The sequence below is a fragment of the Xenopus tropicalis genome, chromosome 4, assembly GCF_000004195.4.
Source record: "Xenopus tropicalis strain Nigerian chromosome 4, UCB_Xtro_10.0, whole genome shotgun sequence".
NCBI classification, from domain to species: domain Eukaryota; kingdom Metazoa; phylum Chordata; class Amphibia; order Anura; family Pipidae; genus Xenopus; species Xenopus tropicalis.
This window is the reverse complement of record NC_030680.2, coordinates 33,362,474-33,434,562: the sequence shown is the minus strand read 5'-3', so window position 1 is coordinate 33,434,562 and position 72,089 is coordinate 33,362,474. Positions and strand designations below refer to the sequence as shown.

General features: G+C 42.3%; 1 long non-coding RNA gene across 2 annotated transcripts; it reads right to left on the bottom strand.

Moving 5' to 3' along the window:
- Positions 1 to 35,876: 35,876 nt before the first annotated feature.
- LOC101732269 lies at positions 35,877 to 47,988 on the bottom strand. 2 transcript variants are annotated; one of them, XR_004222310.1, is made up of 3 exons: positions 47,846 to 47,988; positions 42,932 to 43,030; positions 35,877 to 36,078 (listed from the first exon to the last, which is right to left on the bottom strand). It is a non-coding gene; the product is annotated as an uncharacterized LOC101732269 (long non-coding RNA). The 2 variants fall into 2 exon arrangements; XR_004222309.1 differs by having other exon boundaries at positions 47,856 to 47,988.
- Between the last annotated feature and the right edge of the window lie 24,101 nt (positions 47,989 to 72,089).

The following is a 72,089-nucleotide window of genomic DNA, read 5'->3' as shown; positions in this document are numbered from 1 at the left end:
TACAATTGCACACTTACACTTACACACTTGCACACTTACAAATTTACAATTGCGCACTTACACTTGCACACTTACACACGCACACTTACACTTGCACCCTTACACTTGCACACTTTCACTTACACTTGCACACTTACACTAACACACTTACAATTGCACACTTACACTTGCACACTTACACACTTGTACACCCTCACACTTACACTTGCACACTTACACTTGCACATTTACACTCTTACACACGCACACTTACACACTTACAATTGCACACTTACAATTGCACACTTACACTTGCACACTTTCACTTACACTTGCACACTTACACTTGCACACTTACACTTACACACTTACAATTGCACACTTACACTTGCACACTTACACTTGCACTTTTACACACGCACACTTACACTTGCACATTTACACACTTACACACGCACACTTACACACGCACACTTGCACTTTCACTTACACTTGCACACTTACACTCACACACTTACAATTGCACACTTACACTTACACACTTGTACACTTGCACACTTACACTTGCACACTTACACTTACACACTTACAATTGCACACTTACACACTTGTACACTTGCACACTTACACTTGCACACTTACACTTGCACACTTACAATTGCACACTTACAATTGCACACTTGCACATTTACACACTTACACTTGCACAGTTACACTTGCACACTTACACTGGCACACTTACACTTACAATTTTACAATTGCACACTTACACTTACACACTTACACACGCACACTTACACACGCACACTTACACTTACACACTTACAATTGCACACTTACACACTTACACTTGCACACTTATACACTTACACTTGCACACTTCCACACTAACACTTACAAATTTACAATTGCACACTTTCACTTACACTTGCACACTTACACTTACACACTTACAATTTCACACTTACACTTATACACTTGCACACTTACACACTTACAAATTTACACTTGCACACTTACACACGCACACTTACACTTGCACATTTGCACACTTACATACTTACACACGCATACTTACACATGCACATTTACACACTTACACTGGCACACTTACACTGGAACACTTACACTTACAATTGCACACTTACACTTGCACACTTACACACGCACACTTACACTTGCACATTTACACACTTACACACGCACACTTGCACTTTCACTTACACTTGCACACTTACACTCACACACTTACAATTGCACACTTACACTTACACACTTGTACACTTGCACACTTACACTTGCACACTTACACTTACACACTTACAATTGCACACTTGTACACTTGCACACTTACACTTGCACACTTACAATTGCTGCACATTTACACACTTGCACACTTACACTGGCACACTTACACTTACAATTTTACACTTACACACTTACACACGCACACTTACACACGCACACTTACACACTTACCTTACAATTGCACACTTACACACTTACACTTGCACACTTATACACTTACACTTGCACAGTTCCACACTAACACTTACAAATTTACAATTGCACACTTTCACTTACACTTGCACACTTACACACTTACAATTGCACACTTACACTTACACACTTGTACACTTGCACACTTACACTTATACACTTGCACACTTACACACTTACAAATTTACAATTGCACACTTGCACACTTACACTTGCACATTTGCACACTTACACACGCATACTTACACTTGCACATTTACACACTTACACTGGCACACTTACAATTTTACAATTGCACACTTACGCTTGCACACTTACACACGCACACTTACACATGCACACTCACACACTTACACTTGCACACTTACACACGCACACTTACACACTTACACTTGCACACTTACACACTTGCACACTTACAAATTTAAAATTGCGCACTTACACTTGCACACTTACACACGCACACTTACACTTGCACACTTACACTTGCACACTTACACTTGCACACTTTCACTTACACTTGCACACTTACACTTACACACTTACAATTGCACACTTACACTTGCACACTTACACACTTGTACACCCTCACACTTACACTTGCACCAGAGGTCACCCCTTTAGATTAGAGGAAAGGAGCTTCCATTTGAAGCAGCGTAGGGGGTTTTTCACGGTGAGGGCAGTGAGGTTATGGAATGCCCTTCCTAGTGATGTGGTAATGGCAGATTCTGTTAATGCCTTTAAGAGGGGCCTGGATGAGTTCTTGATCAATCAGAATATCCAAGGCTATTGTGATACTAATATCTACAGTTAGTACTAGTGGTTGTATTTATAGTTTATGTATGTGAGTGTATAGATTGGTAGGTGTGGGTTAGGTGTGCTGGGTTTACTTGGATGGGTTGACACTTGATGGACACTGGTCTTTTTTCAACCCTATGTAACTATGTACACTTGCACACTTACACTTGCACATTTACACATTTACACACGCACACTTACAATTGCACACTTACACACTTACACTTGCACACTTACACACTTACATTGCACACTTACACTTGCACACTTTCACTTACACTTGCACACTTACACTTACACACTTACAATTGCACACTTACACTTGCACTTTTACACACGCACACTTACACTTGCACATTTACACATTTACACACGCACACTTACAATTGCACACTTACACACTTACACTTGCACACTTACACACTTACAATTGCACACTTACACTTGCACACTTTCACTTACACTTGCACACTTACACTTACACACTTACAATTGCACACTTACACTTGCACTTTTACACACGCACACTTACACTTGCACATTTACACACTTACACATGCACACTTACACACGCACACTTGCACACTTTCACTTACACTTGCACACTTACACTCACACACTTACAATTGCACACTTACACACTTGTACACTTGCACACTTACACTTGCACACTTACACTTGCACACTTACAATTGCACACTTACAATTGCACACTTGCACATTTACACACTTACACTTGCACAGTTACACTTACACACTTGCACACTTGCACACTTACACACTTACATTGCACACTTACACTTACACACTTACACTTGCACACTTACACTTATACACTTACAGTTGCACACTTACACACTTACACTTACATATTTACAATTGCACACTTGCACACTTACACACGCACACTTACACTTGCACATTTACACACTTACACTTGCACACTTACACTTACACACTTACACACGCATACTTACACTTGCACATTTACACACTTACACTGGCACACTTACACTGGCACACTTACACTTACAATTTTACAATTGCACACTTACACTTGCACACTTACACACGCACACTCACACACTTACACTTGCACACTTACACACGCACACTTACACACTTACAATTGCACACTTACACTTGCACACTTACACACTTACACTTGCACACTTACACACTTACACTTGCACACTTCCACACTAACACAAATTTACAATTGCACACTTACACTTGCACACTTACTTACACTTGCACACTTACAAATTTACAATTGCACACTTACACACACGCACACTTACACTTGCACACTTACAGTTACACTTACACACTTACAATTGCACACTTACACTTGAACACTTACACACTTGTACACTTGCACACTTACACTTGCACACTTACACTTACATACTTACAATTGCACACTTACACACTTACACTTGCACACTTACACTTATACACTTACACTTGCACACTTCCACACTAACACTTATAAATTTACAATTGCACACTTTCACTTACACTTGCACACTTACACAGTTACAATTGCACACTTACACACTTACACTTACACTTGCACACTTACACTTGCACACTTACACTTATACACTTACACTTACAAATTTACAATTGCACACTTGCACACTTACACAGGCACACTTACACTTGCACATTTACACACTTACACTTGCACACTTACACACGCATACTTACACTTGCACATTTACACACTTACACTGGCACACTTACACTTACAATTTTACAATTGCACACTTACACTTGCACACTTACACACGCACACTCAAACACTTACACTTGCACACTTACACACGCACACTTGCACACTTACACTTACAATTTTACAATTGCACACTTACACATACACGCACACTTACACACACACACACTTACACTTATACACTTACAATTGCACACTTACACACTTACAATTGCACACTTATACACTTACACTTGCACACTTCCACACTAACACTTACAAATTTACAATTGCACACTTTCACTTACACTTGCACACTTACACTTACACACTTACAATTGCACACTTACACTTACACACTTGCACACTTACACTTGCACACTTACACACTTACACTTGCACACTTACACACTTACACTTGCACACTTACACTTATACACTTCAGGTTGAGAAAAGTTGATCCATTTTCCTACGCTGTCTGTGTGCCTGACTGAAAACTACAGAAATCCGCTTAAGTGCAGCCACACACGGAGGGGCGGAGGTACACGAGTAAAACACAAAAGCAGGCAATTTTAGGTGTATGTACGCTCCACCCCACTGCGTGTGGTTGCACGAATTCTGTAGTTTTCAGTCAGGCACACAGACAATGTAGGAAAACTTTGGTCAACCTGAAGGAAAAAGGCAGGGCTGAGAGAAACAGATCTACGCTTCATGTGACCTCGCCCTTAGATGAAGGTGCAATGAGGCTGTGACCACAAAATTCATGCAGACAGCAACAAGAGATCCTCTGCACTCACCCATTATCAATATATATAGGACATTAAGACATTCTATGCATTAAGCTACCAAGGTATGCCCCCCCCCCACCTTAAAGCAAAACAGGATTGTTTGTCCTAATGGTTAAAAATGTAATGGAGAGAATTACATTCCCTTGTTTATTATAGTTTATACAGGAGCAGTGGCCAGCTCCATGTTGTATCTCCCACCCTTCCCAGCTACAGTCAAGTGATCCCAGTGAGTGTACGACTGGCCAGACTGGGAATGACAGCATAAAATATATTGCAATATATGGACAAACAATCCCTGTTTTTTTTTTTAATGGAAGGGCATATCTTGGTAGGTTAATGCATATCTTGGTAGGTTAATGCATAATGGATAATGGGTGAGTGCAGAGGACCTCTTTTACAGACACTAATTGTATCTGGTGATCCTGCCCAGTTGCAAAATATTTCTGAACTGAGGCTTAGTCCAGTGACGGACTGGGCCACCAGGATACCGGGAAAAAACCCAGTGGGCCCCAGCGGCCCAGACTCCATCCCTGTTGCTGCTCCCCCGGCCACCGGTGACTCCCCTGACTCATTTCACTTGTAGTTGTATCTACGTTACATGTATTCAGCATCTCTGACCCCTGCAGCATTGCCTTGTCATGTTTCCCACTCTGCTACTGAGAATACGTGATCCTTATTTATTATCATTGTATTTATTTGTCCTATAGTGATCACAGGGAAAAGCCCCTTGCTGCAGTACCCAATGTTATGCTTTCGTTTTTAGGATAATTTAAAAAATGCAATTAGAATTTTAACTGTACTGAAATCGGATGTTTAATGCCTTTTTACGACAATAAAGTCAAATATAATATCAGTGTTGTTGGCTGTTTCTCTTTCACATATCAGTTTTTCTGTTTCTTACTTTAACTGTTTGACTGCAGTTGTTTATCATGTACAGCATCAGCTGTAAAGGACCTGAGTGCCCTTACCTAATATCTTACATTTCTGGCTTTCTCCTCTGACTGTACTGACAATGGGACAGGGAAGGGAAGAATGGAATAACTGTTTTTGCTTTGATTTAGGGGTATACAAGAGGACAGTTGCACTGTATGGAGCAGACATAGGTAATAATCATCTCAAAACATGCCACCAAAAATGCCCCATGTTCCATGAGGGGTGGGTTGCAAACAGGTGGAGAGAAGTGGGACTGGGCCTGTTGAAACCTTGACCCAAAGAGAGGGTTACCTCCACATAGCAAAAGTTACTTCACTAAAACTTACGCAATTCATATGCCTAGAAACTTACATAACTTACATGTATCTATCAAACAATGTCAGTGGAGAGAAACTCCACTGACTCCCTATGAATTAAATAACTTAAGGTAAATCCCACTGCCCCCAAAAATCTGGCTGACTTATTAGCATGTTATTGCAGGTTATAGGCAAGTGGTTGAGGTTAAAAGTAACAGTTGTAGACAGGAGTGCTTGTGCAGAGTGGATTTCCCACTATTTCCTACTGTTGTTTCTAGGAAATCACACATTGATCTTTGGGACCGTATGCAACTCATGTGACACAGTGTCGGACCGGCCCGCCAGGATACCAGGAACACTACCGGAGGGCTCAGGTGTCAGTGGGCCCTCTTGCTTCTAACCATTTGGCCTAATTCATGGTCATTACTTATTTCTGTATGGGAACAAGGAAGCTTTATAGATAGATAGATAGATAGATAGATAGAGTATGCAGAGAAAAGATACTAGGATAATAACAAGGTTGAGGGAGGAGAGGAGGAATAATGGCTTAGAAAGTGGGCCCATTGTCCAGGATTTTCTGGTGGACCCTGGCATCTCAGTCCGACACTGATGTGGCGCTAGTGATTCCTCTGTTACTGACAGTGCTATGCAATTATCTAGTATTTACTTGCTTTAGAGATTTCCACAAACAATGGTACAAAATGTAAATGTAAAACTGCAGTCACCCAGGGCAATTTCCTTTCATGTTTCCAACTGCTCTAAACCTATTAGAAGTTACAGTGAATTTAAGAGGAAAACTCCCATCTGCACTGGTGTTCACAGCAACAAAGCTGTGCGTTTTCAGCCAAATCAACCATTTCATGTCACCACAGAGACTGGGAGTGTTAGTCGCACCTAGTGTCGATAAGGTACCTTGTATAGAGGCACCGTCTAACTGCATGCAGAAAAAATGGGTGGAGGGGGGGGAAGAGCTCTGACTGTATACAAGACTTCCCAATTGCACCCCAATGTGCTTATTACCCACCCATTTCCTGTCATGTTAAAGGCAAGCAGTAAAGACAAAAAAAGGGTTTAAAGGAGAAAGAAAGGCTAAGTTACTTGGGGGTGCCAAAATGTTAGGCACCCCCAAGTGACTTTAAGCGCTTACCTTGTACCCCGGGCTGGTGCCCCTGTTAGGAGAGAACAGCACCAGCCCGGGGTACCTGTAGCGCTTCCTCCTTCCGCCTTCGCTGTGCCGCAAATTCCGAGGACAATCGCATGTGCAGTAGAGTGAAAAGCCGACTTTATAGTTAAAGTTCCACTATTCACTCTACTGCGCATGCGCGCGCACGCGAAGAAGGAAGCAGGAAGCGCTGCAGGTACCCCTGCTGTTCTCTCCTAACAGGGGCACCAGCCCGGGGTAAAAGGTAGGCGATTTATGTCACTTGGGGGTGCCTAACATTTTGGCACCCCCAATTGACTTAACCTTTCCTTCTCCTTTAAGTGCCCTGGAAGCCAAAACAGTTAAACAGCAAATAAGAGGGAAAAAAAATCATATTCTGAAGGGGGTATTGATTACATAGTGTTCGCACTTCAGGGTCAATGCCAATCCATAGCTCAAATTTTCAGGGACAAGCTTTTCTCCCAGAGACATGGCTTTCTCTATCATTTATTCCTAGGAGTTTAGGGTAGGCCTCACCAGAGACTTTATTGCTATAATCTGTTTTGCATTCATATACAGTATAGATAAAAAAGTTTGATGTGCCCTTTATCTGAAAGCAGTTCTGATGTGTAGCGCTGGCTCCTTCTGAAAGCTCAGACTCAGGCACAATGCACTGAGATGGCGCCTACACACCAATATTACAGCTAAAAATACATTTGTTGGTTCAAGAATAAAATATTAAATGGTAGAGTTTACCATAAAAATCATGACAGAATCCCTTTCAGTTCAGTGAATTTAGATCAGTATGGATCCAAACCCCCAAATACTTGAAGGTGTCTACCCATTGTAAACCCTGTAAATGGGTTGGGAAACTTGATGGGGGAGTGTCAGTCGGGAAGATCGCAGATTTAGACCAGTTTATTTTCAGGCCCAAGTAATTAGTATGTGTGTTGATTATGTTTAGTGCTAATGGTAAGGCTTGATCTGGGCTAGCAAGGTACAGTGTGTCATCTGCATACATTGAGATTATCTCAGGCATAGGGCCTTATTTGTCAGGGCATGTTTAATGTGACTGGCTATAGGTTCCATAATAGGGGGGAAAGGGGGCATCCCTGTCTCATTCCCCTACTAATTGGGAAGGGGCCAGAAATCTTGTTATTGGTCCTTACCTTAGCCACTGGTGGGGGGGGGGGGGTACATTGCTCTCACCTTAGTTTAACATGCTGTTTCAGCCTCAGGCAGGCTAATATTGGAGACTAATTGTTGGGAAGTCTCCCAGTCTAAGCTGGGGAGGTCAGTGTCCTCAAGATAGTTGTTTATTTTATTTGGGGAGGTTTGTAGCTTAGAGGTGTACAACTCAGTCGTATTCTACCTTTTGTCAATATCTTTTGGCGAGGAGACAGTTTCCCCGCTAGATAGTTTTATAGCTGGGATGGCCATATGGGAGAAGTTTCTTTAGACAGGAGCGCCAACAGTTTCCCATTTTTATCACTGTGCTCAAAAATTCCTGCTTTTTGATACAGTATATGGTTTTTTTTTATGAAGTGTATAGTTATATATTAGTCAGCCATGCCAAAAATAGTATTTTGCCTAATAAAAGAAAACATAATTCTAAGCCACTTTCCAATATGAATTTATTAAACATTTTTTGTGCTTTAAAAGTTATCTGCTATTGAAAGCAGCATTTGCTGAACTCCTGGTTGTTAGGTTTTAAACAATGTTGCAAAGGTCAGTCTCATCCAGAGATAAATCTAAATCTAAACCGACTCCTTATAAGTTTAACCTTTATACTAAATATAATACAGCTGCTTATAACATCAAAAATATCATACGGAGAGATTGGAATGTTTTATCAGCTGACCCAGAGTTGGGAGAACTTATTGAGATTAAACCGCAGGTTCATTTAAAGAAGTCTAAAACATTAAATAATATGCTAGCACCCTCTAAGGCAGGGGTAGGGAACCTATGGCTTGCGAATCAGATGTGGCTCTTTTGGTGGCTGCATCTGGCTCGCTGCCAAATCTTTCATAAAAAAAATAACCGGGGCGTGGCCTGCACTCGGCGGATAGAAGACGTGTTCTAAGCCTTAGAACACGTCTTCTATCCGCCAAGCGCAGGCCACGCCCTCCTCTGCATCGCATCCGGCGTCCTTGGGACCCACCCTACCTTGCCCCGCAGCATCTGTGGCCAAACATATTGTATGGCTCTCACGGAATTGTGAGCAAGTGTAAGTGTGCAAGTGTAAGCGTGCAAATGTAAGTGCGCAAGTGTGTAAGTGTAAATGTGTAAGCATGGAAGTGTAAGCGTGTAAGAGTAAGCGTGCAAGTGTAGGTGTACAAGTGTAAGTGTGTAAACATTCAAGAGTAAGTGTGCAAGTGTGTAAGCATGTTAGTGTAAGCGGGCAAGTGTAAGCGTGCAACTGTAGGTGTACAAGTGTTTAAGTGTAAGCGGGCAAGTGTAGGTGTGCAAGTGTGTATGTGTAAGCGTGCAAGTGTAAGTGTAAATGTGTAAGCGTGGAAGTGTAAGTGGGCAAGTGTAAGTTTAAGCGAGCAAGTGTATGTGTCTAAGTGTAGAAGTGTAAGTGTGCAAGTGTAATTGTGTTAGTGTGCAAGTTTAAGTAAGTGTAAGCGTGCAAGTGTAAATATGTAAGTGCAAGTGTGTAAGTATAAGTGTGCAAGTGTACAACTGTAAGCGTGCAAGTGTAAGTGCAAGTGTAAGCGTGCAAGTGTAAGGTATAAGTGTGTAAGCGTGCACATGTAAGTGTAGAAGTGTAAGCGTGCAAGTGTAAATGTGTAAGTGTGCAAGTGTATAACTGTAAGTGTACAAGTGTGCAAATGTAAGTAAGTGTGCAAGTGTAATTGTGCAAGTTTAAGTGTGTATGTGTAAGCGTACAAGTGTGTAAGTGTATAAGTGTAAGTATGTAAGTGTAGGTGTGTAAGTGTAAATGTGTAAGTGCAGTGTGCAAATGTAAGCGTGTAAGTGTGCAAATGTAAGCGTGTAAGTGTAAAAGTGTAAGGGTGTAAGTATGCAAGTGTAAGAGTGCAATTGTAATTCTGCAAGTTTAAGTGTGCAAGTGGAAGTGTGGAAGTGTAAGCGTGCAAGTTTAAGATACAAGTGTGCAAATGTAAGTGTGCAAATGTATGTGTAGGTTTAGTGCGTAAGTGTAAGCGTGCAAGTGTGTAAGTGTTAGCGTGCAAGTTTAAGATACAAGTGTGCAAGTGTTAGCGTGCATGTGTGCAAGTGTGCAAATGTAAGTGTGTAAGCGTGCAAGTGTAAGTTTGCAAGTTTGTAATTGTAAGTGTGCAAGTGTAAGCATTCTAGTGTTGGTGTGCAAGTGTAAGTGTGTAAGCGTTCAAGAGTAAGTGTGTAAGCGTGTTAGTGTAAGCGGGCAAGTGTAAGTGTGTAAGCGTGTTAGTGTAAGCGGGCAAGTGTAAGTGTGTAAGCATGCAAGTATAAGTGTGCAAGTGTAAGTGTGTAAGCGTGCAAGTGGATAAGTGTATAAGTGTGTAAGCGTGCAAGTGTAAGTGCAACTTTGTAATGGTAAGTGTGCAAGTGTAAGCGTGCTAGTGTAGGTGTGCAAGTGTAAGTGTGTAAGCGTTCAAGAGTAAGTGTGCAAGCATGTTAGTGTAAGCGTGCAAGTGGATAAGTGTGTAAGTGTGCAGGTGTAAGTTTAAGAGTGTAAGTGCAAGTGTGCAAGTGTAAGGTACAAGTGTGCAAGTGCACGTGTGTAAGTGTAAGCGTGCAAATGTAAGTGTGCAAGTGTGTAATTGCAAGTGTATAAGTTTGAGTGTGTAAGTGTGCAAGTGTACATGTACAAGTGCAAGCATGCAAATGTCAGCGTGCACATGTAAGTGTGCAAATCTGAGTGTGTAAGTGTAAGCGTGCAAGTGTATGTGTCTAATTGTAGAAGTGCAAGTGTGTAAGTGTACGTGTGCAAGTGTAAGTAAGTTAGTGTAGGCCTGCAAGTTTGTTAGTGTAAGCGTGCAAGTGTAAGGTACAAGTGTGCAAGTGCATGTGTGTAAGTGTAAGCGTGCAAGTGTAAATGTGTAAGTGTAAGCGTGCAAGTGTGCAAATGTAAGTGTAAGCGTGCAAGTGTATGTGTCTAAGTGTAGAAGTGTAAGTGTACGTGTGCAAGTGTAAGTGTGTTAGTGTAACCATGCAAGTGTAAGCGTGCAAGTTTATGTGTGCAAGTGTAAGTGTAAATTTGCAAGTGTAGGTGTGCAAGCATGTAAGTGTGCAAGTGTGAGCGTGTAAGCATAAGTGTGTAAGTGTAAGAGTGCACGTGTACGTGTGCACGTGTAAGTGTGCACGCTTACACGTGCACGCTTACACGTGCACGCTTAAACTTACACCCTTACGATTGCACACTTATGCACTTTCACCTGCACGCTTACACTCACACACTTACAGTTGCATGCTTACACTTACAATTACAGACTTACACTTACAGACTTACACTTACACACTTGACCTTGCACACATACGCACATACACTTGCATGCTTACACTTACACACTTACACTTGCACGCTTACACTTACACACTTACACTTTCATGCTTACACACTTACACTTACACACTTACACTTGCACACTTTTACACTTGCACACTTCCACACTTACACTTGCACACTTACACACTTACACTTACACATTTGCACACTTACACTTGGACACTTACACTTGCACACTTACACTTACTTGCGCACTTACACTTGCACACTTGCACACTAACCGTTGCACACTTACACTTGCACACTTACACTTACACACTTACACCTGCACACTTACACACTTACTCTTGTACACTTGCACACTTACACTTGCACACTTACACTTGCACTCTTACACACTTACACTTGCACACTTACACTTACACCTGCACACTTACACACTTACACTTACAAATTTACAATTGCACACTTACACTTACACTTGCACATTTACACACTTACACTTGCACACTTACACACGCATACTTACACTTGCACATTTACACACTTACACTTGCACACTTACACTGGCACACTTACAAATTTACAATTGCACACTTACACACGCACACTTACACACTTACACTTGCACACTTACACTTATAGACTTACACACTTACACTTGCACACTTACACTTGCACACTAACACATGCACACTTACACACTTACACTTTCACTTACACTTGCACACTTACACACTTACAATTGCACACTTACACACTTGTACACTTGCACACTTGTACACTTACACACTAGTACACTTATACTTGCACACATACACACTTACACCTGCACACTTGCACACTTACACTTGCACTCTTGTACACTTGCACACTTACACTTGTACACTTGCACACTTTCACTTACACTTGCACTCTTGTACACTTACACACGCACACTTACACGTGCACACTTATACTTGCACTCTTACACACTTACGCTTGCACACTTCCACACTTGCACACTTACACTTGCACACTAACACACTTACACACTTGTACACTCGCACACTTACACTTACAAATTTACAATTGCACACTTAAACTTACACACTTACACTAACACACTTGCACACTTACACTTGCACACTTCCACACTTGCACACTTCCACACTTACACTGGCACACTTACACTTACAAATTTACAATTGCACACTTACACTTGCACACTTACACACTAAACTCGCACACTTGTACACTTCCACACTTACACACGCATACTTACAGTTGCACATTTACACACTTACACTTGCACACTTACACACTTACACACTTACAATTGCACACTTACACTTGCACACTTACACTTGCACACTTACACACGCACACTTACACTTGCACATTTACACACTTACACACGCACACTTACACACGCACACTTACACACACTTTCACTTACACTCTCACACTTTCACTTACACTTGCACACTTACACTCACACACTTACACTTGCACACTTACACTTGCACACTTACACCTGCACACTTACACTTGCACACTTACAATTGCACACTTACACACTTACACTTGCACACTTACAATTGCACACTTACACACTTACACTTGCACACTTACAATTGCACACTTACACACTTACACTTGCACACTTACACTTATACACTTACACTTGCACACTTACACACTTACACTTACAAATTTACAATTGCACACTTGCACACTTACACACGCACACTTACACTTACAAATTTACAATTGCACACTTAAACTTACACACTTACACTAACACACTTGCACACTTACACTTGCACACTTACACTTGCACACTTACACTTGCACACTTACACTTGCACACTTACACTGGCACACTTACACTTACAAATTTACAATTGCACACTTACACTTACACACTTGCACACTTACAAATTTACAATTGCGCACTTACACTTGCACACTTACACACGCACACTTACACTTGCACCCTTACACTTGCACACTTTCACTTACACTTGCACACTTACACTAACACACTTACAATTGCACACTTACACTTGCACACTTACACACTTGTACACCCTCACACTTACACTTGCACACTTACACTTGCACACTTACACTTGCACATTTACACTCTTACACACGCACACTTACACACTTACAATTGCACACTTACAATTGCACACTTACACTTGCACACTTTCACTTACACTTGCACACTTACACTTGCACACTTACACTTACACACTTACAATTGCACACTTACACTTGCACACTTACACTTGCACTTTTACACACGCACACTTACACTTGCACATTTACACACTTACACACGCACACTTACACACGCACACTTGCACTTACACTTGCACACTTACACTCACACACTTACAATTGCACACTTACACTTACACACTTGTACACTTGCACACTTACACTTGCACACTTACACTTACACACTTACAATTGCACACTTACACACTTGTACACTTGCACACTTACACTTGCACACTTACACTTGCACACTTACAATTGCACACTTACAATTGCACACTTGCACATTTACACACTTACACTTGCACAGTTACACTTGCACACTTACACTGGCACACTTACACTTACAATTTTACAATTGCACACTTACACTTACACACTTACACACGCACACTTACACACGCACACTTACACTTACACACTTACAATTGCACACTTACACACTTACACTTGCACACTTATACACTTACACTTGCACACTTCCACACTAACACTTACAAATTTACAATTGCACACTTTCACTTACACTTGCACACTTACACTTACACACTTACAATTTCACACTTACACTTATACACTTGCACACTTACACACTTACAAATTTACACTTGCACACTTACACACGCACACTTACACTTGCACATTTGCACACTTACATACTTACACACGCATACTTACACATGCACATTTACACACTTACACTGGCACACTTACACTGGAACACTTACACTTACAATTGCACACTTACACTTGCACACTTACACACGCACACTTACACTTGCACATTTACACACTTACACACGCACACTTGCACTTTCACTTACACTTGCACACTTACACTCACACACTTACAATTGCACACTTACACTTACACACTTGTACACTTGCACACTTACACTTGCACACTTACACTTACACACTTACAATTGCACACTTGTACACTTGCACACTTACACTTGCACACTTACAATTGCACATTTACACACTTGCACACTTACACTGGCACACTTACACTTACAATTTTACACTTACACACTTACACACGCACACTTACACACGCACACTTACACACTTACACACTTACAATTGCACACTTACACACTTACACTTGCACACTTATACACTTACACTTGCACAGTTCCACACTAACACTTACAAATTTACAATTGCACACTTTCACTTACACTTGCACACTTACACACTTACAATTGCACACTTACACTTACACACTTGTACACTTGCACACTTACACTTATACACTTGCACACTTACACACTTACAAATTTACAATTGCACACTTGCACACTTACACTTGCACATTTGCACACTTACACACGCATACTTACACTTGCACATTTACACACTTACACTGGCACACTTACAATTTTACAATTGCACACTTACGCTTGCACACTTACACACGCACACTTACACATGCACACTCACACACTTACACTTGCACACTTACACACGCACACTTACACACTTACACTTGCACACTTACACACTTGCACACTTACAAATTTAAAATTGCGCACTTACACTTGCACACTTACACACGCACACTTACACTTGCACACTTACACTTGCACACTTACACTTGCACACTTTCACTTACACTTGCACACTTACACTTACACACTTACAATTGCACACTTACACTTGCACACTTACACACTTGTACACCCTCACACTTACACTTGCACCAGAGGTCACCCCTTTAGATTAGAGGAAAGGAGCTTCCATTTGAAGCAGCGTAGGGGGTTTTTCACGGTGAGGGCAGTGAGGTTATGGAATGCCCTTCCTAGTGATGTGGTAATGGCAGATTCTGTTAATGCCTTTAAGAGGGGCCTGGATGAGTTCTTGATCAATCAGAATATCCAAGGCTATTGTGATACTAATATCTACAGTTAGTACTAGTGGTTGTATTTATAGTTTATGTATGTGAGTGTATAGATTGGTAGGTGTGGGTTAGGTGTGCTGGGTTTACTTGGATGGGTTGAACTTGATGGACACTGGTCTTTTTTCAACCCTATGTAACTATGTAACTTGCACACTTACACTTGCACATTTACACATTTACACACGCACACTTACAATTGCACACTTACACACTTACACTTGCACACTTACACACTTACAATTGCACACTTACACTTGCACACTTTCACTTACACTTGCACACTTACACTTACACACTTACAATTGCACACTTACACTTGCACTTTTACACACGCACACTTACACTTGCACATTTACACATTTACACACGCACACTTACAATTGCACACTTACACACTTACACTTGCACACTTACACACTTACAATTGCACACTTACACTTGCACACTTTCACTTACACTTGCACACTTACACTTACACACTTACAATTGCACACTTACACTTGCACTTTTACACACGCACACTTACACTTGCACATTTACACACTTACACATGCACACTTACACACGCACACTTGCACACTTTCACTTACACTTGCACACTTACACTCACACACTTACAATTGCACACTTACACACTTGTACACTTGCACACTTACACTTGCACACTTACACTTGCACACTTACAATTGCACACTTACAATTGCACACTTGCACATTTACACACTTACACTTGCACAGTTACACTTACACACTTGCACACTTGCACACTTACACACTTACAATTGCACACTTACACTTACACACTTACACTTGCACACTTACACTTATACACTTACAGTTGCACACTTACACACTTACACTTACATATTTACAATTGCACACTTGCACACTTACACACGCACACTTACACTTGCACATTTACACACTTACACTTGCACACTTACACTTACACACTTACACACGCATACTTACACTTGCACATTTACACACTTACACTGGCACACTTACACTGGCACACTTACACTTACAATTTTACAATTGCACACTTACACTTGCACACTTACACACGCACACTCACACACTTACACTTGCACACTTACACACGCACACTTACACACTTACAATTGCACACTTACACTTGCACACTTACACACTTACACTTGCACACTTACACACTTACACTTGCACACTTCCACACTAACACAAATTTACAATTGCACACTTACACTTGCACACTTACTTACACTTGCACACTTACAAATTTACAATTGCACACTTACACTTACACACGCACACTTACACTTGGACACTTACAGTTACACTTACACACTTACAATTGCACACTTACACTTGAACACTTACACACTTGTACACTTGCACACTTACACTTGCACACTTACACTTGCACACTTACACTTACATACTTACAATTGCACACTTACACACTTACACTTGCACACTTACACTTATACACTTACACTTGCACACTTCCACACTAACACTTATAAATTTACAATTGCACACTTTCACTTACACTTGCACACTTACACTTACACAGTTACAATTGCACACTTACACACTTACACTTACACTTGCACACTTACACTTGCACACTTACACTTATACACTTACACTTACAAATTTACAATTGCACACTTGCACACTTACACAGGCACACTTACACTTGCACATTTACACACTTACACTTGCACACTTACACACTTACACACGCATACTTACACTTGCACATTTACACACTTACACTGGCACACTTACACTTACAATTTTACAATTGCACACTTACACTTGCACACTTACACACGCACACTCAAACACTTACACTTGCACACTTACACACGCACACTTGCACACTTACACTTACAATTTTACAATTGCACACTTACACATACACGCACACTTACACACACACACACTTACACTTATACACTTACAATTGCACACTTACACACTTACAATTGCACACTTATACACTTACACTTGCACACTTCCACACTAACACTTACAAATTTACAATTGCACACTTTCACTTACACTTGCACACTTACACTTACACACTTACAATTGCACACTTACACTTGCACTTTTACACACGCACACTTACACTTGCACATTTACACATTTACACACGCACACTTACAATTGCACACTTACACACTTACACTTGCACACTTACACACTTACAATTGCACACTTACACTTGCACACTTTCACTTACACTTGCACACTTACACTTACACACTTACAATTGCACACTTACACTTGCACTTTTACACACGCACACTTACACTTGCACATTTACACACTTACACATGCACACTTACACACGCACACTTGCACACTTTCACTTACACTTGCACACTTACACTCACACACTTACAATTGCACACTTACACACTTGTACACTTGCACACTTACACTTGCACACTTACACTTGCACACTTACAATTGCACACTTACAATTGCACACTTGCACATTTACACACTTACACTTGCACAGTTACACTTACACACTTGCACACTTGCACACTTACACACTTACAATTGCACACTTACACTTACACACTTACACTTGCACACTTACACTTATACACTTACAGTTGCACACTTACACACTTACACTTACATATTTACAATTGCACACTTGCACACTTACACACGCACACTTACACTTGCACATTTACACACTTACACTTGCACACTTACACTTACACACTTACACACGCATACTTACACTTGCACATTTACACACTTACACTGGCACACTTACACTGGCACACTTACACTTACAATTTTACAATTGCACACTTACACTTGCACACTTACACACGCACACTCACACACTTACACTTGCACACTTACACACGCACACTTACACACTTACAATTGCACACTTACACTTGCACACTTACACACTTACACTTGCACACTTACACACTTACACTTGCACACTTCCACACTAACACAAATTTACAATTGCACACTTACACTTGCACACTTACTTACACTTGCACACTTACAAATTTACAATTGCACACTTACACTTACACACGCACACTTACACTTGGACACTTACAGTTACACTTACACACTTACAATTGCACACTTACACTTGAACACTTACACACTTGTACACTTGCACACTTACACTTGCACACTTACACTTGCACACTTACACTTACATACTTACAATTGCACACTTACACACTTACACTTGCACACTTACACTTATACACTTACACTTGCACACTTCCACACTAACACTTATAAATTTACAATTGCACACTTTCACTTACACTTGCACACTTACACTTACACAGTTACAATTGCACACTTACACACTTACACTTACACTTGCACACTTACACTTGCACACTTACACTTATACACTTACACTTACACTTACAAATTTACAATTGCACACTTGCACACTTACACAGGCACACTTACACTTGCACATTTACACACTTACACTTGCACACTTACACACTTACACACGCATACTTACACTTGCACATTTACACACTTACACTGGCACACTTACACTTACAATTTTACAATTGCACACTTACACTTGCACACTTACACACGCACACTCAAACACTTACACTTGCACACTTACACACGCACACTTGCACACTTACACTTACAATTTTACAATTGCACACTTACACATACACGCACACTTACACACACACACACTTACACTTATACACTTACAATTGCACACTTACACACTTACAATTGCACACTTATACACTTACACTTGCACACTTCCACACTAACACTTACAAATTTACAATTGCACACTTTCACTTACACTTGCACACTTACACTTACACACTTACAATTGCACACTTACACTTTACCTTATACACTTCAGGTTGAGAAAAGTTGATCCATTTTCCTACGCTGTCTGTGTGCCTGACTGAAAACTACAGAAATCCGCTTAAGTGCAGCCACACACGGAGGGGCGGAGGTACACGAGTAAAACACAAAAGCAGGCAATTTTAGGTGTATGTACGCTCCACCCCACTGCGTGTGGTTGCACGAATTCTGTAGTTTTCAGTCAGGCACACAGACAATGTAGGAAAACTTTGGTCAACCTGAAGGAAAAAGGCAGGGCTGAGAGAAACAGATCTACGCTTCATGTGACCTCGCCCTTAGATGAAGGTGCAATGAGGCTGTGACCCACAAAATTCATGCAGACAGCAACAAGAGATCCTCTGCACTCACCCATTATCAATATATATAGGACATTAAGACATTCTATGCATTAAGCTACCAAGGTATGCCCCCCCCCACCTTAAAGCAAAACAGGATTGTTTGTCCTAATGGTTAAAAATGTAATGGAGAGAATTACATTCCCTTGTTTATTATAGTTTATACAGGAGCAGTGGCCAGCTCCATGTTGTATCTCCCACCCTTCCCAGCTACAGTCAAGTGATCCCAGTGAGTGTACGACTGGCCAGACTGGGAATGACAGCATAAAATATATTGCAATATATGGACAAACAATCCCTGTTTTTTTTTTTAATGGAAGGGCATATCTTGGTAGGTTAATGCATATCTTGGTAGGTTAATGCATAATGGATAATGGGTGAGTGCAGAGGACCTCTTTTACAGACACTAATTGTATCTGGTGATCCTGCCCAGTTGCAAAATATTTCTGAACTGAGGCTTAGTCCAGTGACGGACTGGGCCACCAGGATACCGGGAAAAAACCCAGTGGGCCCCAGCGGCCCAGACTCCATCCCTGTTGCTGCTCCCCCGGCCACCGGTGACTCCCCTGACTCATTTCACTTGTAGTTGTATCTACGTTACATGTATTCAGCATCTCTGACCCCTGCAGCATTGCCTTGTCATGTTTCCCACTCTGCTACTGAGAATACGTGATCCTTATTTATTATCATTGTATTTATTTGTCCTATAGTGATCACAGGGAAAAGCCCCTTGCTGCAGTACCCAATGTTATGCTTTCGTTTTTAGGATAATTTAAAAAATGCAATTAGAATTTTAACTGTACTGAAATCGGATGTTTAATGCCTTTTTACGACAATAAAGTCAAATATAATATCAGTGTTGTTGGCTGTTTCTCTTTCACATATCAGTTTTTCTGTTTCTTACTTTAACTGTTTGACTGCAGTTGTTTATCATGTACAGCATCAGCTGTAAAGGACCTGAGTGCCCTTACCTAATATCTTACATTTCTGGCTTTCTCCTCTGACTGTACTGACAATGGGACAGGGAAGGGAAGAATGGAATAACTGTTTTTGCTTTGATTTAGGGGTATACAAGAGGACAGTTGCACTGTATGGAGCAGACATAGGTAATAATCATCTCAAAACATGCCACCAAAAATGCCCCATGTTCCATGAGGGGTGGGTTGCAAACAGGTGGAGAGAAGTGGGACTGGGCCTGTTGAAACCTTGACCCAAAGAGAGGGTTACCTCCACATAGCAAAAGTTACTTCACTAAAACTTACGCAATTCATATGCCTAGAAACTTACATAACTTACATGTATCTATCAAACAATGTCAGTGGAGAGAAACTCCACTGACTCCCTATGAATTAAATAACTTAAGGTAAATCCCACTGCCCCCAAAAATCTGGCTGACTTATTAGCATGTTATTGCAGGTTATAGGCAAGTGGTTGAGGTTAAAAGTAACAGTTGTAGACAGGAGTGCTTGTGCAGAGTGGATTTCCCACTATTTCCTACTGTTGTTTCTAGGAAATCACACATTGATCTTTGGGACCGTATGCAACTCATGTGACACAGTGTCGGACCGGCCCGCCAGGATACCAGGAACACTACCGGAGGGCTCAGGTGTCAGTGGGCCCTCTTGCTTCTAACCATTTGGCCTAATTCATGGTCATTACTTATTTCTGTATGGGAACAAGGAAGCTTTATAGATAGATAGATAGATAGATAGATAGAGTATGCAGAGAAAAGATACTAGGATAATAACAAGGTTGAGGGAGGAGAGGAGGAATAATGGCTTAGAAAGTGGGCCCATTGTCCAGGATTTTCTGGTGGACCCTGGCATCTCAGTCCGACACTGATGTGGCGCTAGTGATTCCTCTGTTACTGACAGTGCTATGCAATTATCTAGTATTTACTTGCTTTAGAGATTTCCACAAACAATGGTACAAAATGTAAATGTAAAACTGCAGTCACCCAGGGCAATTTCCTTTCATGTTTCCAACTGCTCTAAACCTATTAGAAGTTACAGTGAATTTAAGAGGAAAACTCCCATCTGCACTGGTGTTCACAGCAACAAAGCTGTGCGTTTTCAGCCAAATCAACCATTTCATGTCACCACAGAGACTGGGAGTGTTAGTCGCACCTAGTGTCGATAAGGTACCTTGTATAGAGGCACCGTCTAACTGCATGCAGAAAAAATGGGTGGAGGGGGGGGAAGAGCTCTGACTGTATACAAGACTTCCCAATTGCACCCCAATGTGCTTATTACCCACCCATTTCCTGTCATGTTAAAGGCAAGCAGTAAAGACAAAAAAAGGGTTTAAAGGAGAAAGAAAGGCTAAGTTACTTGGGGGTGCCAAAATGTTAGGCACCCCCAAGTGACTTTAAGCGCTTACCTTGTACCCCGGGCTGGTGCCCCTGTTAGGAGAGAACAGCACCAGCCCGGGGTACCTGTAGCGCTTCCTCCTTCCGCCTTCGCTGTGCCGCAAATTCCGAGGACAATCGCATGTGCAGTAGAGTGAAAAGCCGACTTTATAGTTAAAGTTCCACTATTCACTCTACTGCGCATGCGCGCGCACGCGAAGAAGGAAGCAGGAAGCGCTGCAGGTACCCCTGCTGTTCTCTCCTAACAGGGGCACCAGCCCGGGGTAAAAGGTAGGCGATTTATGTCACTTGGGGGTGCCTAACATTTTGGCACCCCCAATTGACTTAACCTTTCCTTCTCCTTTAAGTGCCCTGGAAGCCAAAACAGTTAAACAGCAAATAAGAGGGAAAAAAAATCATATTCTGAAGGGGGTATTGATTACATAGTGTTCGCACTTCAGGGTCAATGCCAATCCATAGCTCAAATTTTCAGGGACAAGCTTTTCTCCCAGAGACATGGCTTTCTCTATCATTTATTCCTAGGAGTTTAGGGTAGGCCTCACCAGAGACTTTATTGCTATAATCTGTTTTGCATTCATATACAGTATAGATAAAAAAGTTTGATGTGCCCTTTATCTGAAAGCAGTTCTGATGTGTAGCGCTGGCTCCTTCTGAAAGCTCAGACTCAGGCACAATGCACTGAGATGGCGCCTACACACCAATATTACAGCTAAAAATACATTTGTTGGTTCAAGAATAAAATATTAAATGGTAGAGTTTACCATAAAAATCATGACAGAATCCCTTTCAGTTCAGTGAATTTAGATCAGTATGGATCCAAACCCCCAAATACTTGAAGGTGTCTACCCATTGTAAACCCTGTAAATGGGTTGGGAAACTTGATGGGGGAGTGTCAGTCGGGAAGATCGCAGATTTAGACCAGTTTATTTTCAGGCCCAAGTAATTAGTATGTGTGTTGATTATGTTTAGTGCTAATGGTAAGGCTTGATCTGGGCTAGCAAGGTACAGTGTGTCATCTGCATACATTGAGATTATCTCAGGCATAGGGCCTTATTTGTCAGGGCATGTTTAATGTGACTGGCTATAGGTTCCATAATAGGGGGGAAAGGGGGCATCCCTGTCTCATTCCCCTACTAATTGGGAAGGGGCCAGAAATCTTGTTATTGGTCCTTACCTTAGCCACTGGTGGGGGGGGGGGTACATTGCTCTCACCTTAGTTTAACATGCTGTTTCAGCCTCAGGCAGGCTAATATTGGAGACTAATTGTTGGGAAGTCTCCCAGTCTAAGCTGGGGAGGTCAGTGTCCTCAAGATAGTTGTTTATTTTATTTGGGGAGGTTTGTAGCTTAGAGGTGTACAACTCAGTCGTATTCTACCTTTTGTCAATATCTTTTGGCGAGGAGACAGTTTCCCCGCTAGATAGTTTTATAGCTGGGATGGCCATATGGGAGAAGTTTCTTTAGACAGGAGCGCCAACAGTTTCCCATTTTTATCACTGTGCTCAAAAATTCCTGCTTTTTGATACAGTATATGGTTTTTTTTTATGAAGTGTATAGTTATATATTAGTCAGCCATGCCAAAAATAGTATTTTGCCTAATAAAAGAAAACATAATTCTAAGCCACTTTCCAATATGAATTTATTAAACATTTTTTGTGCTTTAAAAGTTATCTGCTATTGAAAGCAGCATTTGCTGAACTCCTGGTTGTTAGGTTTTAAACAATGTTGCAAAGGTCAGTCTCATCCAGAGATAAATCTAAATCTAAACCGACTCCTTATAAGTTTAACCTTTATACTAAATATAATACAGCTGCTTATAACATCAAAAATATCATACGGAGAGATTGGAATGTTTTATCAGCTGACCCAGAGTTGGGAGAACTTATTGAGATTAAACCGCAGGTTCATTTAAAGAAGTCTAAAACATTAAATAATATGCTAGCACCCTCTAAGGCAGGGGTAGGGAACCTATGGCTTGCGAATCAGATGTGGCTCTTTTGGTGGCTGCATCTGGCTCGCTGCCAAATCTTTCATAAAAAAAATAACCGGGGCGTGGCCTGCACTCGGCGGATAGAAGACGTGTTCTAAGCCTTAGAACACGTCTTCTATCCGCCAAGCGCAGGCCACGCCCTCCTCTGCATCGCATCCGGCGTCCTTGGGACCCACCCTACCTTGCCCCGCAGCATCTGTGGCCAAACATATTGTATGGCTCTCACGGAATTGTGAGCAAGTGTAAGTGTGCAAGTGTAAGCGTGCAAATGTAAGTGCGCAAGTGTGTAAGTGTAAATGTGTAAGCATGGAAGTGTAAGCGTGTAAGAGTAAGCGTGCAAGTGTAGGTGTACAAGTGTAAGTGTGTAAACATTCAAGAGTAAGTGTGCAAGTGTGTAAGCATGTTAGTGTAAGCGGGCAAGTGTAAGCGTGCAACTGTAGGTGTACAAGTGTTTAAGTGTAAGCGGGCAAGTGTAGGTGTGCAAGTGTGTATGTGTAAGCGTGCAAGTGTAAGTGTAAATGTGTAAGCGTGGAAGTGTAAGTGGGCAAGTGTAAGTTTAAGCGAGCAAGTGTATGTGTCTAAGTGTAGAAGTGTAAGTGTGCAAGTGTAATTGTGTTAGTGTGCAAGTTTAAGTAAGTGTAAGCGTGCAAGTGTAAATATGTAAGTGCAAGTGTGTAAGTATAAGTGTGCAAGTGTACAACTGTAAGCGTGCAAGTGTAAGTGCAAGTGTAAGCGTGCAAGTGTAAGGTATAAGTGTGTAAGCGTGCACATGTAAGTGTAGAAGTGTAAGCGTGCAAGTGTAAATGTGTAAGTGTGCAAGTGTATAACTGTAAGTGTACAAGTGTGCAAATGTAAGTAAGTGTGCAAGTGTAATTGTGCAAGTTTAAGTGTGTATGTGTAAGCGTACAAGTGTGTAAGTGTATAAGTGTAAGTATGTAAGTGTAGGTGTGTAAGTGTAAATGTGTAAGTGCAGTGTGCAAATGTAAGCGTGTAAGTGTGCAAATGTAAGCGTGTAAGTGTAAAAGTGTAAGGGTGTAAGTATGCAAGTGTAAGAGTGCAATTGTAATTCTGCAAGTTTAAGTGTGCAAGTGGAAGTGTGGAAGTGTAAGCGTGCAAGTTTAAGATACAAGTGTGCAAATGTAAGTGTGCAAATGTATGTGTAGGTTTAGTGCGTAAGTGTAAGCGTGCAAGTGTGTAAGTGTTAGCGTGCAAGTTTAAGATACAAGTGTGCAAGTGTTAGCGTGCATGTGTGCAAGTGTGCAAATGTAAGTGTGTAAGCGTGCAAGTGTAAGTTTGCAAGTTTGTAATTGTAAGTGTGCAAGTGTAAGCATTCTAGTGTTGGTGTGCAAGTGTAAGTGTGTAAGCGTTCAAGAGTAAGTGTGTAAGCGTGTTAGTGTAAGCGGGCAAGTGTAAGTGTGTAAGCGTGTTAGTGTAAGCGGGCAAGTGTAAGTGTGTAAGCATGCAAGTATAAGTGTGCAAGTGTAAGTGTGTAAGCGTGCAAGTGGATAAGTGTATAAGTGTGTAAGCGTGCAAGTGTAAGTGCAACTTTGTAATGGTAAGTGTGCAAGTGTAAGCGTGCTAGTGTAGGTGTGCAAGTGTAAGTGTGTAAGCGTTCAAGAGTAAGTGTGCAAGCATGTTAGTGTAAGCGTGCAAGTGGATAAGTGTGTAAGTGTGCAGGTGTAAGTTTAAGAGTGTAAGTGCAAGTGTGCAAGTGTAAGGTACAAGTGTGCAAGTGCACGTGTGTAAGTGTAAGCGTGCAAATGTAAGTGTGCAAGTGTGTAATTGCAAGTGTATAAGTTTGAGTGTGTAAGTGTGCAAGTGTACATGTACAAGTGCAAGCATGCAAATGTCAGCGTGCACATGTAAGTGTGCAAATCTGAGTGTGTAAGTGTAAGCGTGCAAGTGTATGTGTCTAATTGTAGAAGTGCAAGTGTGTAAGTGTACGTGTGCAAGTGTAAGTAAGTTAGTGTAGGCCTGCAAGTTTGTTAGTGTAAGCGTGCAAGTGTAAGGTACAAGTGTGCAAGTGCATGTGTGTAAGTGTAAGCGTGCAAGTGTAAATGTGTAAGTGTAAGCGTGCAAGTGTGCAAATGTAAGTGTAAGCGTGCAAGTGTATGTGTCTAAGTGTAGAAGTGTAAGTGTACGTGTGCAAGTGTAAGTGTGTTAGTGTAACCATGCAAGTGTAAGCGTGCAAGTTTATGTGTGCAAGTGTAAGTGTAAATTTGCAAGTGTAGGTGTGCAAGCATGTAAGTGTGCAAGTGTGAGCGTGTAAGCATAAGTGTGTAAGTGTAAGAGTGCACGTGTACGTGTGCACGTGTAAGTGTGCACGCTTACACGTGCACGCTTACACGTGCACGCTTAAACTTACACCCTTACGATTGCACACTTATGCACTTTCACCTGCACGCTTACACTCACACACTTACAGTTGCATGCTTACACTTACAATTACAGACTTACACTTACAGACTTACACTTACACACTTGACCTTGCACACATACGCACATACACTTGCATGCTTACACTTACACACTTACACTTGCACGCTTACACTTACACACTTACACTTTCATGCTTACACACTTACACTTACACACTTACACTTGCACACTTTTACACTTGCACACTTCCACACTTACACTTGCACACTTACACACTTACACTTACACATTTGCACACTTACACTTGGACACTTACACTTGCACACTTACACTTACTTGCGCACTTACACTTGCACACTTGCACACTAACCGTTGCACACTTACACTTGCACACTTACACTTACACACTTACACCTGCACACTTACACACTTACTCTTGTACACTTGCACACTTACACTTGCACACTTACACTTGCACTCTTACACACTTACACTTGCACACTTACACTTACACCTGCACACTTACACACTTACACTTACAAATTTACAATTGCACACTTACACTTACACTTGCACATTTACACACTTACACTTGCACACTTACACACGCATACTTACACTTGCACATTTACACACTTACACTTGCACACTTACACTGGCACACTTACAAATTTACAATTGCACACTTACACACGCACACTTACACACTTACACTTGCACACTTACACTTATAGACTTACACACTTACACTTGCACACTTACACTTGCACACTAACACATGCACACTTACACACTTACACTTTCACTTACACTTGCACACTTACACACTTACAATTGCACACTTACACACTTGTACACTTGCACACTTGTACACTTACACACTAGTACACTTATACTTGCACACATACACACTTACACCTGCACACTTGCACACTTACACTTGCACTCTTGTACACTTGCACACTTACACTTGCACACTTGCACACTTACACTTGCACACTTACACTTGCACACTTACACTTGCACACTTACACTTGCACACTTACACTTGCACACTTACACACTTACACTTGCACACTTACACTTGCACACTTACACTTGCACACTTACACACTTACACAATTTACAATTGCACACTTACACTTACACTTGCACACTTACACTTACACACTTACACTTGCACACTTACACACTTACACTTACACTTGCACACTTACACTTGCACACTTACACTTACACACTTACACTTACAAATTTACAATTGCACACTTACACTTGCACACTTACACACTACACTTGCACACTTGTACACTTGCACACTTACACACGCATACTTACACTTGCACATTTACACACCTTACACTGGCACACTTACACTTACAATTTTACAATTGCACACTTACACTTGCACACTTACAACACGCACACTCCAAACACTTACACTTGCACACTTACACACGCACACTTGCACACTTACACTTACAATTTTACAATTGCACACTTACACATACACGCACACTTACACACACACACTTACACTTATACACTTACAATTGCACACTTACACACTTACAATTGCACACTTATACACTTACACTTCCACACTAACACTTACAAATTTACAATTGCACACTTTCACTTACACTTGCACACTTACACTTACACACTTACAATGCACACTTAACACTTGCACACTTACACTTGCACACTTACACTTGCACACTTACACCACTTACACTTGCACACTTACCACACTTACACTTGCACACTTACACTTATACACTTCAGGTTGAGAAAAGTTGATCCATTTTCCTACGCTGTCTGTGTGCCTGACTGAAAACTACAGAAATCCGCTTAAGTGCAGCCACACACGGAGGGGCGGAGGTACACGAGTAAAACACAAAAGCAGGCAATTTTAGGTGTATGTACGCTCCACCCCACTGCGTGTGGTTGCACGAATTCTGTAGTTTTCAGTCAGGCACACAGACAATGTAGGAAAACTTTGGTCAACCTGAAGGAAAAAGGCAGGGCTGAGAGAAACAGATCTACGCTTCATGTGACCTCGCCCTTAGATGAAGGTGCAATGAGGCTGTGACCACAAAATTCATGCAGACAGCAACAAGAGATCCTCTGCACTCACCCATTATCAATATATATAGGACATTAAGACATTCTATGCATTAAGCTACCAAGGTATGCCCCCCCCCCACCTTAAAGCAAAACAGGATTGTTTGTCCTAATGGTTAAAAATGTAATGGAGAGAATTACATTCCCTTGTTTATTATAGTTTATACAGGAGCAGTGGCCAGCTCCATGTTGTATCTCCCACCCTTCCCAGCTACAGTCAAGTGATCCCAGTGAGTGTACGACTGGCCAGACTGGGAATGACAGCATAAAATATATTGCAATATATGGACAAACAATCCCTGTTTTTTTTTTTTAATGGAAGGGCATATCTTGGTAGGTTAATGCATATCTTGGTAGGTTAATGCATAATGGATAATGGGTGAGTGCAGAGGACCTCTTTTACAGACACTAATTGTATCTGGTGATCCTGCCCAGTTGCAAAATATTTCTGAACTGAGGCTTAGTCCAGTGACGGACTGGGCCACCAGGATACCGGGAAAAAACCCAGTGGGCCCCAGCGGCCCAGACTCCATCCCTGTTGCTGCTCCCCCGGCCACCGGTGACTCCCCTGACTCATTTCACTTGTAGTTGTATCTACGTTACATGTATTCAGCATCTCTGACCCCTGCAGCATTGCCTTGTCATGTTTCCCACTCTGCTACTGAGAATACGTGATCCTTATTTATTATCATTGTATTTATTTGTCCTATAGTGATCACAGGGAAAAGCCCCTTGCTGCAGTACCCAATGTTATGCTTTCGTTTTTAGGATAATTTAAAAAATGCAATTAGAATTTTAACTGTACTGAAATCGGATGTTTAATGCCTTTTTACGACAATAAAGTCAAATATAATATCAGTGTTGTTGGCTGTTTCTCTTTCACATATCAGTTTTTCTGTTTCTTACTTTAACTGTTTGACTGCAGTTGTTTATCATGTACAGCATCAGCTGTAAAGGACCTGAGTGCCCTTACCTAATATCTTACATTTCTGGCTTTCTCCTCTGACTGTACTGACAATGGGACAGGGAAGGGAAGAATGGAATAACTGTTTTTGCTTTGATTTAGGGGTATACAAGAGGACAGTTGCACTGTATGGAGCAGACATAGGTAATAATCATCTCAAAACATGCCACCAAAAATGCCCCATGTTCCATGAGGGGTGGGTTGCAAACAGGTGGAGAGAAGTGGGACTGGGCCTGTTGAAACCTTGACCCAAAGAGAGGGTTACCTCCACATAGCAAAAGTTACTTCACTAAAACTTACGCAATTCATATGCCTAGAAACTTACATAACTTACATGTATCTATCAAACAATGTCAGTGGAGAGAAACTCCACTGACTCCCTATGAATTAAATAACTTAAGGTAAATCCCACTGCCCCCAAAAATCTGGCTGACTTATTAGCATGTTATTGCAGGTTATAGGCAAGTGGTTGAGGTTAAAAGTAACAGTTGTAGACAGGAGTGCTTGTGCAGAGTGGATTTCCCACTATTTCCTACTGTTGTTTCTAGGAAATCACACATTGATCTTTGGGACCGTATGCAACTCATGTGACACAGTGTCGGACCGGCCCGCCAGGATACCAGGAACACTACCGGAGGGCTCAGGTGTCAGTGGGCCCTCTTGCTTCTAACCATTTGGCCTAATTCATGGTCATTACTTATTTCTGTATGGGAACAAGGAAGCTTTATAGATAGATAGATAGATAGATAGATAGAGTATGCAGAGAAAAGATACTAGGATAATAACAAGGTTGAGGGAGGAGAGGAGGAATAATGGCTTAGAAAGTGGGCCCATTGTCCAGGATTTTCTGGTGGACCCTGGCATCTCAGTCCGACACTGATGTGGCGCTAGTGATTCCTCTGTTACTGACAGTGCTATGCAATTATCTAGTATTTACTTGCTTTAGAGATTTCCACAAACAATGGTACAAAATGTAAATGTAAAACTGCAGTCACCCAGGGCAATTTCCTTTCATGTTTCCAACTGCTCTAAACCTATTAGAAGTTACAGTGAATTTAAGAGGAAAACTCCCATCTGCACTGGTGTTCACAGCAACAAAGCTGTGCGTTTTCAGCCAAATCAACCATTTCATGTCACCACAGAGACTGGGAGTGTTAGTCGCACCTAGTGTCGATAAGGTACCTTGTATAGAGGCACCGTCTAACTGCATGCAGAAAAAATGGGTGGAGGGGGGGAAGAGCTCTGACTGTATACAAGACTTCCCAATTGCACCCCAATGTGCTTATTACCCACCCATTTCCTGTCATGTTAAAGGCAAGCAGTAAAGACAAAAAAAGGGTTTAAAGGAGAAAGAAAGGCTAAGTTACTTGGGGGTGCCAAAATGTTAGGCACCCCCAAGTGACTTTAAGCGCTTACCTTGTACCCCGGGCTGGTGCCCCTGTTAGGAGAGAACAGCACCAGCCCGGGGTACCTGTAGCGCTTCCTCCTTCCGCCTTCGCTGTGCCGCAAATTCCGAGGACAATCGCATGTGCAGTAGAGTGAAAAGCCGACTTTATAGTTAAAGTTCCACTATTCACTCTACTGCGCATGCGCGCGCACGCGAAGAAGGAAGCAGGAAGCGCTGCAGGTACCCCTGCTGTTCTCTCCTAACAGGGGCACCAGCCCGGGGTAAAAGGTAGGCGATTTATGTCACTTGGGGGTGCCTAACATTTTGGCACCCCCAATTGACTTAACCTTTCCTTCTCCTTTAAGTGCCCTGGAAGCCAAAACAGTTAAACAGCAAATAAGAGGGAAAAAAAATCATATTCTGAAGGGGGTATTGATTACATAGTGTTCGCACTTCAGGGTCAATGCCAATCCATAGCTCAAATTTTCAGGGACAAGCTTTTCTCCCAGAGACATGGCTTTCTCTATCATTTATTCCTAGGAGTTTAGGGTAGGCCTCACCAGAGACTTTATTGCTATAATCTGTTTTGCATTCATATACAGTATAGATAAAAAAGTTTGATGTGCCCTTTATCTGAAAGCAGTTCTGATGTGTAGCGCTGGCTCCTTCTGAAAGCTCAGACTCAGGCACAATGCACTGAGATGGCGCCTACACACCAATATTACAGCTAAAAATACATTTGTTGGTTCAAGAATAAAATATTAAATGGTAGAGTTTACCATAAAAATCATGACAGAATCCCTTTCAGTTCAGTGAATTTAGATCAGTATGGATCCAAACCCCCAAATACTTGAAGGTGTCTACCCATTGTAAACCCTGTAAATGGGTTGGGAAACTTGATGGGGGAGTGTCAGTCGGGAAGATCGCAGATTTAGACCAGTTTATTTTCAGGCCCAAGTAATTAGTATGTGTGTTGATTATGTTTAGTGCTAATGGTAAGGCTTGATCTGGGCTAGCAAGGTACAGTGTGTCATCTGCATACATTGAGATTATCTCAGGCATAGGGCCTTATTTGTCAGGGCATGTTTAATGTGACTGGCTATAGGTTCCATAATAGGGGGGAAAGGGGGCATCCCTGTCTCATTCCCCTACTAATTGGGAAGGGGCCAGAAATCTTGTTATTGGTCCTTACCTTAGCCACTGGTGGGGGGGGGGGGGTACATTGCTCTCACCTTAGTTTAACATGCTGTTTCAGCCTCAGGCAGGCTAATATTGGAGACTAATTGTTGGGAAGTCTCCCAGTCTAAGCTGGGGAGGTCAGTGTCCTCAAGATAGTTGTTTATTTTATTTGGGGAGGTTTGTAGCTTAGAGGTGTACAACTCAGTCGTATTCTACCTTTTGTCAATATCTTTTGGCGAGGAGACAGTTTCCCCGCTAGATAGTTTTATAGCTGGGATGGCCATATGGGAGAAGTTTCTTTAGACAGGAGCGCCAACAGTTTCCCATTTTTATCACTGTGCTCAAAAATTCCTGCTTTTTGATACAGTATATGGTTTTTTTTTATGAAGTGTATAGTTATATATTAGTCAGCCATGCCAAAAATAGTATTTTGCCTAATAAAAGAAAACATAATTCTAAGCCACTTTCCAATATGAATTTATTAAACATTTTTTGTGCTTTAAAAGTTATCTGCTATTGAAAGCAGCATTTGCTGAACTCCTGGTTGTTAGGTTTTAAACAATGTTGCAAAGGTCAGTCTCATCCAGAGATAAATCTAAATCTAAACCGACTCCTTATAAGTTTAACCTTTATACTAAATATAATACAGCTGCTTATAACATCAAAAATATCATACGGAGAGATTGGAATGTTTTATCAGCTGACCCAGAGTTGGGAGAACTTATTGAGATTAAACCGCAGGTTCATTTAAAGAAGTCTAAAACATTAAATAATATGCTAGCACCCTCTAAGGCAGGGGTAGGGAACCTATGGCTTGCGAATCAGATGTGGCTCTTTTGGTGGCTGCATCTGGCTCGCTGCCAAATCTTTCATAAAAAAAATAACCGGGGCGTGGCCTGCACTCGGCGGATAGAAGACGTGTTCTAAGCCTTAGAACACGTCTTCTATCCGCCAAGCGCAGGCCACGCCCTCCTCTGCATCGCATCCGGCGTCCTTGGGACCCACCCTACCTTGCCCCGCAGCATCTGTGGCCAAACATATTGTATGGCTCTCACGGAATTACATTTTAAGATATGTGGTGTTTATGGCTCTCTCTCAGCCAAAAAGGTTCCCGACCCCTGCTCTAAGGTATGGGGCCGGGAGAAAAGATCTAGTAATACCTTGGAGCTGAAGGGGACATATAAGTGTGGTAAGAAAAAATGGAGCACGTGCTCTTAAGAAATTTAATGTAGAAGGTATACCCATAGCAAAAGATTTTATTAACTGTCGTTCCATCTATATTGTTTACCGTCTGCTCTGTCCATGCATGGAATTGTATGTAGGGGGGACTATAAGAGCGGAGGGATCAGGATCAGTGAGCACATACGAAATATAAAGGCGGGTAAGACTAATCATGGGGTGTCCCGGTGCTTTAAGGAGACACACAATTGTGTCCCACAGGACTAGTTTTTACGGGGCTTGAACAGATCCCTTCCAATATTAGAGGTGGGGATCGTTTTATCAAACCGCGACAACGGGAGACATTCTGGATTTAAATTGAGCACATTAGAGCCTCATGGTCTGAATGTTGATATTGATTTAGCGGCAATTTCGTTTAAAAAAATAAATAAATAAATTACATGTGATATATTTGAACTTTTTATATTTTACTTACCCTTTTAGTATTTTCATAGTTAGTCTCCATATAATTTTATTTACTATGAGTGCACCTATAATGATACACTTGGTGCCCTGTATGCAGTCATTACATCTATGCAATAACACAAGTAGTGTAGTCTGATTCATCTCTGTCCTCATATTTTATGAGTTCTCTTACCATGGTGCGTATTTGTCATATACCATTTTGTAACTTTCGAGTCATACGGTTACATTTTACTCTTTACTGATTTAATTACACACGAATGACGTTCTCTCTTTTGCACTGTGGCATCATTCTACAGTGCTGTTACTTTGCCCTAAGTTTGATAGCCATATAGATGGTGAGACTCCAGTTCTTATTTGGCTCCTGAGGAAACGTGACGGTAATCACGTGAAACGCGTTGAGCTCCTTTTGATACGTCCGTTTGAACATCACAATTTTGTGAGTAGTCTGTGTTGTGCAGGGTTTTATATTTAATAAACGTTATTATGCTTTTTTCTGCTTTCTCTCGATTTATAACCGCTTGAGGACTCGCCCGTTGCTTCAATCAAATCCGTTTCTATTGGTATTTTGGCATGTTGAAACTTGGGTCTGCTGAGTGTTCTAGCTTACCAAACGGTGGCGGATACTTACCACACTTTACACTTTTTTATCCATATTTTGCACATTGCACTAATGATTTTTAATATGGCTGTTTAAATACGTATTGCACTACCGTTTATACTCGAATATAAGCCGAGGTACCTAATTTTACCTAAGAAAAGTGGAAAAGCTTATTTAACTCGAGTATAAGCCTAGGCATCCATTTCTTTTAACACACCTGCGCACAGTATCTATGTGGGTCTGCCCAGATATTCCCATAGGATGCTCTCTTCAGCACAAGGCACTATCATGTAGACACTGTAAGGACATCCCATTTCCAAAACTTTCCCTACCTGCCCATGTTCAATGCGCACACTCTGCGCACACCGTGCGTACCCTACAGCCGCACACTCGGCACACCCACACAAAGAGCGACGTGTTTGTGCCGGCCCGGCGTGACGCGCGCGCGGGGGGGGGGGGGCTGCGAGTGAACGCAGAACGCATTACCTTATATACTCGAGTATAAGTCGAGGGTGCCTTTTTCAGAACATTATTGGTGCTCGAGTATATACGGTATATATATTTTTGTTTTTCTATTTTTATGCGCTTCCACTACATGTTTTATGAGTTCCTTTGTGTCTGTAGCCCATCATAGGCCTCTGTATAGGAGAAATGGCAATGAGAGGTCAGTAGTTCCCAGTGTTTGAATAGGAAGATATGAATGTGCCCAATCCTAACAGATTGAGTACTGGAGAAAATAAAAGGAGGCTTCATGTCAGCCTCTTTGGCTTTAGCTGATAAAAGAGTGAAAACCTTAGCGCTGATCTACTGGGATTTAATGTCCCTTTCAGAGGAACCTCTAAGGTTTAGTGTCTCTGTCACTTCTTATACAAGTTGCCTGTGCAACATAATCTCATAGGAGCCCATGTTCTGCTCACTGTTCTGTAAATGCTCAGCTGCACTGGTGCTGGAGAGAAAGCTGGGATTATTACAGGATACACAGCTGCATCTTTTCCAACAGGTTTCTGAACTCACTAATAAAAAGTTGGCATTTAGCGTATTTACAGACTTGGCAACCCCATTACTCCCGTCAGTGTCTGGATAAGTGAAATGACCCATAACAACTACTTGCCCTAGCCGTGAAGCCTTTGGATCAATGGGATCTCCTTACCGGATATCGGATACCGGATTTGCAAATCGTTGAAACCCTATATTTCATTGCAAATAGTACAAAGACAACATAACAAATGCTGAAATGAGAAATTTTACTGCTTTCCCAAAAATGTCTTTTCATTTTGACATGAATGCCCACAACATGAGGGGAGGCAGGGGCTCGTTTCCAACGGTGTTCTTTCAGCAACGCTCTGTAACCCTTTGGGAACTGAGAGGACCAATTGCCGGAGTTATGAAAGGAAAATGTTGTCCCATTTTGTATGGGGCCCGGGGCCCTGGGAGAGAAAAGAGAGACATGTTAATATGGAGAGCTGGAGAAACACAAAATATGCAAAACAGTCACACATTTCTTTTCTCCGTAACTAAATAATGGAACAGGGCATCAAACTGCACAGAACCTGCTATTTACGTTATATGTGTATAGGTGGGAACATAACAGGGGGCATTTACGACCCACAGGTGCAGGGTGTAAACTGCTATTTTGGACTTTTACCTACAATGCAGCTGATGCAGAAAAATGTATAAATTGGATGGAAATGCAATAAAAATGTTCTGGTTGGTGTCACTCCTGGTGTCAAAGGGTGCACTAGCACCCAACCCAACAACTAATGCAGGGCACTGTGTGACACACCTTCACGGGTGACAGTAAAACCCCAAGCACCATGGTGTCAATTGACGCACTGCACTCAATTCCAAACAGAAGGCCTAAAGGGCTGAGCAGCATCGAGCGCAACTGTACAGAACTGCAAGGAGTGGCTTTTAAAGGGAAACGAAAGGTAAAATCACTTGGGGGTGCCAAAATGTTAGGCACCCCCAAGTGACTTTAACCGCTTACCTCGTACCCCGGGCTGGTGCCCCTGTTAGGAGAAAACAGCACCAGCCCGGGGCACCTGGAGCGGATCGTTTCCTAATTCCGGCTTCCGTTTCTGGAATGCCAGCGGTGGGCGCATGCGCAGTAGAGTGAAAAGCCGACTTTAAAGTTTAAGTTCGGCTTTTCACTCTACTGCGCATGCGCGCGCAGCGAATCAGGCAGAGGCAAGCGCCGGCAGCTACCCCGGGCTGGTGCTGTTCCCTCCTCACAGGGGCACCAGCCCGGGGTAAAAGGTAGGTGGTCAAAGTCACTTGGGGGTGCCTAACATTTTGGCACCCCCAAGTGACTTTGACTTTCTTTTTCCTTTAACACAAATACATGGTGTAATGTGTGAGGCCCGAAGGTGAAAGTAAGTGTGCGGCACATGTTCCGGCAGGAGGGACAGACTGGGGAAGGGGTGGCTGTGGTGCACTAGTTATGCCGCTGATACCAGTATCTTTAAATATAGGCTTTTTTTTGCATGATGGCTGCCCATTTGTAACATAAAAATTAATATGGCATGGTCAAAAAAATGAATTACATACAATTAGTATGTAAGTTATTTTGCAATAGCCATCTTTGTTAGTCATTTCAAGTACAGTGCCACTACCAACCCCTGTACCTTGGCAGCAGTGGGGGTTTATCAGTCAGTTGGTGTGTAACCCTTGTTATTAACACAGTAAATATTGTATTTCAAAAGTACATTTGGCCCCTGTGCTTCTATCCTTTTAAAAGAATAAGCTGCTTTAACACATTTCCCTGATTTTACATTTTCCCCATTTTTACACAATTTTTTCCCGGTCCTCTGAAAAATATAAAAAGTGGGTTTTACTGTATATGCAGAGCCTTAATATAAGTAACCGCAGGAAAACTGATGGAGAATTGCTTGCATGACACAAGCAAACTCCCATTTTCGTTTGAATGCGCATTTTGTGCCCACGGCAGAAGATTAGGCTTAAGTGGAGGTTTAACTCTTTATGTCTCTGGGACGGGTAGGCATAAGTGCTTCAGCTGAAATGTAGCTGCTAAAGTAGCATAGGCAAGAATTCATTTCAAAACATTTAGCCCTTTTACTTTGCTTTGAGAATTTTGCCGAGAGAGGCGCAGATAGAACTGGGTAAATCTCACATGCAATTTTAGAATTAGTGGATGCCTTTAAAACAGAAACAGAACTGTGCTGCAAATTATTTTTGAGTGCCCACTGTGTGTTCCAGGCCCTGGAGCTAAAGGTGAACCTTTTTTCAACCCCATTCTTGCTAGACCCACCTGCAGCTGAAGAGGATCTTTCACTTTCCCTCTCCAAATCTTATCCAATTTCACTTATATCTCAACCGTACCTTGTCCCAGTTGGCAGAATCGATATATATATTTAATATCCAATTGTTGTGCATTTGCTGAACTCTTTTTGCCAGCCAGAAAACTAATAATGACAATAGTGACATTCCGATCATGCACTTGTACAGAATAAATGCTATTATTTTGTCGTGTCGTGTTGCTTGCTTGATGACAGGAATACTGTCTAACTAATACTGTCTAGTTCGGGGAGATTAGTCGCCCGTGACAAGGTAGATTTGTTGCGGGCGACTAATCTCCCCGTGTGCCAGAGCCCTAAGTCTCAGACTCTAGCAAACTTGCTCTAAATATCCACTCTGAGTAAAACACGAGTGCCTAAATATCTCTAAAATCACATGTCTATTTATTGTATGCCAGCTCCCCACAGATCCAGAAAACCGAATGCTAAATTCCAAAGCCGAGCTATCGGAAGTACGTGGTCATGTTTCCGGACCAAGGAGTTATGTCTTACTATTGCTGCTTATTTTTCACTTCTATGCAATTTATTTTTAATAAAGGCAAATGCAACCAGTTTGGAGTCTTTCTTTAATTAGAATAATGCTCTTTACAATGAAGATGCAGTTACCAAATCAGTTACATCCTTGCAAAATGATAATTTGCCGGTTTTGTGTGGTTGAATTTACTTTAGTGGTCTGTATTCCCTTTTTATTGCATATGGTTTGTGCCACCAGGGTGTAAAGATGAACATGAAATCTCTTTGTTTTCAATCACACACAATCCCTGTGAGCTTTAATGAATACACAATGGAAAAACACATTTTGGAATAGTCAGTTTACACGGAGTATTTACAAGAATGTTCCATCACCACCCCCTCCTCTAACGAAGCTTTAAAGAGATACAGTCTTTTTTTTTTTTTTTTTTAATGCATGCTCAGCTTTGTTCTTTTTCAAAACCTCAGTCCCATAGTACATAGCTATGCCAACTCTGACAGTCTTTTACTGGCACTAAGAGCAAAAGTCACACCAAGCTGGGAGGGCAGAGCGAACACCTGATGGGCTGGAGAACTGTGTAAAGCTGGCCATACAAGCACTGATACCATAGCAAACAAGGTTTCATATGATATTCGGTGCATGTATGATGGACTGACAAGGCGGCCATTATCGCAAAAGCCTTGGATATCGGCCATCTCATCGATCAGGCGCCTGAGCAAAGGCAAGCGTTTAGGGCTGAATCGTCAGATTGGGGTAGAATTCCCATTGTTTCTACCTCCATATCTGAGGATTCAGCTCTGACCGTTAGTGGAGGATAAGAACGATCCTCCCTGCGACCAATCGTAATTGTAATGTGTATGACCACCTTAAGCAATATATTCAGCCTATCAGATCCAGAGAAGGGACAGTCTGACCACCATATATACTACAGGACTAGGTGAGGGGCTATAATTTAAGCCAAAAAAAGCAATAGCACATTTTGCATATAGCCTAGAAAGGAATGCAAACATATCTATGGCACATATACAGCCAGTGCCATGGATTTTACATACTATGGTACATAAGCAGTCGTACTGACACTGTACAATTAAACAAGCATCAAACATAACAAATTGCCACTATATTTGCTCATCAACTGCCTTCTAAAGGTTCCATGTTTAGTATAGTGTCCGATGGGAGAAAGCCCTACATCATTTCATTGCTTTGGCAAAGCTGCCCAAACTGTAGTGAACAGAAGGCACATGAGCAAACACAAATTTAAGTGCTGCATAAAACCCTCGTCTAAACAAAGAGCACCTTATAGTGCAAAGGTCTCAAATTTTCTTAATGGCAGTAAATTCTTTATAAGAAATATATACAGATAGAATGTATAGGGTTGCTATTGTCACAAAAGGGGTGGTTTACCCTTAAGTTAATTTTTAGTATATTATAGAATGCTCTATTGCTAGCAACTCTGCAACTGGTCTTCATTATTTATTTGTAATACATTTTAAATTGTTTGCTTTCCTTTACTACAACTTTCCAGCTTGCAAATGGGGGTCACTGACCCCAGAAGCAAAAAGAAACTATTCTTCTGTGAGCTTATCGATACCTTTTATTTCTTATCTTTCTATTCAGACCCTCTCCTATTCATATTCCTGTCTCTCATTCAAACTGCTGCCTAGTTGCTAAGGTAAACAAGACCCTAGGCAACCAGATAGCTGCTGAACAAAAATCTAAATAACTATGTCTATGTTATACTAAAAGTTCATTTAAAAGTGAACAACCCCTTTAAAAATATCTTAAGTCAGCAATTTCAAGCTATTTTGTAGTTTGCGATTATGAATATATATATATATATATATATATATATAAATGAAACATACAAAACCTACAGAATGCCCAGTAGAAGCTATAAAATTCTAGTTAGCATTAAACGACTACCACATGCGTATTTCATGGAATAAGGTGAGGAATTTAAAAGAAGCAAAAAAACTGAAAAGGCTGTAACAATTTCAAACTTTAATGTGGCATATACAAGTACAAAAACAGTCTGTGCTCATATAGGCCTGCTGGGCAGAGGTGGACCCAAGGCCAAAATATGCCATTCATGCCACTAAGAAATACTTTGGCTTTAATACTTTGGAAATAGCCCAATCTTCTGCTAAAGATTAAATAAAGTGCAATTTCTCTCAGTGATATCCTGTTTCTGTTATGGATGGCGCCTTGTCATGGCTAAACACTAAAGAGTACATTTTAGGCTAAAGATAGTTAAATGGACTGGAAAACACCATTTATTTCGAGCCCAGTGATCCCCAGGTACTAGCTCCCAAGCAACTTTCACTCTCCACCCCCTTTTTATATGGCCTCAAAAGCAAGAGCTTCTTTTGAATTCCTGGCATGGAGGCATAAAGACACAATTGTTCCTTCTCCACACTGGCAGTCCACATGGGGTTAATAAATGCCCTAATTTGCCAACCCCCAGAAACTCCTTTAAAGCTTGTGCGTCTCCCCTCTTTCTACATTTGAATGTGGTATTAAAGTCTGGGATCTCTGCCATAACCCACAGCTACCAACTACTATGAACAATGGAGTTCCTATATTTGGTAGCATGGATTTTCTGGTTAGTCCATCCTTAATAACATTGTTCCTATACACTATTAACTATATCGATCACCAAAGCCCAATTCAAAAACCTATTTCCAAAAGGCAGAGGGCAGATAGAGCAGTAATGCAAAAATAACATTGTACTTTCCCCTTGGTTGGGAAAAACTTGCAGAACAGCTTTGTTCTGTAACAGCTAGAGTGGTCTATATGGCTAACTATACAGATAATCTGTCTATTTCACCCAACGCCTGATAGTTTGGATCACTGTTCAGTTGGGCAACCATATTGGCTAAGTTGTAGATCCCATCTGCTAGAAGTCAGTCAAATCAACAAGGTTGCTTGGGGAAGCTCTATCTGGTCAATAACAACTTATAAGGACCAATACATCATAAACTCATTAGATTCAGTCAGACGCATTCAACCAGAATTTCCAACCAGATTATTCTTAGAAATTACCAGTCACATTACCTTCAGTGAATACTGCTGTACAGAATTCTGTAATATTCTCTGTAATATTGTGTAAATGTGCTGTGGGGAAATTTTCCATGCTAAACTTATCAGAGAGGCATGGAGTGGTCCAAAACTCAAGGTTTGGTCTGGACAGGTTCGGGTTGGAAAATGGGATATCACTGCAATGCAGAGAACTTTTAATTTGTGCCCTATGGCTGGGCCCCCTATAACTTAACTCTTATAGGAGAAGAAAAGGTACAATCACTGGGAGTGCCAAATTGTTAGGCACTCCCCCCCCCCCAGTGATTGTAATCGCTTACCTTATACCCAGGCCCTGGGTTAATGCTCCTGTTAGGAGAAAACCACACCAGCCTGGGGTAGTTGTGAGAGAGTGATCCTCTTCTTTCTCCTCTCTTCTTTTACTCCACTGTGTATGCGCCGGCCCCGGGATTCCGAAAATACACTAGAGAAGGAAGAGGATCACTCTTTTGCAGCTACCCAGGGCTGTTCGGCTTTCTCCTTACATTATACCCCAGGATGGTGCTCCTGTAAGTGATTACAATCACTGGGGGGGTGCCCACCCCTACTCTGACACCAAATCAGATATCAGCTGAAGGGAAGGTCATGCTCGGCATCCTCTGCATGTCCTTTCTCAACCTTGAGTCGAATCAGGTGAGTAGGGGCTGGTTAGGGATGGTCTGAAGATTTCTAATCCGTGCATCACTATAACCTATGCATTCTTTTAAAGCAAATACACCGCCTACAATAATTCTTTTGAATAGAATAGTTTCCATTTAAAGCTAACATTGAAAGGTTTTAATTCATGGCCACTCTCTACTTAAATATATAAATAATATAATTATGTTTGGCTCTAAATCTAATCTAATAATTTCTTACAGGCAAATGGGACTGACAATTCCAAAAAGGTGCACAGTGATTCTCTATATAAGGCTGCCTCTAAGGAAGTGCTCAGTACAGTTACATTACAATACAGTACATTTCATTGGCTTGTAAATGGTGTACTCGTCAACATGATTAATTGTGTTATTACTGCACATGAACAATTGGAATGCTATATTACATCCTTAGGGTAATGGTTCATGGGGCATTTTATGGCAGCTTTGTGTATGGACAATGTATGTTTTATCTCTGGAAATATGCAACATAAAATGCCTCATGTGCTTCAAGTCTTAGCACTTAGGTCTGGCGATAGCAGAAACCATTAGTTTTGTGCAACACTAAGGTGTAGAGTATGCAAGTCATTATATTATATATCCTCTGCATCCTCAGGTCAGAGAACTGGGAATGTAAATCTTTTACAAGGTTGCATGCAGCATATATTTGATTTGGTGAATTCAAGGCAAGGAAAGAGCAGGTCCAGTGGTGAGGTGGATCGCTGGCGATACCTGTGCATTCGAGCAGGAATGGGTGCAGGAGACAAAGTTGAACTTTCCTCACCCACTAACTCAGTCCTTGTTACTGTTTCTTCCTCTCAGGAGGGGCACCAATAGCGGATTCTGCAAAACGCCGGGTAGAGTTCCCCATCCGGTTGGTGGCCTGAATGTGGTACAAAGATAAAAACAAGAAAGGTTTGAAATTTTATTTAGCTCCCTACAATCATAATTGATATCATTACTGGGGACAGGGATACAGGATACAGGGATACCCCCCCAGAAAATCAGGAGGCACAGTGATACCCCCCAGAAAATCAAAGGCACAGGGATACCCCCCAGAAAATCAAAGGCACAGTGATACCCCCCAGAAAATCAAAGGCACAGTGATACCCCCCAGAAAATCAAAGGCACAGGGATACCCCCCCAGAAAATCAAAGGCACAGTGATACCCCCCAGAAAATCAAAGGCACAGGGATACCCCCCCAGAAAATCAAAGGCACAGTGATACCCCCCAGAAAATCAAAGGCACAGGGATACCCCCCAGAAAATCAAAGGCACAGTGATACCCCCCAGAAAATCAAAGGCACAGGGATACCCCCCCCCCAGAAAAATCAAAGGCACAGTGATACCCCCCAGAAAATCAAAGGCACAGGGATACCCCCCCAGAAAATCAGAGGCACGGGGATACCCCCCAGAAAATCAAAGGCACAGTGATACCCCCCAGAAAATCAGAGGCACAGGGATACCCCCCAGAAAATCAAAGGCACAGGGATACCCCCCCCAGAAAATCAGAGGCACAGGGATACCCCCCCAGAAAATCAGAGGCACAGGGATACCCCCCAGAAAATCAAAGGCACAGTGATACCCTCCAGAAAATCAGAGGCACAGGGATACCCCCCAGAAAATCAAAGGCACAGTGATACCCCCCAGAAAATCAAAGGCACAGTGATACCCCCCCAGAAAATCAATGGCACAGGGATACCCCCCCCAGAAAAATCAAAGGCACAGTGATACCCCCCAGAAAATCAAAGGCACAGGGATACCCCCCCCCCCAGAAAAATCAACGGCACAGGGATACCCCCCAGAAAATCAGAGGCACAGTGATACCCCCCAGAAAATCAAAGGCACAGTGATACCCCCCAGAAAATCAAAGGCACACTGATACCCCCCAGAAAATCAGAGGCACAGGGATACCCCCCAGAAAATCAGAGGCACAGGGATACCCCCCAGAAAATCAGAGGCACAGGGATACCCCCCCAGAAAATCAGAGGCACAGGGATACCCCCCAGAAAATCAGAGGCACAGGGATACCCCCCAGAAAATCAGAGGCACAGAGATACCCCCCAGAAAATCAGAGGCACAGGGATACCCCCCAGAAAATCAGAGGCACAGGGATACCCCCCAGAAAATCAGAGGCACAGGGATACCCCCCCCAGAAAATCAGAGGCATAGGGATACCCCCCCAGAAAATCAAAGGCACAGTGATACCCCCCCAGAAAATCAAAGGCACAGTGATACCCCCCCAGAAAATCAAAGGCACAGTGATACCCCCCAGAAAATCAGAGGCACAGGGATACCCCCCAGAAAATCAGAGGCACAGTGATACCCCCCAGAAAATCAGAGGCACAGGGATACCCCCCCCAGAAAATCAGAGGCACAGGGATACCCCCCCAGAAAATCAGAGGCACAGGGATACCCCCCCAGAAAATCAGAGGCACAGGGATACCCCCCCAGAAAATCAGAGGCACAGGGATACCCCCTAGAAAATCAGAGGCACAGGGATACCCCCCAGAAAATCAGAGGCACAGGGATACCCCCCAGAAAATCAGAGGCACAGTAATACCCCCCAGAAAATCAGAGGCACAGGGATACCCCCCCAGAAAATCAGAGGCACAGGGATACCCCCCAGAAAATCAGAGGCACAGGGATACCCCCCAGAAAATCAGAGGCACAGGGATACCCCCCAGAAAATCAGAGGCACAGGGATACCCCCCAGAAAATCAGAGGCACAGAGATACCCCCCAGAAAATCAGAGGCACAGGGATACCCCCCAGAAAATCAGAGGCACAGGGATACCTCCCAGAAAATCAGAGGCACAGGGATACCCCCCCCAGAAAATCAGAGGCATAGGGATACCCCCCCAGAAAATCAAAGGCACAGTGATACCCCCCCAGAAAATCAAAGGCACAGTGATACCCCCCCAGAAAATCAAAGGCACAGTGATACCCCCCAGAAAATCAGAGGCACAGGGATACCCCCCAGAAAATCAGAGGCACAGTGATACCCCCCAGAAAATCAGAGGCACAGGGATACCCCCCCCAGAAAATCAGAGGCACAGGGATACCCCCCCAGAAAATCAGAGGCACAGGGATACCCCCCCAGAAAATCAGAGGCACAGGGATACCCCCCAGAAAATAAGAGGCACAGGGATACCCCCCAGAAAATCAGAGGCACAGGGATACCCCCCAGAAAATCAGAGGCACAGTAATACCCCCCAGAAAATCAGAGGCACAGGGATACCCCCCCAGAAAATCAGAGGCACAGGGATACCCCCCAGAAAATCAGAGGCACAGGGATACCCCCCAGAAAATCAGAGGCACAGTAATACCCCCCAGAAAATCAGAGGCACAGGGATACCCCCCCAGAAAATCAGAGGCACAGGGATACCCCCCCAGAAAATCAAAGGCACAGGGATACCCCCCCAGAAAATCAGAGGCACAGTGATACCCCCCCCAGAAAATCAAAGGCACAGGGATACCCCCCCCAGAAAATCAGAGGCACAGTGATACCCCCCCCAGAAAATCAAAGGCACAGGGATACCCCCCCAGAAAATCAGAGGCACAGTGATACCCCCCCCAGAAAATCAAAGGCACAGGGATACCCCCCCAGAAAATCAGAGGCACAGTAATACCCCCCAGAAAATCAGAGGCACAGTAATACCCCCCAGAAAATCAAAGGCACAGGGATACCCCCCCAGAAAATCAAAGGCACAGGGATACCCCCCCAGAAAATCAGAGGCACAGTGATACCCCCCCCAGAAAATCAAAGGCACAGGGATACCCCCCCAGAAAATCAGAGGCACAGTGATACCCCCCCCAGAAAATCAAAGGCACAGGGATACCCCCCCAGAAAATCAGAGGCACAGTGATACCCCCCCCAGAAAATCAAAGGCACAGGGATACCCCCCCAGAAAATCAGAGGCACAGGGATACCCCCCAGAAAATCAGAGGTACAGGGATACCCCCCCAGAAAATCAGAGGCACAGGGATACCCCCCCCCCAGAAAATCAGAGGCATAGGGATACCCCCCAGAAAATCAAAGGCACAGGGATACCCCCCCAGAAAATCAAAGGCACAGGGATACCCCCCCAGAAAATCAGAGGCAAAGGGATACCCCCCCAGAAAATCAGAGGCACAGGGATACCCCCCAGAAAATCAGAGGCACAGGGATACCTCTCCCAGAAAATCAGAGGCACAGGGATACCCCCCCAGAAAATCAGAGGCACAGTGATACCCCCCCCCAGAAAATCAAAGGCACAGGGATACCCCCCCAGAAAATCAGAGGCACAGTAATACCCCCCAGAAAATCAGAGGCACAGTAATACCCCCCAGAAAATCAAAGGCACAGGGATACCCCCCCAGAAAATCAAAGGCACAGGGATACCCCCCCAGAAAATCAGAGGCACAGTGATACCCCCCCCAGAAAATCAAAGGCACAGGGATACCCCCCCAGAAAATCAGAGGCACAGTGATACCCCCCCCAGAAAATCAAAGGCACAGGGATACCCCCCCAGAAAATCAGAGGCACAGGGATACCCCCCCACAGAAAATCAGAGGCATAGGGATACCCCCCAGAAAATCAAAGGCACAGGGATACCCCCCCAGAAAATCAAAGGCACAGGGATACCCCCCCAGAAAATCAGAGGCAAAGGGATACCCCCCCAGAAAATATGAGGCACAGGGATACCCCCCAGAAAATCAGAGGCACAGGGATACCTCTCCCAGAAAATCAGAGGCATAGGGATACCCCCCCAGAAAATCAGAGGCACAGGGATACCCCCCAGAAAATCAAAGGCACAGGGATACCCCCCAGAAAATCAGAGGCACAGGGATACCCCCCAGAAAATCAGAGGCACAGGGATACCCCCCAGAAAATCAGAGGCACAGGGATACCCCCCAGAAAATCAGAGGCACAGGGATACCCCCCAGAAAATCAGAGGCACAGGGATACCCCCCAGAAAATCAAAGGCACAGGGATACCCCCCAGAAAATCAGAGGCACAGGGATACCCCCCAGAAAATCAGAGGCACAGGGATACCCCCCAGAAAATCAAAGGCACAGGGATACCCCCCAGAAAATCAAAGGCACAGGGATACCCCCCCAGAAAATCAGAGGCACAGGGATACCCCCCCAGAAAATCAAAGGCACAGGGATACCCCCCCAGAAAATCAGAGGCACAGGGATACCCCCCCAGAAAATCAGAGGCACAGGGATACCCCCCCCAGAAAATCAGAGGCACAGGGATACCCCCCAGAAAATCAGAGGCACAGGGATACCCCCCCCAGAAAATCAGAGGCACAGGGATACCCCCCAGAAAATCAGAGGCACAGGGATACCTCTCCCAGAAAATCAGAGGCACAGGGATACCCCCCCAGAAAATCAGAGGCATAGGGATACCCCCCCAGAAAATCAAAGGCACAGGGATACCCCCCCCAGAAAATCAAAGGCACAGGGATACCCCCCCAGAAAATCAAAGGCACAGGGATACCCCCCCAGAAAATCAGAGGCACAGGGATACCCCCCCAGAAAATCAGAGGCACAGGGATACCCCCCCCAGAAAATCAGAGGCACAGGGATACCCCTCAGAAAATCAGAGGCACAGGGATACCCCCCCCAGAAAATCAGAGGCACAGGGATACCCCCCAGAAAATCAGAGGCACAGGGATACCTCTCCCAGAAAATCAGAGGCACAGTGATACCCCCACTGACTCTGCTAGTAGCAGCAATTAGGACGTCTGGGTGTTTAAATTTCCCGCGCAATAATGGGGCATGCGCAATGAGCGGTCATTTGGTATTATCACATGACCGTGACGTCAAGAAGGTCCCTTCCAAGCGTAGGAACTAGCCGCTACCATAGCAACCCAGGACTCAAACATTGTGACGATCCACCTGCGTCAATGTAGTTAGCGCGCTGTCACAGAAGCCACGCCCCCTGCCTTACTATTGATTGGTAAGACGAGTTACGTCACGTCACCGTTAAGTCAGGTGGCGGCTTTTTCTGTCACAAGTTGCTTCTGGCGAGAGGGAAACGTCTGCTCTGATGGAAATGGCATGGAAATGTTTTCTTATCATGGGCACATAGCAGCATAGAAATAAACACGCAAAACCATCAAATTTAACTTCAGGTTAAGGTTGGATCTCCGGACGGAGATAGCGAACTGGACCTGTCAGCCATCGGTGGAGGTTCATGGCATCTCACAGGAGCGCTACAGATTAGCTCGGCAGAATAGAAATTGTGAGTTTACGCTGTATTGACATTTTATTTATTGTAGTATGGGCTGAAAAAAACGTTCAATATATGATTGATTCAGCATGATATTTATATAGTTTTAAAATCAAGATTTCTGCAGCGTGCAATTATTTCTAGGAAGCACTATTTCCATTCACTGTAATGGCCATCGGAAATAACTTTTCATAATTCCTTTTCATAATATTGGTACTGGCTAGAAGATGGCAATAGCACTTATTTTGGTATTATTTGAGTATACACTGTTTTGACATTATATATATATATATATACCCCATGCCTATATACCCCTCCTTCTCATAAGCTTGGTAGTGGCTAGCAGATCGCAATGGCAGTTATCTCCATTTTATTTAGCAATCTGTAGGATGGGTTTCTGGTTGCAGCAAATGGCAGCATGTAAACTGATAGGTGAGCTGGATCTGCTTTCTTATAATTCTTATAATTACAATGGTACAAAAAGCTACTTTAGATGAATTATTTGATGTGAGTATGCCAGCACTCACGGGACTTCAAAGCAGCATCAACAGAAAAAATAAAAGTTTTACAAAACATATTGTAGCATGGTTTTTTTTTTTCCCTGAAGAAAGTTCCTGTTTGGAAATGAGACATCGGATAAATAAAAAACCATGCTACAATACGTTTTGTAAAACTTTTTTTTTTTTTCTGTTGATGCTGCTTTGAAGTCCCGTGAGTGCTGCTACCTTTGCTGGGACTATATATAGACTTATTGTTAGTGGCTATATATATGTGTGTGTGTGTATATAATGTTATTAATAAAATAACCCAGCACTTCCACATCTACCACTACACCTGCAGTGTGTGGTAGGCTGATCTATGGTATATTGATTTAAACTGTCACTTTAATATGACCAATTTAGAATAATCATGACATCAATATATTACACAGTCATTATATATATATATATATATATATAGCTAGCAGGAAACAGTGTCGGCACTCACACGATTTCACGATCGATTTCAAGCAATCGATCGTTAAATCCTGTGAGTGCCGACACTGTTTTCTGCTATTTGATTACTTCGGCTCTGGCACCCAGGTATCGCTAGAAACTTATTGGTGTGCTCCCACTCTATGCTCTGTCTATATATATATATATATATATATATATATAAAGGTATAGGATCCCTTATCAGGAAACCCGTTATCCAGAAAGCTCCGAATTACGGAGAGCCTGTCTCCCATAGACTCCATTTTAATCAAATAGTTCAGAATTTTAAAACTGATTTCCTTTTTCTCTGTAGAAATAAAACAGCACCTTGTACTTGATCCCAACTAAGATATAAATAATCCTTATTAGAGCCAAAACAATCCTATTGGGTTTAATTACTGTTTTATTGATTTTTTAGTAGACTTAAGGTATGAAGATCCAAAGTACAGAAAGACCCCTTATCCGGAATACCCTCGGTCCCGAGCATTCTGGATAACGGGTCCTATACCTGTATGTATGTATGTATATATATATATATATATATATATATAAAATCTAGTGAGTATTGGTGCACACCGGGAATAGTTTAAAAAATAGCTTTTATTGTAGTAAATACATTACAGGACAGGCCTGTCTTGTAATGTATTTACTACATTAAAAGCTATTTTTTAAACGATTCCCGGTGTGCACCAATACTCACTAGATTTTTTATTTTTAATGCTTAATTGGTAGCACCTGGGTCTTTTGACCACGCTTAGGAGTGCTGAATCTACGTATGTTATATATATATATATATGTGTGTGTGTGTGTGTGTGTATATATATTCTTCAAAGCAGGAACCACTTCACACTGGACTTCTAAATCACAAATAGTATTTTATTAAACAATAACAAAGCTGACATTTCGGCTGTTATTCTTTAATGAAATATCATTTGTGAATTATAAGTCCCGTGTGAAGTGGTTCCTGCTTTGAAGAATGTTGATCCGGTGAACTTTAGGACTGCACCCAGGTGTGTATAAAGATTTATTATCGTGAGTGCAAGCTTAATGGCTATATATATATATATTATATATATGTGTGTATGCATAATGTTATTAATAAAATAACCCAGCACTTCCACGTCTACCACTATACCTGCAGTGTGTGGTAGGCTGATCTATATTGATTTAAACTGTCACTTTAATATGACCAATTTGGAATAATCATGACGCCAAATGTGACAGGTATGAACATGGACTGTATTTTTATGGACTTGTTATGGTTGATCTAGCACTGTGAATATGCATTACATGCACACCACAGTGGGGCAGCGTGGTATTAGTAAAAATGGGAGTGGTCTGATTTTTGTAGAATAGCTCAATTGTCTGGTTTACAGAGTGTTGCTCAGTGGTATTGTTTATGGAGTGTTGCTCAGTGGTTTGGTTTTAGGAGTGTAGATTAGATGTCTAGCTTATGGAGTGTTGCTCATTGGCCTGGTTTACAAAGCGTTGCTATGTGGTCTGGTTTATGGAGTGTAGCTGAACGATCTGAATCATGGAGTGCAGCTTAGGGGTCTTGTTCAGTGAATGTAGCTCAATGGTCTTGTTCAGTTACTGTAGCTCAGTGGTCTGGATTTTGAAATGTAGTTTAATGGTCTTGTTAATGGAGTGTAGGTCAGTGGTGTAGTTTTTGGAGTGTAGCTCAATTATCTGGTTTACAGAGCTTTGCTTAGTAGTATGGTTTGTGGAGTAGCTCAGTGGTCTGGTTCAGTGTGAGTATTGCTCAGTTCTATCGTTTTTGGAGTGTTGCTCAACTTTATTTGTTTTACAGAGTGTACTGCAGTTATATGGTTTATAGGGTGTATCTCAATGATCTGGTAAATGGAGTATAGGTCAGTGGCATAGTTTATGGAGTATTTCTCAATGAGCTGGTTTGTGGAGTGTACCTGAGTGGTATGGTTTATGGAGTGTACCTTAATTTTCTGGTTTATTAGGTGTAGGACAGTGTTATATTTTATGGAGTGTATCTGAATGATCTGGTTTTTGGAGTGTAGCTGATTGGTCTGATTTGTGGAGTATATCTTCACAATCTGGTTTATAGAGTATTTCTCAGGTGTATGGTTTATGGAGTTTACCTTAATTTTCTGGTTTATTGAGTGTAGTTCAGTGTAATGAGTTGTGGAGTATATCTCAATGATCTAGTTTATAGAGTATTGCTTAGTGGTATGGTTTCTAGAGTGAAACAAAATGATTTTTTAGTGTGAATGAAATGTATAACCCACTCCAGATACCTTGTGCTTCGGTTTAAACAATAATACTTAACTCTGGAGCGCCCTCCTCTGTGCAGACTTCCCAGATGAGGTCTTATGGGATAAAATTTAAAAAAATATATATAGTGTAATATAATATTGATAATCACCCCTCCAAACGTTTTTATATCCAAAACAAATCTTGTGAACACCACTACCAAATTTACTTCACTTTTTTGGGAAAACACATAAGTCCAATCCACTGCAAAGTGTCTATTTAAATAGGTGAATTTCCATATTTCACACTCTTCCGTGACTTCCTTTTATCCTCAACCAATTGTGCATATACTTACAGACCAGCACTGTGGTCTTGGAGCTTGTAACAAATTCCCTCTTGGTAGAACTATAACTCCCAGCTTCTCTTTCTCCACTTTCAGCTGCTGCTGAACAAATATACAGCGGACATGTGTAAAATCCTAAAACTTTATTCTAAAACATATTAAAAGTTAAACTCACAAATGCCATAAAAATTGCGCCCATTGGGAGTCCTTTTTTTAACAGCGTCAGATCCTTGCTTGCTTGTCACCCTATTTTTTAGGTCATTTTGGGCAAAAGAAGATGAAGGAAAAGATGAAGAGAAAGTGAAGAAGAAGAAGGACGTTTGGTAAAGAGAAGAGAGAAACGGGATACAAGTAAAATGCAATGTTATTATTTTATTATCTATGTCCTTGCTAGGTCTCTAAGGGGTTAGGTCCCTTTGCAAGGGATCTCATGTTCAACCAAAGAGGTCCTTCATGGAAGGTTAGGTAGAGGATGGGTATGTTGCACCTCTTTGGTTGAACATGTAACCCCCAACTGAGAAAGGGTACAGGAGTGCTTCTGGTCCTTAGCAATTTAATTGTCCTATTACATGTATATGCTAATGTATATAGATAGAATAAATACACAATATATATAGATATGGGCAAGGTTGGACTGGGCCGCTGGGCCGCAGGGACCCAGGTATCGCTAGAAACTTATTGGTGTGCTCCCACTCTATGCTCTGTCTATATATATATATATATATATATATATATATAAATATATATATATATATATATACACAGGTATGTATATATATATATATGGTCTGATTTTTGTAGAATAGCTCAATCGTCTGGTTTACAGAGTGTTGCTCAGTGGTATTGTTTATGTAGTGTTGCTCAGTGGTATTGTTTATGGAGTGTTGCTCAGTGGTTTGGTTTTAGGAGTGTAGATTAGTGGTCTAGCTTATGGAGTGTTGCTCATTGGCCTGGTTTACAAAGTGTTGCTATGTGGTCTGGTTTATGGAGTGTAGCTGAACGATCTGAATCATGGAGTGCAGCTTAGGGGTCTTGTTCAGTAAATGTAGCTCAATGGTCTTGTTCAGTTACTGTAGCTCATTGATCTGGATTTTGAAATGTAGTTTAATGGTCTTGTTAATGGAGTGTAGGTCAGTGGTGTAGTTTTTGGAGTGTAGCTCAATTATCTGGTTTACAGAGCTTTGCTTAGTAGTATGGTTTGTGGAGTAGCTCAGTGGTCTGGTTCAGTGTGAGTATTGCTCAGTTCTATAGTTTTTGGAGTGTTGCTCAACTTTATTTGTTTTATAGAGTGTACTACAGTTATATGGTTTATAGGGTGTATCTCAATGATCTGGTAAATGGAGTATAGGTCAGTGGCATAGTTTATGGAGTATTTCTCAATGAGCTGGTTTGTGGAGTGTACCTGAGTGGTATGGTTTATGGAGTGTACCTTAATTTTCTGGTTTATTAGGTGTAGGACAGTGTTATATTTTATGGAGTGTATCTGAATGATCTGGTTTTTGGAGTGTAGCTGATTGGTCTGATTTGTGGAGTATATCTTCACAATCTGGTTTATAGAGTATTTCTCAGGTGTATGGTTTATGGAGTTTACCTTAATTTTCTGGTTTATTGAGTGTAGTTCAGTGTAATGAGTTGTGGAGTATATCTCAATGATCTAGTTTATAGAGTATTGCTTAGTGGTATGGTTTCTAGAGTGAAACAAAATGATTTTTTAGTGTGAATGAAATGTATAACCCACTCCAGATACCTCGTGCTTCGGTTTAAACAATAATACTTAACTCTGGAGCGCCCTCCTCTGTGCAGACTTCCCAGATGAGGTCTTATGGGATAAAAAAAAATAGTGTAATATAATATTGATAATCACCCCTCCAAACGTTTTTATATCCAAAACAAATCTTGTGAACACCACTACCAAATTTACTTCACTTTTTTGGGAAAGTACAATCCACTGCAAAGTGTTTAAAGTTCGTGTCTATTTAAATAGGTGAATTTCCATATTTCACACTCTTCCGTGACTTCCTTTTATCCCCAACCAATTGTGCATATACTTACAGACCAGCACTATGGTCTTGGAGCTTGTAACTAATTCCCTCTTGGTAGAACTATAACTCCCAGCTTCTCTTTCTCAGCTGCTGCTGCTGAACAAATATACAGCGGACATGTGTAAAATCCTAAAACTTTATTCAAAAACATATTAAAAGTTAAACTCACAAACGCCATAAAAATTGCGCCCATTGGGAGTCCTTTTTTAACAGCGTCGGATCCTTGCTTGCTTTTCAGTCTCCTTATGCGATTGCTCAGAGGAAGCCAGTCGGCGAAGCGGTGTAGAGAGACGCCAAAGGGGGAACGCGAACGGAGAGACTTGCAAACCAGGACCAAAGCGAATACTGCAGATCGCATAAGGAGACTGACAAGCAAGCAAGGATCCGATGCTGTTTATAAAAGGACTCCCGATGGGCGCAATTTTTGGCGTTTTTGAGTTTAACTTTAATTTGATATGTTTTTAGGATTTTACACATGTCCGTTGTATATTTGTTCAGCAGCAGCTGAAAGTGGAGAAAGAGAAGCTAGGAGTTATATAGTTCTACCAAGAGGTAGAATATTTGGTAGAGAAGAGAGCAAAATTAGTTTAAAACCAGCAAAGGAGAGAAAGAGAGTGAAACAAGTAAGTTGCAAATTTAAAAAGGCGATTGTCATGTTTATAGGGTGAAATCTTTGCATCTTTCTTGTAAATTTACGAAGATTTTGTACACTGATTTTATGACTGCTCTTTATAACAACTTTTGTCATTTTGGGGCTAATTTTAATTTTATTGACTAAATTTGCAGTTGGGATAAACATTTTTCAACAAATAGGAGAAATAGTTTGTTGAACTACCTATGTGCAGCAGTGAGATAAGTAAGTTTGTATTTAAGCGGAGTTACATGGGCAAAGCAAAGCCTTTTTATTTCCTAGGTGAGACATTTGAAATTAGGAAATCCAACAAAAAGGCACATTTCTTGGTTTTAAAGTTAATATTTTCCTTCTATGTTGTCATGGGATGCTGCATGCACTATGATCTGGTGAAACTGGATTTTAACTGCCATAGGGCTAATGTATTGAGAAATTGAGTGCACTGTGTAAACAATTCCTTCATATTTTTTAGGTCATTTTGGGCAAAAGAAGATGAAGGAAAAGATAAAGAGAAAGTGAAGAAGAAGGACGTTTGGTAAAGAGAAGAGAGAAACGGGATACAAGTAAAATGCAATGTTATTATTTTATTATCTATGTCCTTGCTGGCTCTCTAAGGGGTTAGGTCCCTTTGCAAGGGATCTCATGTTCAACCAAAGAGGTCCTTCATGGAAGGTTAGGTAGAGGATGGGTATGTTGCACCTCTTTGGTTGAACATGTAACCCCCAACTGAGAAAGGGTACAGGAGTGCTTCTGGTCTTTAGCAATTTAATTGTCCTATTACATGTATATGCTAATGTATATAGATAGAATAAATACACACTATATATAGGTATGGGCAGGGTTGCACTGGGGCGCAGGGACCCTCCCCTGACCCGGTAATCTCTGGGCAATCCCCTGAGCCACTGGTCTCCTCCCCTGATGCGCTTAAGGTAAGTTTCAATTAGGTGTCCCTAAGGCAGCGGCACCTGTGAGCCCGACACCTCCCAGTCCAACCCTGGATATGGATATAGATACTAAGATAGATAGATGGATGGTTCAATTAGTGTAACTCAGTGGTCTGGATCAGTGAGTAATGCTCCGTGGTCTTCTTCATTGAGTGTAACTCAGTGATCTGGTTCAGTGAGTGTAGCTCAGTGGTCTTGTTCAGTGAGTGTAACTCAGTGGTCTTGTTCAGTGAGTAATGCTCCGTGGTCTTCTTCATTGAGTGTAGCTCAGTGTTCTGGTTTAGTGAGTGTAGCTCAGTGTTCTTGTTCAGTGAGTGTAGCTCAGTGTTCTTGTTCAGTGAGTGTAGCTCAGTGTTCTGGTTCAGTGAGTGTAGGTCAGTGTTCTAGTTCAGTGAGTGTATCTCAGTGGTCAAGTTCAGTGAGTGTAGCTCATTGTTCTCGTTCAGTGAGTGTAGCTCAGTGTTCTGGTTTAGTGAGTGTAGCTCAGTGTTCTTGTTCAATGAGTGTAACTCAGTGGTCTTGTTCAGTGAGTGTAACTCAGTGATCTCTTTCAGTGAGTGTAACTTTGTGATCTGGTTCAGTGAGTGTAGCTCAGTGATCTTGTTCAGTGAGTGTAACTCAGTGGTCTTGTTCAGTGAGTGATGCTCTGTTGTCTTGTTCAATGAGTGTAACTTAGTGTTCTTGTTCAGTGAGTGTAACTCAGTAGTCAAGTTCAGTGAGTGTAGCTCATTGTTCTGGTTCAATGAGTGTAACTCAGTGGTCTTTTTCATTGAGTTTATCTCAGTGGTCTTGTTCAGTGAGTGTAACTCAGTGATCTCTTTCAGTGAGTGTAACTTTGGGATCTGGTTCAGTGAGTATAACTCAGTGGTCATGTTCAGTGAGTTTAACTCAGTGGTCTTGTTCAGTGTGTGATGCTCCGTTGTCCTGTTCATTGAGTGTAACTCGGTGATCTGGTTCATTGAGTGTAGCTCAGTGTTCTTGTTCAGTGTGTGTAACTCAGTGGTTTTGTTCAGTGAGTGTAGCTCAGTGTTCTAGTTCAGTGAGTGTAGCTCAGTGTTCTTGTTCAGTGAGTGTAGCTCAGTGTTCTTGTTCAGTGAGTGTAGCTCAGTGTTCTTGTTCAGTGAGTGTAGCTGAGTGTTCTGGTTCAGTGAGTGTAGCTCAGTGTTCTAGTTCAGTGAGTGTATCTCAGTGGTCAAGTTCAGTGAGTGTAGCTCATTGTTCTGGTTCAGTGAGTGTAGCTCATTGTTCTGGTTCAGTGAGTGTAGCTCAGTGTTCTTGTTCAATGAGTGTAACTCAGTGGTCTTGTTCAGTGAGTGTAACTCAGTGGTCAAGTTCAGTGAGTGTAGCTCATTGTTCTGGTTCAGTGAGTATAGCTCAGTGTTCTAGTTCAGTGAGTGTATCTCATTGGTCAGGTTCAGTGAGTGTAGCTCATTGTTCTGGTTCAGTGAGTGTAGCTCAGTGTTCTGGTTCAGTGAGTGTAGCTCATTGTTCTGGTTCAATGAGTGTAGCTTAGTGGTCTTGTTCAGTGAGTGTAACTCAGTGGTCTTGTTCAGTGAGTGTAGCTCATTGTTCTACTTCAGTAAGTGTAGCTCAGTGTTCTGGTTCAGTGAGTGTAGCTCAGTGTTCTTGTTCAGTTAGTGTAGCTCAGTGTTCTGGTTCAGTGAGTGTAGCTCAGTGTTCTGGTTCAGTGAGTGTAGCTCAGTGTTCGAGTTCAGTGAGTGTAACTCAGTGTTCTTGTTCAGTGACTGTAGCTCAGTATTCTAGTTCAGTGAGTGTATCTCAGTGGTCAAGTTCAGTGAGTGTAGCTCAGTGTTCTTGTTCAATGAGTGTAAGTAACTCAGTGGTCTTGTTCAGTGAGTGTAGCTCAGTGGTCTTGTTCAGTGAGTGTAACTCAGTGATCTATTTCAGTGAGTGTAACTTTGTCATCTGGTTCAGTGAGTGTAACTTTGTCATCTGGTTCAGTGAGTGTAACTCAGTGTTCTGGTTCAGTAAGTGTCGCTCAGTGTTCTTGTTCATTGAGTGTAGCTCAGTGTTCGAGTTCAGTGAGTTTAACTCAGTGGTCAAGTTCAGTGAGTGTAGCTCATTGTTCTGGTTCAATGAGTGTAACTCAGTGGTCTTGTTCATTGAGTGTAGCTCAGTGGTCAAGTTCAGTGAGTGTAGCTCATTTTTCTGGGTCAGTGAGTGTAGCTCATTGTTCTGGTTTAGTGAGTGTAGCTCAGTGTTCTTGTTCAATGAGTGTAGCTCAGTGGTCTTGTTCAGTGAGTGTAGCTCATTGTTCTGGTTCAATGAGTGTAACTCAGTGGTCTTGTTCATTGAGTGTAGCTCAGTGTTCGAGTTCAGTGAATGTAAGTCAGTGGTCAAGTTCAGTGAGTGTAACTCATTGTTCTGGTTCAATGAGTGTAACTCAGTGGTCTTGTTCATTGAGGGTTGCTCAGTGGTCTTGTTCAGTGAGTGTAACTCAGTGATCTGGTTCATTGAGTGTAACTCAGTGATCTGATTCAGTGAGTATAGCTCAGTGTTCTTGTTCAGTGAGTGTAGCTCAGTGTTCTGGTTCAGTGAGTGTAGCTCAGTGTTCTGGTTCAGTGTGTTTAGCTCAGTGTTCGAGTTCAGTGAGTGTAACTCAATGTTCTTGTTCAGTGAGTGTAGCTCAGTGTTCTAGTTCAGTGAGTGTATCTCAGTGGTCAAGTTCAGTGAGTGTAGCTCATTGTTCTGGTTTAGTGAGTGTAGCTCAGTGTTCTTGTTCAATGAGTGTAACTCAGTGGTCTTGTTCAGTGAGTGTAACTCAGTGGTCAAGTTCAGTGAGTGTAGCTCATTGTTCTGGTTTAGTGAGTGTAGCTCAGTGGTCTTGTTCAGTGAGTGTAACTCAGTGATCTCTTTCAGTGAGTGTAACTTTGTGATCTGGTTCAGTGAGTGTAGCTCGGTGGTCTTGTTCAGTGAGTTTAACTCAGAGGTCTTGTTCAGTGTGTGATGCTCCGTTGTCCTGTTCATTGAGTGTAACTCAGTGGTCTTGTTCATTGAGTGTAGCTCAGTGGTTTTGTTCAGTGAGTGTAACTCAGTGATCTCTTTCAGTGAGTGTAACTTTGTGATCGTTTTCAGTGAGTGATGCTCTGTTGTCTTGTTCATTGAGTATAACTTAGTGATCTGGTTCAGTGAGTGTAGCTTGGTGGTCTTTTTCAGTGAGTGTAGCTCAGTGTTCTGGTTCAGTGAGTGTCGCTCAGTGTTCCTGTTCATTGAGTATAGCTCAGTGTTCGACTTCAGTGAGTGTAACTCAGTGGTCAAGTTCAGTGAGTGTAGCTCATTGTTCTGGTTCAATGAGTGTAACTCAGTGGTCTCTTTCAATGAATGTAGCTCAGTGGTCAAGTTCAGTGAGTGTAGCTCATTGTTCTGGTTCAGTGAGTGTAGCTCAGTGTTCTGGTTCAGTGAGTGTAGCTCAGTGTTCTTGTTCAATGAGTGTAGCTCAGTGGTCTTGTTCAGTGAGTGTAGCACATTTTTCTGTTTCAATGAGTGTAACTCAGTGGTCTTGTTCATTGAGTGTAGCTCAGTGTTCGAGTCCAGTGAGTTTAACTCAGTGGTCTTGTTCATTGAGTGTATCTCAGTGGTCTTGTTCAGTGAGTGTCACTCAGTGATCTCTTTCAGTGAGTGTAACTTTGTGATCTGGTTCAGTGAGTGTAACTCAGTGGTCTTGTTCAGTGAGTGTAACTCAGTGTTCTAGTTCAGTGAGTGTAGCTCAGTGTTCTGGTTCAGTGAGTGTAGCTCAGTGTTCTGGTTCAGTGAGTTTAGCTCAGTGTTCTGGTTCAGTGAGTGTAGCTCAGTGTTCTTGTTCAGTGAGTGTAGCTCAGTGTTCTGGTTCAGTGAGTGTAGCTCAGTGTTCTGGTTCAGTGAGTGTAGCTCAGTGTTCGAGTTCAGTGAGTGTAACTCAATGTTCGAGTTCAGTGAGTGTAGCTCAGTGTTCTAGTTCAGTGAGTGTATCTCAGTGGTCAAGTTCAGTGAGTGTAGCTTATTGTTCTGGTTCAGTGAGTGTAGCTCAGTGTTATGGTTTAGTGAGTGTAGCTCAGTGTTCTTGTTCAGTGAGTGTAACTCAGTGATCTCTTTCAGTGAGTGTAACTTTGTTATCTGGTTCAGTGAGTGTAACTTTGTTATCTGGTTCAGTGAGTGTAACTCAGGGGTCTTGTTCAGTGAGTGTAACTCAGTGGTCTTGTTCAGTGAGTGATGCTCGGTTGTCTTGTTCATTGAGTGTAACCCAGTGATCTGGTTCAGTGAGTGTAGCTCAGTGGTCTTGTTCAATGAGTGTAACTCAGTGGTCTTGTTCAGTGAGTGTAGCTCATTGTTCTGGTTCAATGAGTGAAGCTCAGTGGTCTTGTTCAGTGAGTGTAGCTCATTGTTCTGGTTCAATGAGTGTAACTCAGTGGTCTTGTTCATTGAGTGTAGCTCAGTGGTCTTGTTCAGTGAGTGTAACTCAGTGATCTCTTTCAGTGAGTGTAACTTTGTTATCTTGTTCAGTGAGTATAACTCAGTTGTCTTGTTCAGTGTGTGATGCTCCGTTGTCTTGTTCATTGAGTGTAACTCAGTGATCTGGTTCATTAAGTGTAGCTCAGTGATCTGGTTCAGTGAGTGTAGCTCAGTGTTTTTTTTTCAGTGAGTGTAGCTCAGTGTTCTGGTTCAGTGAGTGTAGCTCATTGTTCTTGTTCAATGAGTGAAGCTCAGTGGTCTTGTTCAGTGAGTGTAGCTCATTGTTCTTGTTCAATGAGTGTAACTCAGTGGTCTTGTTCATTGAGTGTAGCTCAGTGTTCGAGTTCAGTGAGTGTAACTCAGTGGTCAAGTTCAGTGAGTATAGCTCATTGTTCTGGTTCAATGAGTGTAACTCAGTGGTCTTGTTCAATGAGTGTAACTCAGTGTTCTAGTTCAGTGAGTGTATCTCAGTGGTCAAGTTCAGTGAGTGTAGCTCATTGTTCTGGTACAGTGAGTTTAGCTCAGTGTTCTGGTTTAGTGAGTGTAGCTCAGTGTTCTTGTTCAATGAGTGTAACTCAGTGGTCTTGTTCATTGAGTGTAGCTCAGTGGTTTTGTTCAGTGAGTGTAACTCAGTGATCTCTTTCAGTGAGTGTAACTTTGTGATCTGTTTCAGTGAGTGATGCTCTGTTGTCTTGTTCATTGAGTATAACTCAGTGATCTGGTTCAGTGAGTGTAGCTTGGTGGTCTTGTTCAGTGAGTGTAGCTCAGTGTTCTGGTTCAGTGAGTGTCGCTCAGTGTTCCTGTTCATTGAGTATAGCTCATTGTTCTTGTTCAATGAGTGTAACTCAATGGTCTTGTTCAATGAGTGTAGCTCAGTGGTCAAGTTCAGTGAGTGTAGCTCATTGTTCTGGTTCAGTGAGTGTAGCTCAGTGTTCTGGTTCAGTGAGTGTAGCTCAGTGTTTGAGTTCAGTAAGTGTAGCTCAGTGTTCTTGTTCAATGAGTGTAGCTCAGTGGTCTTGTTCAGTGAGTGTAGCACATTTTTCTGTTTCAATGAGTGTAACTCAGTGGTCTTGTTCATTGAGTGTAGCTCAGTGTTCGAGTTCAGTGAGTTTAACTCAGTGGTCTTGTTCATTGAGTGTATCTCAGTGGTCTTGTTCAGTGAGTGTCACTCAGTGATCTCTTTCAGTGAGTGTAACTTTGTGATCTGGTTCAGTGAGTGTAACTCAGTGGTCTTGTTCAGTGAGTGTAACTCAGTGTTCTAGTTCAGTGAGTGTAGCTCAGTGTTCTGGTTCAGTGAGTGTAGCTCAGTGTTCTGGTTCAGTGAGTGTAGCTCAGTGTTCTGGTTCAGTGAGTGTAACTCAATGTTCGAGTTCAGTGAGTGTAACTCAATGTTCGAGTTCAGTGAGTGTAGCTCAGTGTTCTAGTTCAGTGAGTGTATCTCAGTGGTCAAGTTCAGTGAGTGTAGCTTATTGTTCTGGTTCAGTGAGTGTAGCTCAGTGTTATGGTTTAGTGAGTGTAGCTCAGTGTTCTTGTTCAATGAGTTTAGCTCTGTGGTCTTGTTCAGTGAGTGTAACTCAGTGATCTCTTTCAGTGAGTGTAACTTTGTTATCTGGTTCAGTGAGTGTAACTCAGTGGTCCTGTTCAGTGAGTGTAACTCAGTGGTCTTGTTCAGTGAGTGATGCTCGGTTGTCTTGTTCATTGAGTGTAACTCAGTGATCTGGTTCAGTGAGTGTAGCTCAGTGGTCTTGTTCAATGAGTGTAACTCAGTGGTCTTGTTCAGTGAGTGTAGCTCATTGTTCTGGTTCAATGAGTGAAGCTCAGTGGTCTTGTTCAGTGAGTGTAGCTCATTGTTCTGGTTCAATGAGTGTAACTCAGTGGTCTTGTTCATTGAGTGTAGCTCAGTGTTCGAGTTCAGTGAGTGTAACTCAGTGGTCAAGTTCAGTAAGTGTAGCTCATTGTTCTGGTTCAATGAGTGTAACTCAGTGGTCTTGTTCATTGAGTGTAGCTCAGTGGTCTTGTTCAGTGAGTGTAACTCAGTGATCTCTTTCAGTGAGTGTAACTTCGTTATCTGGTTCAGTGAGTGTAACTCAGTGGTCTTGTTCAGTGAGTGTAACTCAGTGCTCTTGTTCAGTGAGTGATGCTCGGTTGTCTTGTTCATTGAGTGTAACTCAGTGATCTGGTTCAGTGAGTGTAGCTCAGTGGTCTTGTTCAATGAGTGTAACTCAGTGGTCTTGTTCAGTGAGTGTAGCTCATTGTTCTGGTTCAATGAGTGAAGCTCAGTGGTCTTGTTCAGTGAGTGTAGCTCAGTGTTCTTGTTCAATGAGTGTAACTCAGTGGTCTTGTTCAGTGAGTGTAACTCAGTGGTCAAGTTCAGTGAGTGTAGCTCATTGTTCTGGTTCAGTGAGTGTAGCTCAGTGTTCTTGTTCAATGAGTGTAGCTCAGTGGTCTTGTTCAGTGAGTGTAACTCAGTGAACTGGTTCAGTGAGTGTAACTCAGTAGTCAAGTTCAGTGAGTGTAGCTGATTGTTCTGGTTCAATGAGTGTATCTCAGTGGTCTTGTTCACTGAGTGTAGCTCAGTGTTCGAGTTCAGTGAGTGTAACTCAGTAGTCAAGTTCAGTGAGTGTAGCTCATTGTTCTGGTTCAATGAGTGTAACTCAGTGGTCTTTTTCATTGAGTTTATCTCAGTGGTCTTGTTCAGTGAGTGTAACTTTGTGATCTGGTTCAGTGAGTATAACTCAGTGATCTGATTCAGTGAGTATAGCTCAGTGTTCTTGTTCAGTGAGTGTAGCTCAGTGTTCTGGTTCAGTGAGTGTAGCTCAGTGTTCTGGTTCAGTGTGTGTAACTCAGTGGTTTTGTTCAGTGAGTGTAGCTCAGTGTTCTAGTTCAGTGAGTGTAGCTCAGTGTTCTGGTTCAGTGAGTGTAGCTCAGTGTTCTAGTTCAGTGAGTATATCTCAGTGGTCAAGTTCAGTGAGTGTAGCTCATTGTTCTGGTTCAGTGAGTGTAGCTCAGTGTTCTTGTTCAATGAGTGTAACTCAGTGGTCTTGTTCAGTGAGTGTAAATCAGTGGTCAAGTTCAGTGAGTGTAGCTCATTGTTCTGGTTCAGTGAGTATAGCTCAGTGTTCTAGTTCAGTGAGTGTATCTCAGTGGTCAAGTTCAGTGAGTGTAGCTCATTGTTCTGGTTCAGTGAGTGTAACTCAGTGGTCTTGTTCAATGAGTGTAGCTCAGTGGTCAAGTTCAGTGAGTGTAGCTCATTGTTCTGGTTCAGTGAGTGTAGCTCAGTGTTCTGGTTCAGTGAGTGTAGCTCAGTGGTCTTGTTCAATGAGTGTAGCTCAGTGGTCAAGTTCAGTGAGTGTAGCTCATTGTTCTGGTTCAATGAGTGTAACTCAGTGGTCTTTTTCATTGAGTTTATCTCAGTGGTCTTGTTCAGTGAGTGTAACTTTGTGATCTGGTTCAGTGAGTATAACTCAGTGATCTGATTCAGTGAGTATAGCTCAGTGTTCTTGTTCAGTGAGTGTAGCTCAGTGTTCTGGTTCAGTGAGTGTAGCTCAGTGTTCTGGTTCAGTGTGTGTAACTCAGTGGTTTTGTTCAGTGAGTGTAGCTCAGTGTTCTAGTTCAGTGAGTGTAGCTCAGTGTTCTGGTTCAGTGAGTGTAGCTCAGTGTTCTAGTTCAGTGAGTATATCTCAGTGGTCAAGTTCAGTGAGTGTAGCTCATTGTTCTGGTTCAGTGAGTGTAGCTCAGTGTTCTTGTTCAATGAGTGTAACTCAGTGGTCTTGTTCAGTGAGTGTAAATCAGTGGTCAAGTTCAGTGAGTGTAGCTCATTGTTCTGGTTCAGTGAGTATAGCTCAGTGTTCTAGTTCAGTGAGTGTATCTCAGTGGTCAAGTTCAGTGAGTGTAGCTCATTGTTCTGGTTCAGTGAGTGTAACTCAGTGGTCTTGTTCAATGAGTGTAGCTCAGTGGTCAAGTTCAGTGAGTGTAGCTCATTGTTCTGGTTCAGTGAGTGTAGCTCAGTGTTCTGGTTCAGTGAGTGTAGCTCAGTGTTTGAGTTCAGTAAGTGTAGCTCAGTGTTCTTGTTCAATGAGTGTAGCTCAGTGGTCTTGTTCAGTGAGTGTAGCACATTTTTCTGTTTCAATGAGTGTAACTCAGTGGTCTTGTTCATTGAGTGTAGCTCAGTGTTCGAGTTCAGTGAGTTTAACTCAGTGGTCTTGTTCATTGAGTGTATCTCAGTGGTCTTGTTCAGTGAGTGTCACTCAGTGATCTCTTTCAGTGAGTGTAACTTTGTGATCTGGTTCAGTGAGTGTAACTCAGTGGTCTTGTTCAGTGAGTGTAACTCAGTGTTCTAGTTCAGTGAGTGTAGCTCAGTGTTCTGGTTCTGTGAGTGTAGCTCAGTGTTCTTGTTCAGTGAGTGTAGCTCAGTGTTCTGGTTCAGTGAGTGTAGCTCAGTGTTCTGGTTCAGTGAGTGTAGCTCAGTGTTCGAGTTCAGTGAGTGTAACTCAATGTTCGAGTTCAGTGAGTGTAGCTCAGTGTTCTAGTTCAGTGAGTGTATCTCAGTGGTCAAGTTCAGTGAGTGTAGCTTATTGTTCTGGTTCAGTGAGTGTAGCTCAGTGTTATGGTTTAGTGAGTGTAGCTCAGTGTTCTTGTTCAATGAGTGTAGCTCAGTGGTCTTGTTCAGTGAGTGTAACTCAGTGATCTCTTTCAGTGAGTGTAACTTTGTTATCTGGTTCAGTGAGTGTAACTCAGTGGTCTTGTTCAGTGAGTGTAACTCAGTGGTCTTGTTCAGTGAGTGATGCTCGGTTGTCTTGTTCATTGAGTGTAACTCAGTGATCTGGTTCAGTGAGTGTAGCTCAGTGGTCTTGTTCAATGAGTGTAACTCAGTGGTCTTGTTCAGTGAGTGTAGCTCATTGTTCTGGTTCAATGAGTGAAGCTCAGTGGTCTTGTTCAGTGAGTGTAGCTCATTGTTCTGGTTCAATGAGTGTAACTCAGTGGTCTTGTTCATTGAGTGTAGCTCAGTGTTCGAGTTCAGTGAGTGTAACTCAGTGGTCAAGTTCAGTGAGTGTAGCTCATTGTTCTGGTTCAATGAGTGTAGCTCAGTGGTCTTGTTCAGTGAGTGTAGCTCATTGTTCGAGTTCAGTGAGTGTAACTCAGTGGTCTTGTTCATTGAGTGTAGCTCAGAGGTCTTGTTCAGTGAGTGTAACTCAGTGATCTCTTTCAGTGAGTGTAACTTTGTGATCTGGTTCAGTGAGTATAACTCAGTTGTCTTGTTCAGTGTGTGATGCTCCGTTGTCTTGTTCATTGAGTGTAACTCGGTGATCTGGTTCATTGAGTGTAACTCAGTGTTCTTGTTCAGTGAGTGTAACTCAGTGGTCTTGTTCAGTGAGGGTAGCTCAGTGTTCTGGTTCAGTGAGTGTAGCTCAGTGTTCTTTTTCAGTGAGTGTAGCTCAGTGTTCTGGTTCAGTGAGTGTAGCTCATTGTTCTTGTTCAATGAGTGTAACTCAGTGGTCTTGTTCATTGAGTGTAGCTCAGTGTTCGAGTTCAGTGAGTGTAACTCAGTGGTCAAGTTCAGTGAGTGTAGCTCATTGTTCTGGTTCAATGAGTGTAACTCAGTGGTCTTGTTCATTGAGTGTAGCTCAGTGGTCTTGTTCAGTGAGTGTAACTCAGTGATCTGGTTCAGTGAGTGTAGCTCAGTGTTCTTGTTCAGTGAGTGTAACTCAGTGGTCTTGTTCAGTGTGTGATGCTCCGTTGACTTGTTCATTGAGTGTAACTCAGTGATCTGGTTCATTGAGTGTAGCTCAGTGTTCTTGTTCAGTGAGTGTAACTCAGTGGTCTTGTTCAGTGAGTGTAGCTCAGTGTTCTGGTTCAGTGAGTGTAGCTCAGTGTTCGAGTTCAGTGAGTTTAACTCAGTGGTCAAGTTCAGTGAGTGTAGCTCATTGTTCTGGTTCAGTGAGTGTAGCTCATTGTTCTGGTTTAGTGAGTGTAGCTCAGTGTTCTTGTTCAATGAGTGTAGCTCAGTGGTCTTGTTCAGTGAGTGTAGCTCATTGTTCTGGTTCAATGAGTGTAACTCAGTGGTCTTTTTCATTGAGTATAGCTCAGTGTTCTGGTTCAATGAGTGTAACTCAGTGGTCTTGTTCATTGAGTTTAGCTCAGTGTTCGAGTTCAGTGAGTTTAACTCAGTGGTTAAGTTCAGTGAGTGTAGCTCAGTGTTCTGGTTCAATGAGTAACTCAGTGGTCTTGTTCAGTGAGTGTAACTCTGTGATCTCTTTCAGTGAGCGTAACTTTGTGATCTGGTTCAGTGAGTATATCTTAGTGGTCTTGTTCAGTGAGTTTAACTCTGTGGTCTTGTTCAGTGTGTGATGCTCCGTTGTCCTGTTCATTGAGTGTAACACAGTGACCTGGTTCATTGAGTGTAACTCAGTGATCTGATTCATTGAGTGTAGCTCAGTGTTCTTGTTCAGTGAGTGTAACTCAGTGGTCTTGTTCAGTGAGTGTAGCACAGTGTTCTAGTTCAGTGAGTGTAACTCAGTGTTCTGATTCAGTGAGTGTAGCTCAGTGTTCTGGTTCAGTGAGTGTAACTCAGTGATCTCTTTTAGTGAGTGTAACTCAGTGATCTGGTTCAGTGAGTGTAGCTCAGTGGTCTTGTTCAATGAGTGTAACTCAGTGGTCTTGTTCAGTGAGTGTAGCTCATTGTTCTGGTTCAATGTGTGAAGCTCAGTGGTCTTGTTCAGTGAGTGTAGCTCATTGTTCTGGTTCAATGAGTGTAACTCAGTGGTCTTGTTCATTGAGTGTAACTCAGTGTTCTGGTTCAATGAGTGAAGCTCAGTGGTCTTGTTCAGTGAGTGTAGCTCATTGTTCTGGTTCAGTGAGTGTAGCTCAGTGTTCTGGTTCAGTGAGTGTAGCTCATTGTTCTGGTTCAATGAGTGTAACTCAGTGGTCTTGTTCATTGAGTGTAGCTCAGTGGTCTTGTTCAATGAGTGTAACTCAGTGGTCTTGTTCAGTGAGTTTAGCTCATTGTTCTGGTTCAATGAGTGAAGCTCAGTGGTCTTGTTCAGTGAGTGTAGCTCATTGTTCTGGTTCAATGAGTGTAACTCAGTGGTCTTGTTCATTGAGTGTTGCTCAGTGTTCGAGTTCAGTGAGTGTAACTCAGTGGTCAAGTTCAGTGAGTGTAGCTCATTGTTCTGGTTCAATGAGTGTAACTCAGTGGTCTTGTTCATTGAGTGTAGCTCCGAGGTCTTGTTCAGTGAGTGTAACTCAGTGATCTCTTTCAGTGAGTGTAACTTTGTGATCTGGTTCAGTGAGTATAACTCAGTTGTCTTGTTCAGTGTGTGATGCTCCGTTGTCTTGTTCATTGAGTGTAACTCGGTGATCTGGTTCATTGAGTGTAGCTCAGTGTTCTTGTTCAGTGAGTGTAACTCAGTGGTCTTGTTCAGTGAGGGTAGCTCAGTGTTCTGGTTCAGTGAGTGTAGCTCAGTGTTCTTTTTCAGTGAGTGTAGCTCAGTGTTCTGGTTCAGTGAGTGTAGCTCATTGTTCTTGTTCAATGAGTGTAACTCAGTGGTCTTGTTCATTGAGTGTAGCTCAGTGTTCGAGTTCAGTGAGTGTAACTCAGTGGTCAAGTTCAGTGAGTGTAGCTCATTGTTCTGGTTCAATGAGTGTAACTCAGTGGTCTTGTTCATTGAGTGTAGCTCAGTGGTCTTGTTCAGTGAGTGTAACCCAGTGATCTCTTTCAGTGAGTGTAACTTTGTGATCTTGTTCAGTGAGTATAACTCAGTGGTCTTGTTCAGTGTGTGATGCTTCGTTGACTTGTTCATTGAGTGTAACTCAGTGATCTGGTTCATTGAGTGTAGCTCAGTGTTCTTGTTCAGTGAGTGTAACTCAGTGGTCTTGTTCAGTGAGTGTAGCTCAGTGTTCTGGTTCAGTGAGTGTAGCTCAGTGTTCGAGTTCAGTGAGTTTAACTCAGTGGTCAAGTTCAGTGAGTGTAGCTCATTGTTCTGGTTCAGTGAGTGTAGCTCATTGTTCTGGTTTAGTGAGTGTAGCTCAGTGTTCTTGTTCAATGAGTGTAGCTCAGTGGTCTTGTTCAGTGAGTGTAGCTCATTGTTCTGGTTCAATGAGTGTAACTCAGTGGTCTTTTTCATTGAGTATAGCTCAGTGTTCTGGTTCAATGAGTGTAACTCAGTGGTCTTGTTCATTGAGTTTAGCTCAGTGTTCGAGTTCAGTGAGTTTAACTCAGTGGTTAAGTTCAGTGAGTGTAGCTCAGTATTCTGGTTCAATGAGTAACTCAGTGGTCTTGTTCAGTGAGTGTAACTCTGTGATCTCTTTCAGTGAGTGTAACTTTGTGATCTGGTTCAGTGAGTATATCTCAGTGGTCTTGTTCAGTGAGTTTAACTCTGTGGTCTTGTTCAGTGTGTGATGCTCCGTTGTCCTGTTCATTGAGTGTAACACAGTGACCTGGTTCATTGAGTGTAACTCAGTGATCTGATTCATTGAGTGTAGCTCAGTGTTCTTGTTCAGTGAGTGTAACTCAGTGTCTTGTTCAGTGAGTGTAGCACAGTGTTCGATTCAGTGAGTGTAACTCAGTGTTCTGATCAGTGAGTGTAGCTCAGTGTTCTGGTTCAGTGAGTGTAGCTCAGTGGTCTTGTTCAGTGAGTGTAACTCAGTGATCTCTTTCAGTGAGTGTAACTCAGTGATCTGGTTCAGTGAGTGTAGCTCAGTGGTCTTGTTCAATGAGTGTAACTCAGTGGTCTTGTTCAGTGAGTGTAGCTCATTGTTCTGGTTCAATGTGTGAAGCTCAGTGGTCTTGTTCAGTGAGTGTAGCTCATTGTTCTGGTTCATGAGTGTAACTCAGTGGTCTTTTTCATTGAGTGTAACTCAGTGTTCTGGTTCAATGAGTGAAGCTCAGTGGTCTTGTTCAGTGAGTGTAGCTCATTGTTCTGGTTCAGTGAGTGTAGCTCAGTGTTCTGGTTCAGTGAGTGTAGCTCAGTGTTCTGGTTCAGTGAGTGTAGCTCATTGTTCTGGTTCAATGAGTGTAACTCAGTGGTCTTGTTCATTGAGTGTAACTCAGTGTTCTGGTTCAATGAGTGAAGCTCAGTGGTCTTGTTCATTGAGTGTAACTCAGTGTTCTTGTTCAGTGAGTGTAACTCAGTTTTCTTGTTCAGTGAGTGTAGCTCATTGTTCTAGTTCAGTGAGTGTAGCTCAGTGTTCGTGTTCAGTGAGTGTTGCTCAGTGTTCTTGTTCAGTGAGTGTAGCTCAGTGTTTTTGTTCAGTGAGTGTAGCTCAGTGTTCTGGTTCAGTGAGTGTAGCTCAGTGTTCGAATTCAGTGAGTGTAACTCAGAGGGGGTTCTTGTTTAGTGAGTGTATCTCAGTGTCAAGTTCAGTGAGTGTAGCTCATTGTTCTTGTTCAGTGAGTGTAACTCAGTGTTTGGTTCAGTGAGTGTAGCTCAGTGTTCGAGTTCAGTGAGTGTAACTCAGTGGTCAAGTTCAGTGAGTGTAGCTCATTGTTCTGGTTCATGAGTGTAATCTCAGTGGTCTTGTTCATTGAGTGTAACTCAGTGTTCTTGTTCACTGAGTGTAACTCAGTGGTCTTGTTCAGTGAGTAAGCTCAGTGTTCTAGTTAAGTGAGTGTAGCTCAGTGTTCTTGTTTAGTGAGTGTAGCTCAGTGTTCTGTTCAGTGAGTTTAGCTCAGTGTTCTGGTTCAGTGAGTGTAGCTCAGTGTTCTGGTTCAGTGAGTGTAGCTCAGTGTTCTGGTTCAGTGAGTGTAACTCAGTGTTCTTGTTCAGTGAGTGTAACTCAGTGTTCTTGTTCAGTGAGTGTAATCTCAGTGGTCAAGTTCAGTGAGTGTAGCTCATTGTTCTGGTTCAGTGAGTGTAGCTCAGTGTTCTGGTTTAGTGAGTGTAGCTCAGTGTTTGAGTTCAGTGAGTGTAACTCAGTGGTCTTGTTCATTGAGTGTAGCTCAGTGGTCTTGTTCAGTGAGTGTAACTCAGTGATCTCTTTCAGTGAGTGTAACTTTGTGATCTGTTTCAGTGAGTGATGCTCTGTTGTCTTGTTCATTGAGTGTAACTCAGTGATCTGGTTCAGTGAGTGTAGCTCAGTGGTCTTGTTCAGTGAGTGTAGCTCAGTGTTCTGGTTCAATGAGTGTAACTCAGTGGTCTTGTTCATTGAGTGTAGCTCAGTGGTCAAGTTCAGTGAGTGTAGCTCATTGTTCTGGTTCAGTGAGTGTAGCTCAGTGTTTGAGTTCAGTGAGTGTAACTCAGTGGTCTTGTTCATTGAGTGTAGCTCAGTGGTCTTGTTCAGTGAGTGTAACTCAGTGATCTCTTTCAGTGAGTGTAACTCAGTGATCTGTTTCAGTGAGTGATGGCTCAGTTGTCTTGTTCATTGAGTGTAGCTCAGTGCTGGTTCAGTGAGTGTAGCTCAGTGTCTTGTTCAGTGAGTGTAGCTCAGTGTTCTGGTTCATTGAGTGTAACTCAGTGGTCTTGTTCAGTGAGTGTAGCTCAGTGTTCTAGTTCAGTGAGTGTAGCTCATTGTTCTGGTTCAGTGAGTGTAGCTCAGTGTTTCAGTTTCAGTGAGTGTAACTCAGTGGTCTTGTTCAGTGAGTGTAGCTCAGCCCCCAGAAAATCAGAGGCACAGGGATTCCCCTCATAGAACAGGGAATACCCCCCCAGAAATCAAGGCACAGGGGATACCTCCCAGAAAATCAGAGGCAACAGGGATACCCCCAGAAAATCAGAAGCTAGGATACCCCCCAGAAATCAAGGCACAGGATACCCCCCCAGAAAATCAAGAGGCACAGGGATACCCCCCAGAAAATCAAAGGCACAGGGATACCCCCCCCAGAAAATCAGAGGCAACAGGGAATACCCCCCCAGAAAATCAGAGGCACAGGGATACCCCCCCAGAAAATCAGAGGCAACAGGGATACCCCTCAGAAAATCAGAGGCACAGGGATACCCGCCACCCAGAAAATCAGAGGCAAGGGATACCCCCCAGAAAATCAGAGGCACAGGGATACCTTCCCCAGAAAAATCAGAGGCACAGTGATACCCGCCACTGACTCTGCTAGTAGCAGCAATTAGGACGTCTGGGTGTTTTAAATTTCCCGCGCAATAATGGGGCATGCGCAATGAGCGGGTCATTTGGTATTATCACATGACGTGACGTCAAGAAGGTCCCCTTCCAAGCGTAGGAACTAGCCGCTACCATAGCAACCCAGGACTCAACATTGTGACGATCCACCTGCGTCAATGTAGTTAGCGCGCTGTCACAGAAGCCACGCCCCCTGCCTTACTATTGATGGTAAGACGAGTTACGTCACGTCACCGTTAGTCAGGTGCGGCTTTTTCTGTCACAAGTTGCTTCTGGCGAGAGGGAAACGTCTGCCTCTGATGGAATGGCATGGAAATGTTTCTTATCATGGGCACATAGCAGCATAGAAATAAACACGCAAACCATCAAATTTAACTTCAGGTTAAGGTTGGATCTCCGGACGGAGATAGCGAACTGGACCTGTCAGCCATCGTGGAGGTTCATGGCATCTCACAGGAGCGCTACAGATTAGCTCGGCAGAATAGAAATTGTGAGTTTACGCTGTATTGACATTTTATTTATTGTAGTTATGGGCTGAAAAAAACGTTCAATATATGATTGATTCAGCATGATATTTATATAGTTTTAAAATCAAGATTTCTGCAGCGTGCAATTATTTCTAGGAAGCACTATTTCCATTCACTGTAATGGCCATCGGAAATAACTTTCATAATTCTTTTCATAATATTGGTACTGGCTAGAAGATGGCAATAGCACTTATTTTGGTATTATTTGAGTATACACTGTTTTGACATTATATATATATATATATACCCCATGCCTATATACCCCTCCTTCTCATAAGCTTGGTAGTGGCTAGCAGATCGCAATGGCAGTTATCTCCATTTTATTTAGCAATCTGTAGAATGGGTTTCCTGGTTGCAGCAAATGCAGCATTAACTGATAGGTGAGCTGGATCTGCTTTCTTATAATTCTTATAATTACAATGGTACAAAAAGCTACTTTAGATGAATTATTTGATGTGAGTATGCCAGCACTCACGGGCTTCAAAAGCAGCATCAACAGAAAAATAAAAGTTTTACA